This window comes from Talpa europaea (genome assembly GCF_964194135.1).
Source record: "Talpa europaea genome assembly, chromosome: 11".
Taxonomy (NCBI): domain Eukaryota; kingdom Metazoa; phylum Chordata; class Mammalia; order Eulipotyphla; family Talpidae; genus Talpa; species Talpa europaea.
This window is the reverse complement of record NC_140078.1, coordinates 1,259,348-1,320,295: the sequence shown is the minus strand read 5'-3', so window position 1 is coordinate 1,320,295 and position 60,948 is coordinate 1,259,348. Positions and strand designations below refer to the sequence as shown.

Below are 60,948 nucleotides of genomic sequence, written 5' to 3'. Positions count from 1 at the left end.
TGGCGCGGGAGCCAGAAAAGCCGGAGCCCAGCGGCCGCGCAGGGATGGGCAGCGCGCTGCGAAGTGAGTGACTCTGCAGCAACTTCTGGCCGGACCGGGCCGGAGCCGGCGCGGCGACGCGGCAGCGGGAGGCGCGGCCAGTGCCCGGCCCGGCGCTCTTCGCGGCCACAGGCTTCCCTCCTCCGGGCCCGGCCCCCGCGCCTGACGGGGTTCATGGAGCTGGGGCTGTGGCTCCTGCTGGGACTCGCAGTGGCCTCCGCCGCAGGTAGGCAGGCGGGGCGCGCGGGCTGCACAAAGGGCGGCGGGACGGGGCGTGAGGAAGGTGCGCTGAGGGGAGCGGCCTGGGCCCCCAGCCCTGCGGGCGAGGGGCGCGCAGAGCCGGCCGGGGAGGGCTGCGCGGTGGGCTCGGTAGGCTGCAGCCCGGGAGCAACTTGGCTCATTTTTCCTGAAGTTGTGAACTTTTCAAAAAGTTTGCAAATCATTTTCAGAAACGGTAAACTGCTTGCACGGTTTGCAGGGTGTCCAGAGTGCGTGCAAGTTTTCAGCGCCATGCAAAGAGCTTGCAGACTTTGCAGAAAGTGAAAACAATTTGCATGCTTTTCAGCAAGAATGCACTCCCTGCACACTCTTCAGAGCCTGTGCTCAGAGCCTTGCACGCTTTTCAGCAGACTTTACGGAGAGCGCAGCTAGCTCGCAAACTTGGCAGAGCATTCGGGGCCCCTCCCCCAGGGGCTTGGGCTCCGTGAGTGTCCTGGCCCTCAGGAGCCCCTCAATCTGCCCCCTCCAGGACTGGAGCCTCGTCCCCAACCTGGGGACGCGGGCAGAAGCGGCGCAGCCGGCGTCCCCCATGCGGCCGCATCCAAGGGGGACGCCAAGGACACCGTGACTGCGAGTCCCAGGAGCTCTGGCCGGGAGCAGGGACCCGGCCAGTCTGGGGAGCAGGCGGCCGGGGGGGACCCTGGGCACCGCCGGGCCAGGCGCTGCACGTGTTTCACCTACAAGGACAAGGAGTGCGTCTACTACTGCCACCTGGACATCATCTGGATCAACACGCCTGAGTGAGTCGTGGGGCCGGGCGCGGTCCTGAGAGCAGGGCGGGCACCGGGCTCCCGGCGGGCCCACATGCTCGCATTCTGGGAGGTCCTGGTCCCGCCAGCCTGGAGCCTGCCCTGGCACAGCCTGCTCTCTCGCTGGGGTCTCCTGCCCACCCAGGTCTGGTCTGCAAGACCGGGGGTGTGGCCCCCACGCCTTGGAGGGCCTGGCCCAGGAGAAACCCAACCCCAGAGCCCTGATCCGTGGGAGAGGGAGCCCCCCTCCAAGTGAACTGAGCTGCCAGAGGGATTAGTTACCCGAGACTCCCTCTGAGCGGGTGGGAGCCCCGAAAGTCATCTCTTGCCCCCGCCTGACCCGCCAGACTCCGAGGAGTTTCAAATTCCTTGAAAGCAGGCTGTTCCCCAAGGAGCGCAGGGTGGGCTGGGCAGGCCTGGGGGCGTCTGCCCGGTCAGGGGAAATGCCACAGGCCCCAGGTTCCCTTCCTCTTGGGGCAGAGCACCCCTGGGTGCCACCCACTGCCACGTCCTGTTCAGCCCTCGGGGCACCCGACTACAGGTGGACACTGCCCGTAGGGGCCCTGGGGTCTGCCTTGCCCGAGGTCAGCCCTTGCCTGAGGCCAGGGCTGTGGCGCTCTGGGGGGGGCATACAGCACCCCCTGCCTTGCTCAGCGTCGGAGCCCCCTGGCAGAGAAGTCACCGCACCAGATGCCTGGCCCAGGCTGCTGCCCTCGGGCTCCCTTTCCTGACCTGCTGGTGGGGGCGGGGCCCGAGGTCTGCTGTCCTTAGGTTCTAGGGTTCCCTGGGGCTCCTGCCTGCGTCCCCCAGAGTGGGAACGGGTCTGGAAGGCCGGTCAGGGCCGTGTTGGAGCCCCTCGGCCATCCCCAGGTCTGTCCCTCACGGCGTCCTTTAGCCCTGAGGCCTCTGGTTGAGCACTCTGGGTGCAGCGGTGATGGGGTCGCCCACACCCCGGTTCACGGCCACCTTGAGGACGATGTGTGGTGGGGGTCAGCCTCCGGGTCCGGTGTCTTTCAAGCCTGGTGAGGAGACGGTGCTGGGCTGGAGAGCCGCCGGGCCCTTTAAAGGGAGGGTAGCGGGGACATGGGGGGCAGCTCTGTCCGGCTGCCCGATGCCACCTGCTCCTGCGTGGCGAGGGGTCACCTGACGGGTCCTTTCTGGTGCCCACCCTGTGGCGCCGGGGTCAGGGGACAGTGCCCCAGAGCCCAGCCAGGCAGGGGCAGCGAGACAGAGGTCCCCTTGGCTAGAACCCCGCTGTGGCTCCAGAAGAGGAGGAAGGAAGCCCGGCTGGGGGGCCGGGGAGCACGGGGTGGGGGTGTCTCTACCTCTGCTCTTGCCTGTTGCCGAGCCCGAGCTCTGGCTGTTGTTCAAACTTCATCTAGGGGCTAAACAGACGCCTGGGGTGAGCCCCGTCCTGCCCCGCAATCTCGAGGGGCCCTGCGCGGCGGGAGAGCCCCGTCTCTGGCTCTCTCCAGCACAGTGGGCCCGGCGGCTGCGCCTCGGAGTTTGATTTACCGCTTCCCTGGTCTCCGACCCAGAGTCCCGGGAACAGCAGGGGGAGGGTCCATGCAGGGTTTGGGCGTCCCCAGAGCTCCTGGGGAGCGGTGTGACCATGGCCCGACTTGGGAGTTCTGAAGTGAGTCAAGAGCAGCGGTTTTTGCAAGAAGACTTTCCCGACGGTCTGTCTCGCCCCCTGCTCCTCCCTCCCCTGCCCCCTCCTCCCGGACCGTGCCCGCCGCCACGCAGACAGGCCTCTTGCCGTCTTCAGAATGTCTTGGACAGGATGCAGTCCAGCCCGGCAAGGTGGGCTCTGGGAACAGGGACACAGGCCTTGGGGAAGCGGCGGAATCGGAAGGTGACAGAATTGACCAACGGGAGGATAATAGAGCGGAAGGGGGGCTCTTCAGGGCCCCCTGCCTCCCGGCACACCCCCACCTTAGTGTCACCTCTCCAGCGGGGAGGCCGGCCTCTCCCTGAGTGACGTCCCGGTCTCTCCACACCTCTCTGGGCCCCTGTGGAGGATTCCAGAACCTCATGCCTAGATCAGGTCTTGAGCTTGGGGTGATCTTCAGCTCTGGTGGCCTCTCTGCCCCTGTAGTCGCAGGCTATGCCCCCAGTGTCCCCCCGAGGATGGCGTTTATGGCGCGGGTGTTCCAGGACCTGCAGGAGGGACGGGGCACCAGCTCCTCTGCATTGCCGTGGGGTCAGCTAACGTCTAGTGGAAGCTCCAGAAACCGGTGACCCCCGAAGTCTCCTCTGAGTCTGAGACCTGAGGCTCTGGTTCTCCCGCCCTCCCCTGCGCCCTGGGTCTCCCAGACCTGTGCTGTGGGCCTCTCACAGCCCGCAAAGCGCAAGGAGATGCCCCATCCCGCGGGCTGACCCGTGGCTGCTCCTGTCCCCGTAGCCTGCCCCGTCTCGCCCTGGGATCCGGCCTGCCGGGCTGTCCCACAAGCAGGGCTGCCTGCCCCAGGCTTCCCAACTCTCCTGGAGGGACACGGTCCCACAGGCCTCGGGGGTGGGGGCTTGTCCAGGGACAGGCCCCAGCACTTCCATCATGTCCCCCAGGAAGCTCGTGGCCCAAAGAGTAGCTGGTGCTCCCGGGACCGTGCTCCTGGGTCTGTGCTCCGGCCTCTGGCTGGCTCCCTCGTGGCGTGGACGTCACAGAGGGATCACACCCGGCTATGGGGTGTCGGAGCTGTGCCCCCAGCCCCACGGGTCTGTCATTGACCGAAACATCCAGAATATACTGAAAACACAGCAGTGTCTGGGCATGGCTGGGCCGTGTCAGAGAGAGGACAGGTGGGCCATGTGCGTGCGCATGTGCATGTGTGTGTAACAAGTGTCTGTGGAAACGCACACACACAGCGGCCCTGACTCCGAAGGCTCTGGAGACAGAATTCCTTCCTCTCCAGGGCCCCGGTCTCCTGTCAGGGCCGTCCCGGGCGTAGACGCGGCCCACCTCCTTGACGCTCCTCTTGCGCCGCTAGCTGTGCCCCTTCCCGCCCCGCCTGCGCTGCTTCTCTGCCCTCGCGCCTGGGCTCCTGCTGGCAGGTGCTCCATGGAATTCACGGCGCTGTCGTCGCTCTAACTGTGTCCCGGGGGGGCGTGCACCGGGTGGACAGGGGTGCAGGGGACACCAGCGAGGCAGCCACTGAGGGGACAAAGCGGGGTGTAGGCAGTGGGTGCCGTGGGTCTGCCGCCTGCTGGCCTCCCAGGACAGGCGAGGGGCGCTGGGCGTGTTTTCCAAATCTGAGCCTCGGGCCTGGGATGTATTCACAGGCAGGGCGAGGCAGGAGGCGGCGGTCACACCTGCTGGGCATCTGAAGCGCCGTCCCGCCTCGTGGGGCAGCCTCGGGCCCGCGTGTCCAGTCTGACTCGCCGTGTGGTTGGGGCTGCTGGGCCGGCCCTCCTGCGCCCCCTCGGGAGGGTGACTTCAGGGCACCAAGGGGTGCCCCAGGCAGCACCAAAGGGGCCACGGCCACCCAGCCCGGCAGGAACAACCGTTCGTTCGAGGGTCTCTTCCTCCCCGGAGAAATAAAGAGTGAAAGTAACAACCAGCAGTGTTCGGGGTGTCTGCGAGCGTGTCCCGGCAGCTCCCTCTCGGCCCCTCCGTGCTGCTCAAGACCGCATGTTCCAAGAGGAGACGCCTCGGGCTGTAGCGCGTGGAGGGGACGGACCCGCAGCGCCGGGGTACGGGTGGGACAGCTCCACTGGTTGTCGCAGAGACCCCGACGTGCCAGCCCACCTGGCCCGGCCAGCCGCAGGGGAGACCGGGCGTCGTGACGGCCACGGCAGTGCTGGCCCTGACTCCAGAAGTCGAGCTGTGCGAGGGCCACGTGAGCTGTGCGAGGGCCACACTCACATCCTGCCGTGGCCATGTGGATGGCTGCGAGGGTGGCGCCCCCACCCTGGGCCTGAGGGCGCTCCCGGGGCCGGCCGTGCCTGCTGCGCCCGCACTGTGGCTAGAGGACCCAGCCAGGAGAAAGTCCTTCCCAAGCGCTGCCGAGCTCCCGGGACAACCCCCACAGGCCTGCCCAGGCTCCCCTAGCCAGCCCGCACCTCGCTGGGGACCCCAGTCCTTCCGCAGCCGTGGAGCTTGGTCTGTTAGCGTTGGCGCCAGAAGGTGTACATACCTGGGCAAGGTGTGCCCGCTGCCCCTGCTGCTGATAAGGATGCCATGGCCAAAGGTCGTTGTGGGCTGCGGGAGCCTCACCCGCCTTGGCCTCTCCTCGCTGGTTCCCAGCTGCTTGTGGCTGGGCCTGGGAATGGTTCCAGAGTTTGTGGGGGCCACGGTGTTCTCCGAGGCGCCAGCCCATGTGCCCTGTGTGACAGGGAGAGGGGAGCCGCCACCGGGCCGGCGTTTCCTGACCATCAGGACCTCGTTGGTGCTGGAATCTTGGCCGGGTCTGGTGGGTTGTTGTGTCCTCTCGGGCGGGTCCAGCAGAGAACATCTAAAAGGCCTTGTGAGTTGTGGACTGAGGGCCCGGGGGGCCGCGAGACCCAGGGGCGAGTGCCCGGGGTGTGGCTCCCTGGGTGTCAGCTCAGGAAAATGGTGTGAGAGTAACGGCGCTGGCCAGACAGACATGCCCTTGAGCTCAGGGCTCCTGGTCATGGTGTGAGCTACTTGAGACTTTTTCCTCCCAGGTCACCATTTCTCTCTCCTCCTCCGACACCTAATACATGTTTCCATCCCAGTTTTGAGTTCGAGTAGCACAGCCCTTAGAAACACTCCCCTGTGGTGTCTCAGCCAGAGCCTCCGGCGGAGGTCCAGCTTGATGGGAAGATCTGCCCACACAAGGCGGCCTTGCTAGGAGTGCCTCCCTCCCCGGGCCCCAGAATTCAGGGGTGGGGGCAGATGCCCAGGAGCCGGCTTCCGACTGGATGAGAGAGAGACTGTGCCGGGCCGGGAGGCCGCTGGGTGTGCAGCAAGAAAACTTGGTACAAAGAGGTCAGGACCCTGCATGACCCCAGAGGGAGAATTTGGACTCTGCTAGATGAAAGGGACATGGCAGCTAGAAACTTGGCCTTAAATCTGAAGGCAGATGAAAGGCTCTGACATCTGTGCTGTGGTTTATTCCTACAAGAATTTAAAACAAAGGAAGCTGGGTAGCAAACAGAGCTTCCCCGAGGAGGCCCCACGGCCCAGTTCTCTGGCTCCAGCTGGCCAGGTCCTCCGGTCTCAGGGTCCAGGGCCCCTCCCACCTCTCGGAGCCCCCTGGGTCCCCGCCGGGTGCCTGGGCGCAGAGGGAGCACATGGGCTGTGAGCTTGAGGGAGCGCCCAGCTCGCCTTTGCTCATGCTTCGGGGAAACAGAGCACACCTGAAAATTGGCCTCCACACGTTTCCCCATCGGGGACAGAATCGATTTTACTTAGAAATTTCGGCGCCGGCTGTGCTCAGTGCGAGCCTCCTGTCCAGGCTGAGTTTGGGATGCTTCTCCTCACGATGTCCCGGGACAGGCGACAGGAGGGGGCAGCCCTGGCCCAGACCGAGTCTCAGGAGAGCCAAGAGCTTTCGGGGGATTTGGCCACGGACACAGGCCAGAGCCATAGGCTCCTCTTTCCTGGCCTTCCCAGGGCGACCCAGCAGAGGCCTTCAGCAGCAGCGGCTCGGCCGGCAGCCGGCCAGCCCCGCGCCCAGTCAGCGGTAGGCAAAACAGAAACAGATTCAGTTTACGGGACAGGGAGGCATGAGGTCGCCATGACCTTGCCATGGGGGTGCTTCCTGCCCCTGCGTGGATGGTGTTGCCACTGCCCGGGGAGCTCGGCGCCCCTTTGCCAGTGAGAAGGCAGAGGGGCTGGTGACTTTCTGGATCTTCGTGAAGCTGTTCTCCGTGCAGGGCCGAGACGAGGAGAAGGCACAGCGCCTTGAAGGGGGGTGCTGAAAAGCGAGCCGTAAAGGGGCATTCAAGGGAGTGCAATTTTTTAAATCAAAATTGGTGCCAAAAGTCATGACCGACAAGGTCAACGTTCTAAGAAGGGCAGGCTCCGCTCGGTGCTGGCGGGGCCCCTGGCCTCAGCCTGATGCCAGCACCAGGAGCACACCCAGGGTGCAGACAGCCGGCGGGCAGGACGGCCAGGACAGCTTTCTTGCAGCGTGACGGCGAGTTCTTTACACCTGGGTTTCCCCGTCTGGACGTGCAATCTGAAAGCCAGCCAGCCCGTCGTCTCTGGCTTTTGGCAGATGATTTAAAGGGCTGGGTGGTGGGGTCTGTGTTTTCCCCCTTTTAAATCCCTCTACGAAAACCCCCAGCCTTAAGAAAGAACACCTGCCCCTTCCGTGGCCCTTCCGTCTCCCCGCGGGAGCTGTTTCAGACACATCTGTCTGCAGCTTTGCATAAAGCTATAATGAGGCCTTGCCAGCCGGACGTGGACTTCTCGTGCCTGCATTCGACCTGGAATTACCGGGGTCGTGGGGGACTCTAGCCTGCGCCTGTGGGGCAGGGCCCGGATGGAGGGGCCGCCAGCTGCAGGGTCCTGCGGGGGCTTCACTCCCTGCATGGGGGTACTTGTTTCTCTAACTTTTTTTTTTGAGTCATGCCTCTTGAAAATCCCACCCCACACAACAGAAGCAGAAGCATCCTCCAGTGTCCTCGTCGCCCTTGACCCTGGGCTTCCTACAAGCAGCCTCAGCCTGCGTGCGGGGCTGGGGGGGGGTGGCCTGTCCTGGCCAGGGCTGGTGGGAAGAGCCAGTCTGTGCCCTCGGGTGGATGGATGTAAGTGGTTTAGGCCAAAGCTTTGTAAAAACAGTTGGTGCGATCCTGGGGCACCCTGGGCTTGGCTGGGATGGGGCCCCTCATGTAACTGGGGTGTTGCTGCTGGGAAGAAGATCTGGGGACTTCTCCAGTCAGTGCTGTCTGGAGGCCGTGGGGGTGGCCAGGTGTAGGAGTCTGGCGTTGGATGGCTCTTTCCAGAGCGCCAGGCAGCCCTTCCTCTCCGGGGCCCAAGAGGATGTCGACGGGCGCGAGCTGGCTTCTGTTTGGGCCGGGACCCAGGGGCCTGCAGGAGCAGGGGGCCTCTGGTCCACCTCCGCGGGGTCCTCCCTGAGCCGCCCGATTTGACCTCAGGGCAACCCTGGTCTTCCATTCAGGAAATCGAGGGACGGTCTCTCTCTAGCCACAGGGTGACAACAGCAGAAATCCATTAAAAGAGGCAGGAATTCTGTCCCTTTGGGAGACGGGGGTGGCCTGCAGGCGGTGGCTGACCCAACCCTGCCCCCACCGCCAGGAGGAACGCCGTGTCCGTGTCCCTGGCGTCCGCTCTGCGCCACACACTGCGTCGGCCGCCCAGGACCAGAGGTGAGCGAGGTGGAGGTGACCGGCGACCCCACTGGACAAAGTCCAGCCGTCAGCGGACCCCCAGGACAAGGGGGACGCCACACCCAGGCTCCTCGGGCCTGATGGGGAGGGTCGTGCTCACCAGTCTCTTCAGAAATGTCTGATTCTGGCCAAATTCCCAAATGCACAGGGTGGTGCGTGTGTTTCCCCTATGGTCTCCCACCAGGCCTCCGCACGCGCCCGCTCTTCGTGGTTCCGAATACTCTGGCATCACTGGGTGTTTTCAGGGTGTTGGGAGGAGAACTTTCCATCCTGGAGGGCGGGTGAGCCTCCTGGGGCCCTGCCTCGGGACAGCGGGGTTTCCGCGGTGGACACCGGTCGCCCCCACGGCGCTGCTGGCGGGCGCGAGGCCGGCGTGTCTTCCCCAGCCAGAGAGTGTGTTTTGTGCACCGTGGGCGCCGGGGCGCCCACATCCTGGCCTGTTGTCTTTCCTGAAGGCGCAGGGCCCCTCTGCTGTCTGGCGCGGCTGGGCCCGTAGCAGAAGCTCAGGGCCAAGGAGGGAGTTCCGGGGGGGCAGGGTTCCGAGTGTCCCTCCGCCCCTGGGGCTGGGCTCTGCGCCCCGAGGGGAGGGGGCGTGTGTGAGGTCCCACCTGCCCGAGGCGCCATCCAAGCCAAACACGGCAGCGGGCACCCTGGGAAGAGCAGACTTCAGGGGCTTCCTTTGTGGGTCTGTCCTGATGCTGAGCGCACTTTGTGTTCTGTTGCAATGAAGAAAGTTTCCAGGGTCGCCGCAGCTGGAGAGACGCGAGTCTTCCTGCCACTAAGAGCGCTTGCTGCTCCAGGCCCCAGGAAGCGGCTCGGGAGCCAGCTAGCGGTCCCAGGCCAGGCAACTCGACACGAGGGGTGTGTGGAGGGACACCGGTGGGAGGGGGAAGGCCCGGGAGGGCGGGCGCCGGGCAGGAGGGGCTCCGGGGCCGCCGCAGAGTGGACGGAACAGGGTGCGGTCGCCGGGAAAACGCCCGCCCGGGTCTCCTCTAGCCTTGCTTGCTGTGCTCGTCCTGGAGAGAGATGGCCGGTGGCCTGGCGGGAGTCGCCGGTGTGCAGTGGATAAGGGGAGACCGTCTCCCCCGGACTTCACACAGGAGGGAGCGCGAGGCTGGAGACGGGGCTCTTGGCGGGCCCAGCCACACGGCCGGCGTGGGCTCGGGCGCGGGAGGATCCTGCCTCTGGTCCCGGAGGGGCCTGTCTCCTCGCCGCGCCTGTCGTGCTCCCCCCTGCGCGGGCTCCGTGGCCCGGAGGCGGTGGAGCTTCCGTGGCTTGGGCTCCTCAGCCGCTTCCTACGGCTCCGTGGTGCCATCTGACCCTGCGCGGGTCCAGGCAGCGCTTCTCCGGGCGGGGGGCGAGGGCGCCAGGGGAGGGGCTGTGTTGCCCCGTCACCCGCCCTGGACGCTCGGAGGACTTTCTCCGGCGTTGCGGGGCTCGCGGGAGCAAACGCAGAACCAGCTGAAGGCGATTTCAAAGCTACAGGCCTTGCCAGTGACGGGAACATGGGCGTGTCGTCATTCCCCGTGTGTGACTTCCCTGAGAAACGGGCGGGTTTAATGTCAACACTTAGGGATTTAATGTGGGCCTGTGACGGGGAGAATATCCCTGTAGCCAAACCCCGCGTCCTCACAAGGGACATATTGTTTCGCTGCCCCCACCTCCACCCTATTCCTTATTCCTGGGGAAAAGATGGGGTTTCAGCAAAGTTCAGCTCCAAACAGGACGCGGCCTGACTGATTTCTCCATTTGGAGAGCACAGGCTGCTCCCGGCCGCCTGGGTCTGGGGGCACCTGCCTGGACCCCGTGGGGGAGGGAGGGCAGGAGGAGGGCTGACATTCCTTGGCTGTATCCAACCAGCAGGGCCAGCGTTTGTTCCAAGCATCAGGTCACACCAGGGCACCCCCCGCTTGGTCCTCACCACCCCCGAAAAGGCTCCGTGGCGTGTGTTTCAAATTAAAGTAAATTCAATTTGATTTTATTTTGAAATCGCAGCGAGGCTGTCAGAGCCCCTCCGAGGCCGTGGCTGGTGGTGCTCCTCGGGGCTGGCGGGAACCAGGTGATTAATCTTGGGCACTGGCAGGAAAACCAAAACTCATTGGAAAAGTAACTTTCCGCCACATCAGTCTCCTCTAGTTATTAGTAATTTGTCTCCAAATCTTGTTCAGCGGCTAAGGAATCGGCACAGGCTTTCTGCCTTTCCCCGTGGCGCTTCCTGGCAGCCCCTCCCTCCCCGGGGAGCCTGGTGGGCGCCCACGAGCGCAAGAAGCAGATTTAGACGTTTATTGCCCGGACGACACCATCGCGCCTCTCGGCTCCGACCCAAACGAGAGGGTGGACAGCTGCAGACTTTTCCCTCAGAATAAGACGTAAGGAGGCCGGCTGGCCCCGGGCACAGCGCGTTCTCCGCGTTCTGGGATCTTCGAGGAAACGGCTCCAGGCGCCCTCAGGCCCAGGCGCGGCCCATGGGCACACACTGGGACCAGCCTGCAGGCCTGCCGGGGCGCGGGCGCCAGGGGCCTGAGTTCGAGAAAGGGACACTCCTGGCGGCGGGCCCGGGGTGGTGGCAGCCGCAGATGGGGGTGCGCCTGCCTGGGTGGGGGTGGGGACCTCCTGCTGGGGCCCTTGGGCGAGGAAGGGGCAATCGCTGCGAGGCTGGCTGCTGGGAGAATGCAGAGCTTTGTCGCTGGCCCCCGAGGGACCGCCCTTGCGTACTTTCTTGGGGTGGGGGATACTCAGGGTGAAGGAGCCACTGTGAAAGTTTGCTGGGACCGGAGCCCCCAGGGAGCGAGTGGATCCCAGCTCCCCACGTTCCTGCACCCACATCACCCATGTCCACAGGGGCGGGCCTGGCGCCCAGCTGGGAGTGACCGTGGCCTCTGTGTCCTCTGCAGACGGACCGTGCCGTATGGACTGTCGAACTACAGGGGAAGCTTCCGGGGCCGGAGGTCTGTGGGGCGGCCTCCCCAGAGCTCTCAGCCCTCCAAGTGGGCCCGGCGCTGCACCTGTGTGGACGGCGGGGACAGGGCCTGTGGTCACTTCTGCGCCCGAGCCCTGGCCATCGGCAGGTACGACTCCTTGCTGTGCTCCTTCTAGATGCTGCCTGCCCCGGAGAGGCTGGACCCCAGAGGGTGAATGCAGGGGTGTCCTGCCTGCTGTGGCCGTGCAGGCCCAGAAAGGGGGTTGCATGCAGGAGAGAGGTGGCCCCGGCCCGGAGGGCAGGCGGGCGGGTCCTGGAACAGCCACAGCGGAGCCACGGCTAGGCCTGCTCTCCAGACAGATCTCATCTGGACTGCACAGCACTTGCCAGAATCTGAATAGGCTGCCAACATGTGAAAATTGAAGACTTCCCCCGCCCCTTCCCCACCCGCCAGATGCATATTTTTAGCTTCATCAAAAACAGCAAATGGGACCTTCTGGTCACCACAGCGTCACCTTCCCTTCTGGCCCCTGGAGGCTGCAGCCACACACCTGTGGGCCCCGCAGGAGCCCCTCACCTGCCTTCCTCGCTGTCTCAGCATGTGGCCCGGATACCCCAAGGAAGTGGCCCAAGCATCAGAGGAGCTGGGGCTCTGTGGACGGGAGCTGTGAGGACCGGGCAGTGTGTCAAGCAGCCTCCCTGCGACAGGGCCCTGCAATCACCACCCCCCCTCCCACGGGCCGTGGCCCCTAACCCCACCAGGCAGCCCGCCACGCAGACATCCAGCCGGTGGCCGGGCTGGCAACGGCCCTGCCCCAGAAACCACACTCCAGGGCCGCCCTCACACGTGTGCCTGGAGCCAGGGCCCGGGGATGGGCTGCGAGCTGAGGCTGCTGTAGTCTGAACCCACCCCCTCGCAGCCAGGCCTGGGGTGCACCGCTGCGCCCCTGTGGGGAAGAGCAGGCCAGCCAGCCCCACGGAAATGCAGGTTGATTCTTCAAAGCCATCTCTCTTGCCACAGGAACGCAGAGATGGCAGAACAGCCCCACGAGGAAGAGGCGGAGCCGGCTGCCCGCGTCTGCGGAGACCTGTGTCCAAGGGGTGAGGCTGGTCTGCTGAGGCATCGCCCCTGCAGGGGCAGGGTGTACGGGTGGGGGGTGGGGGAAGGCCACTGCACAGCGGGCCCTGGAAACAGAGCCCACAGAGGTCAGGCAGTTCCCGCGGCTGGGGGTAGACCCCCAGTGTCCCCTGTGCTCCGGGGCAGCAGCAGGCAGCCCTGATTTCACTGGGCCCAGGGGCTAGCCCCCGCGGCCGCCCCACCACTGCAGGCCTACGTCCCCCACCCCGGGCTCCTCTGCTCCTCGGCCTTCCCCCAAAGTCCTTGCTGCTTTTTGGCAGTTGTCTCCGGACAGGGGTGAGTTCCGCTGCATGGCAGCAGGCCCCCAAGTACCCAGACGGCTTTATTCCTTCTTAACACCCGCTTGTCATTTTCCATGAGAGACCCTGGGCTTCCTGCAGCCGGGCCAGGCTTCCTCGCCCCGCTGATTGGGGGAGGACTCGGGCGGGCTTGTCCACACCCCTGCAGCGCGGCGGCGACTTACCTCCAGCCCGGAGGAGGCTGGATCCCTGGGCGGGAAGGGGAGACGGTGCTCGGCATGCAGGGCCTTTCCGAACTGGGCCAGATGGCGTGTCGCCGTCAGAGAGGGCCGTGCCAGCATCCACGATAAAAACAGCGGCAGGAGAGACGCCCCAAGAGCATGAATCAAGCCCAGCTGGTCCCTGCTTTGCCTCTTCCTTTCTTTTTCTCTTTCTTCCCTACCCCAAACCCAAACTCTCATCGAGGATGGGATGTGATTAAAACCATCCATCCGCTACATCATTTATTCATTCGTTCACTCTGCAAAGATTCTCTGGGTGCCTGTGCTGAACCACACTGTTCTAGAAGTTGGGGACCCAGCAGGGAACAGGCAAAGGGCCTGCCTCCATGGGGCGTGGAGTGGGGGAGCAGACTGCAGACATCCCTGAGATACGGGGTGACGGTGGTGGGGGTGGCTGAGCAGCCCCCAGTGATGGGACGTGCTGGAGGGACGGGATGGTCTCACTGGCCAGATGACGTTGCATGAAGTCCTGAAGGAAATGAGGGGGTGAGTCAGAGGATGAGGGAGGGAAGGGGATTTCAGGCAGGGGAACGGCAGGTGCAAAGGTCCTGAGGCAGGGACGTGCTGGGCGTGTTCAGGAAGGCAGGGAGACCCTCACAGAAGAGGCAGGCCATCGCCTCCGCCTGTCACTGCAGCTCTGCAACCAGCAGACAGGCCGCCCGGGCGCCCCGCAGGCCCTGGAAAGGCTGTTCTTCCAGGTCTTGCCATTCAGACAAAACTCCTGGAAGAAACTTTACTTGCAGAGAAAGTTTTGTTACAAGCCACTTCCTGCTCACTTGCAAGACTCGAGTTAGTGATTCCGGATTCACAGGCTCGGGACGGAGCTGCCATCCCCTGCGCTTGTGATAATCAGACATGGGGGTGGTGCGAGCACTCCCAGCGGCCCGGTGTCTGCTGGCGAGATTGCATTCGCACCTTCCTAGCCCGCGGCAGGTTCAGAAATTGTTGAAGAAGCACCTGCGAGGAGGTTTAATTCAAAGTGGGGAAGAGGCTGGAGCTGGGGGTGGGTGGTCATCTTGTCCAGCTGGTAAAGCGTGACTCGTTCATAACATTCTTGGTTTTTCCTTTGCCTATTTCCCCCGAAACAGGTTGAAGTCAAAGACAGACACAGCAAGTAGGCGTCAGCCCTCCACCATCACACGCTTGCCGGCCACGACCCCTCCCCCCGCCTCTCTGATCCCTCCTTCTGGACCACCCCCCCCCCCCCCCGAGAACAGCCTGCAGTGTCCTGCTAGGGAGGTCTCAGCTCCATGTACAGTCACCTCCTTGAGGACAAGAAATGAGTTTTGCCTGGGGGAGAAAACCCGCCCAAAGGGTCTTCACTGAACAAGACACCTCTCCCCTGAAAATGCCCCAATCCCAATGCCCCCAGTGTCCCTACTGGTCAAGAACCTCCCAGGGCTGCCCTGGGGCTGTCACCCTCAGAAACGCCAGCAGGTAGGCGGGTGGGGAAGTCCTGGCCAGCTGCAGCTCGCCTCCTCCTGCCCCCTCTTTGCAGAGGTGAGCTCCGTGCACTGGCAGCAGGTGCGGCATGCGCACAGTGTGCCCACACGCAGGCCCTAGCAGAGTAGGCCGCAGTGAGCCGGCAGGCCCGTAGCTGGACGGGAGTTGAGTTTGAAGCCTCTAGGGTCTCGAATGTTCAGCTGGGCTCGGTCCCCACCAAAAGAATGTATGTCAAAAAGAGAAGCAAGAAAACAGACCCCGTGCTGCCCGCGGCCGGGAGAGGAGCGCATGCGCTGGCGCCTGGCCCTCCGGGGCCGCCTCCCGAGTCCTGTGGGCAGGCAGGCCCGAGTGGCCCCGTTCCCAGGAAGCTCAAGGCCGTTAGGGCGGATATTTGCTTTCATAAATAAATGCGGATCTTTGGGGAGCGGCTTCAACACAAGCCACAAACACAAACGCTTTGTAAATTATGTAAATTCCTATTTATCTATATAATTGACAACAACTGGGAATCGTAATGCCCAACAGTTCTCAGCGTCCCAGCTGCGCCCTCGCGCCCTGCTGAGATGACGGTGAGTGTCAGGAAAGGGGGTGCAGCATGCAAGGGTGGGGGACACAGCCGCCTCTTCTTACTGCAGAACCGAGAGGTGGCCCCGGCGGGTGCCGGGCCGCAGTGAGGAGACATGTGAGGCGCTGCGGCAAGAGGCGGTGGCGGCGCCGGGCAGGTGCCACCTTCTTGGCGGGCCCTTCGGCGTCCGGATGGGTCACCGCGCGGTGATGGCGGGAGCGCCAGGGCTGGCCGGCGGCGGCTGCGCGCAGTCTGAAGAAGCAATTATTTATTGTGAGACTCTCTCGTGCCCCCGTGGCTCTGTGGAAGGGAAGCACTGCACAGATGGCGCTATGTCCACTCTCCCTCGTGTTCCGAACCCAAATGGCCTTCCGTGGAGCTCGGTCGCCGGGCCTGGCGCAGCCTCTTGCGGAGACGCCGGCGGGAACGCGGAATAAACACATGCGGAGCCTGCTCGGATCTGTGGGTCTCTCGTGGCGTCCTGCTCGCGCGTCCCCTTCATGGGCCCCTGGAGGGGACGGGGTTATCGTCCGGGAAGTGGAACCATCTAAAGTTAATCACAGAGCACGCGAGCGAGGGGCTGCTTCAATATTAAGGAAGGAGCGGGGTTTGGGGACCATCTGAGGAAAGTAAAACATTCGAGGCAGTGGGGAAGAGATAAATTTGGGGAGAGAGTTGGTGGCGCCCCCGCGGCTCCCCATTCACCATCACCAAGCGGCTCCAGGAGCGGAGGGCAAGCCGGTGCCAGGGAGCAGCAGGCCGGGCTCCCCACGCCCGCCGCCCCCTGCAGTTGGCTTGGCCTTTGGGGTGGGTGTTTATTTCTCTCTGCTGCTCTCCCTTGCTGAGAGGAGCTGCCAGAAGCGACCCCTGTCTGACCTTCCCTGTCGATTGCAATGTCCCCAAGTCCTGAAGATTGAAGAGACACCTGCGGGGTGCTGTGCCCAGCGGGGTTCAGTCTCTTCCATTTCCTCCCTTGCCTCTCACTTTCCCTCCTGTCTTCCGCGCCCCCTCCTTTTTTGCAATCAAGAACTGGAGACCCGCAGAGGCCGGGCGCTGGACAGAGAGACCCAGCCCAAGAGCGGAGAAAACCACTCTCCCGAGCGGGCTCGAGCCCACCCAGGGGAGGGAAAGCCAAGAGCCTCTTGTTTAGTTGAGGTCGTTCTAGGGCCTGTTGACGCTGATGAGCTGGTCCAGCCGGTGCCGATTCATTCTGAGGCCACGAGTCCCGGGCGGGGTGGGGGGTCACGTCCGTTCTGCCAGGACTGGTCTCCACAGTCCTATGAGATGCTGCAGCCCCACAGAGGGTCCCGGGCGTGGCGGGCATTTCTGGGGCTTGGGTGAGGGGTGGCGGGGAGTCCCGGGAGCTGTGAGCAGGACTGGCTACAGGATTTGCCAGTGCAAAAGGCAAGCACGGGGCTCCTGGCTCCAGAATGTTAAAAATTTCAAGATGGCGACGGTAGATCTCGAAACGCAGCCTGGCCGGTCGCCTGCCCTGCAGCCCAGCAGGAGGGGCTGCTGAGTCTGTGCCGTGCCAGCGGCCCGAGGGGAACCTGGCTAGATTTTCAGCCTGTGTCCTCATTTACCTAAAGGGTGTGGTCATGCTGGCGCCTGTCTCCCTCACGGCTTCCCCGAGAGGCCGAAATGGGGTCCGTAGGAAAGTCTTCCATCCCAGGCTGACACAAAGCACGAGGCGCAGCCCCCCAAGTCTTCCCAGTTTGCCCCAAACTGGTCACCAGCTTCTGTTTTCACTAAAGTTTCTCGTGGAAGCACATCTTTGCATTCAGAATGTTCTTCGAAGTAATAGAATTTGATTTATAGAAATTGTCAGGATAGTCAGATGTTCCCCCGGAAGACATGTATTCTCTAACCCCCCAAATTCTTTTATATGAATTCTTAAGTATCTCACAGCTTAAGCAAATCAAGTTACCTGTTACTCAGGCCATTATCAACCCACCTGGGTCCCATCCTCTCACATACGTGATTTCTTCTTTCGCTGCTGTCAGGAGTGCTCAGTCGTCGAGCTCCGGGTGGGGGTTCGTGCAGGGAAGTTATCAGAGTCAGTAACTGTCGGGCCAGAATGAATGGACGCCCCCCTTCTGCAGCCATGACTGGGGACGGGTTGTGCTGAGTGGGGGATGGAGGCACCAGGAATTCCCGTGGGGGTGGGCGCCTGGGGGCAGGGGAGGGTGTCCAGCGAGCCCGCACTCCTGCCCCTCCCTCTCTCCAGCTCTGTCACCACCAGGGCCCAGTCTGGCTGGCCTGGCACCCCCGTGCGGGCTGGCATCATCTGTGGGAATGTCCTCCAGTCATCTCAGAGGGGCCTCCAGGTGCCAGCATCTCTGGCTTGTCCCCCACTGTGGGTCCTGAGGCAAGTGCCCCTTGGGCCCCCCTGGGTTGGGTGGATGCCAGTCCCAGAAAGGGGGCAGGGCTGGAGAAAATACCCATCTGGATGTGGCGAAGACCCAGCGGGTCTGGCAAGCAGACCCTGGCCCGGCCTGGGTCTGGGGTGGGCGGGTGGCTCCTCAAAAGAGATGAGTCGGAGTGAGCCAGGCCAGATGCCCGGGACAGGGCCCCGGAGGAGGCCATGCGCTGGGCAGAAGCCTATCGAGGACTTGGAGGGCACAGCGCTTGGGAACCCGTGCTGGGGCAAACACGTGGGTCCCGCACTTTTCGGTGAAGGGCCTGACAGTAAATATTTCTGAGCCTGTGGCTCACACCGCGGTGGCTGTGGATCCTCTGAGCAGGCAGCGTGGCCATGTTCCCAGAGAGCTTCGCTTGCTGAGAGCCGGTGGGCAAGATCGGCCCAGCTGCAGATATCGCCCTGGGTGGTGAATTTCCTGTGTCCTTCCTTGTCCATCTGAAAGTGTCTTTTTTTTTAATGTGTACGTGACAGCGTGGCTGGTGGGCAGTCTCGGCTGCCGATGCTGGGGATGTCGCTCTGGTCTCTCCCGGCACCGCTGCTGGCCGACCAGAAATCCCCTCGAGCCCAGCCGTCCGGTTGTGGGGTGGCGTGTCTGTCTCCGGTGGACTGAGGATCTTCTTCACCCTAAATGTTCTTCGGGTCCAGTGGTGATTGCAGGGGGTTGCTTTCCCTCCAGTTACTAGCGCTGGGTGAGAGTTTTCAATCCCCCCTTATTTTTCCTCGCGTTCCTTTTACCCCAATGCCGTTCTCTGGTCTCTCTGGAAATTTGCCTAAAGTGCGTATTTTCCGCACTTCTCCCCCACCTGCATGTTTATGTCCCTGTCCTAAATTGAGTCCGAAGTTAGCACTGAAAGTCCAGATCTGTCATCTAGAGAATGTCCGGGGTTGTCCAGGGAGTGGTTTTCCCAGGAAGCTCAGACCCGACCTCCAGTCCAGCCCCACAGGTGCCCGCGGAGGCTCTTCCTGTGCAAGGTTCCACGTGCAGAGTCCGGAAGCTGACCCGTGTGCAGAGGGCGGCCCGTGTGCAGAGCGGCCCGTGTGCAGAGGGCGGCCCGTGTGCAGAGGGCAGCCTGTGTGCAGCGTGCACCCGCCTTTCTGGCCTTTGGTAGAATTCACCGAGGAGCCAGCTGTCCTCACCTCGCTGATGACCAGGGACTAGCAGCTCTCGTCCCATAGCCGGACGCAGCCTGGCCTGTGTGCAGGGTCCCCACTAGCCTGGGGGCAGTTCAAAGTGGGGTTCACCGGTCAAAATGATCTTAGGAAGAAGTTAATTAAAGCCTTTAACAAGTGATACTCTTGCACAATCCAAATAAAAGGCCAAAAATTATACCTAGGGGGCCTTGCCTCGCGCCTGTGCCTGGCCGAGGGGCCGTTTTTATCACCCTGGCCAGTCCCGGGTACGTGGTGCATATGGGCAAGTGCAAGCATGGCCTCGCCTCCCTCCTTTCTCTGGCAGAAGTTAGCACTCAACACCACACGGCTTTTTTCTGTCACCACTTTTGACCCCACACGAGTAGTTTTTTCTGACACCAAACATGCGTCATTTTCCCACACCAATTCTCCAACTCTGTGGCGCCCGCGAGCGTCCAGAAATCCAATTCAATTGTGACACAGCTGCCTGGAGGGGGCCTCGTCCCACGGCGAAGGGCTAAGACACCCCCACTTCGAGTGGCGGAACAAGCAGGGTGCTGTGCCAACTGCAGATCTGGGGGTTCTGACAATTTCTGCCCCCCACCGGGCTTGATAATTCTTTAGAATGACTCAGAGAACTCAGGAAAATGATCGACTTACAATTACAGTTTTTGAAAGCAAAGGCTACCACTCAGGACAGTCAGGCGGGAGAGGCACTGGCTGGCCGTTGGGGAGGCTAGTGGGGCGCACGGGGCTCCCTCCTCTCCAGGCTACTTTCCTCGGGCACATCCATGAGGCTCCTAAGCTCCATTACTTAGGGTCCCCCAAATCCCATCACGTCGGCACGGTAGGTCACACCCCTGGTCGCTGGGCAGGGGACTCTGTCCTCTTCCCCCAAGGTCACAGCACGGGCTGGAACCCTGGACCCTGACTTGGCCTTCCGGAGGCGCACCCCGCGCTGACACCCTCCAGCCGCCCACAGCCTCCTCATCAGCCCGCAAAGACAATAACGTCTCAGCGGTCTAGGAGCTCAGGGCCGGGGCTGGGGACGCAAAGGCCAAATAGGTACGTTTTTGTACTCCCACAAACACGACCTTTCCTGTGCCTGTTTGTATTTTATGTTTTTGCTGCACATACTTGGCTCGGTGCGCCGTCGTCGGCCCCTGGCGCTGGGGGCTCGCCCGTGGTGCTTCGCCGGGAAGGGCCGTCACAACGAGCGGCCCGCGCCCCGCGTGTGCAGGCTGGACGCTGCGGTGTTACAGGAGAGGTGCTTGGTGTTTTGGGGAGATACTGTCAGGTTGGAGAACTCTGTTGCTGTTTTCCCGTCTCCAGAAAAGTGACCCGCTCGGGACTCAGGAAGGCAACGTGCCCACAGCGGGCCAGGCTGCAGGAGGCGCGTGGGCTGGGTGTGACTTGCGTTTGGGCGAGGTGAGACGAAGGCATTTCCGAGGTGACGTGAACCACGGCCACGGAGGCGGCTGCAGAGGGCCCGGGTCCCAGAGGCGCGTCGGGGGCTCTCCCTCGTCTCCTGGAGGGCTGGTTCCTTTCGGAGCTTCAGTGACACCGAGAAGAGCTTGTCGAGAGTCTCCCCGTCCCGCCGAGCTCCCTGGCAGCTCCGCGAGGGCAACGGAAGTCATGGCAAGCCGACCCCGCGTCCTCCCCGGCGGGCCTGGCACCGCTCCCGGAGCGCACAGAAGCGCGGGCCCCACCCTGCGGCTCACCCTGAGAATGCGAGGACAAGACGCCTACCCACACGGTACACATCTTGGGTGTCTGTGAAGCCTGTTCTCTAAAAACATCACCCCAGGCCAGTCCCCGCTTTGCCCGTGTCTGGTCGCCCCAGGGCAGGATACAGAAGCCGGCCGCGGCAGGAGCCTGAGTGAGGGCCGGGCAGACATCGGGGCGACGTGGGGGCTCAGGCAGGACATGCTGCTCTCCACGGAGCGCTGAAGAGGGTGCTCTTGGGGTGCAGGGGGAGCCCGGCAGCCGCGCTCTGACAGCACTCGCACAGCCGAGGACAGAGGGGAGCTGGTTTCCCGAGCCGGGCGCCAGGCCTGCTGAGGGAGGTCGGCGGGATGAGTGAGTGAGTGGAGGAGACCAGCGTTGCCAAGAGCAGAGAAACAGCCTCTGAGGCAGAGAAGGCCCGGCCATCCGGCCAGGCTCCCGGGGTCCCTCCAGGAGCACAGAGCCACCCTCTGGAGGGCCAAACGCCCCGTGTTGTGCACTAACAGGACAACCCCCGGGGCTGCTGCAGGGTGGGAACGGGGCTTCTCTCCAAACTTTGCACTGCTTCTTCCTCTCTTAGGAGACAGCCAGGGCTGACCGGCTGTGACAGGAAAGGGTCCAAGCTCCTCCCGACGCAGGCAGGGCGAGGGCTGGGCAGCGGGCCTGATGGCCAGCCATGGCCGCCGGGGGGATGCGTTGCTGTGGGGCATCGTTGGGGGTAACAGCGTCTGGGGGCCGTGACCGGCGCTTCTGCTGGCGCTGGTTACACTTGAAATGGGACACTCTGGCTCCTGAGGAAGTTCTGGGCGTGGGAATTCCGGAGCCCAGATGGTGGGAAAATCCTCAGAAAACGTTGGGCTTTGGGCCGCGGCAGCTGTGGGGCTGGGATGGCAGCGGCCACAGGTGGTGCCACCTGCTTCGGTCCATTTCCAGCTCGTCAGGGAGGCCCGGCCGCTGCTCCCTCAGGAGCCCCGGGCTGGGCGGGGACGGAAAAGCCCATCTGAGAGGATTAGGGAGCCGGGCACGCAGCCGCCAAGAGGTCAAGGCTAATCACCAGCGAGGCCCAGAACCCAGCGTTTGGGCTGTTTCACTGATGCCTCAATTAACTCATCCTCTGACGTCACGCGGCCCGCACCTGCCGTGCCGTGCGGCCAACACTGGGTGACGTGGGCCCATAAATTTAGGGTCGATAATTGTGCTGTCGGGCATGGATTGGGTCTTCTTTTCAAATTATCTATGGGAAAGCAAATGAAGAGCGTGACGGGATCCGCGGGACCCGCCTGACCCACTTACACAAGCGGCTCCGAGCCATCTGGGATGTCTGCTGCGACTTCACAAATTGGGGATGACGACAACGGCCTTGGGCGGGACCTGCTCCTGGCTCTGCTGTGCTGGCAGCCCCCTGGGAGGCCGCACATGGCACCTATAGGTGCTGGTGCCACCGCTCTTCTGTGACCCATGGCATATTCATTTGCATGCAGTAAAGCTGAGGAGGGATCGGGGGTGCCGGGATTCTGGAATTCTCTTCAGGGAGGCCCCTGAGGATAAGCCCCATCACCTCCCAGGGGAGCCCCGAAGCAGTGGTGTAACTGGACCCCCAGCCTTGCAAGAAGGTGCCCGAGCAGCTCATGGGACATGGCACGATGGGCTCTGGAAAGGCTTCCGTCCTTCCTCCAGCGGAAGGCCCTCCCGCTCTGCTCACACAACTCCCAGCAGGGAGACCTGGAGGGCTGGGGCCTCACGCCGCCCTCTCGCCCACCACTGCCCTGCTCCGCCCCCTAACCTCCCTGCACCCCATTCTCCCGCCTGTTAACGGGACGAGCATGGCCCCGCATCTCCCCCAGCATCCTTGCCAGCCTTCGGAGTGCACTCGGGGCGGACCCTCCACCCTGCTCTGACCTTCAGATGTGGCTGCACCTCACTGCAGGCTGGTGAGAGGCCCCAGGCAGGACCCTGAGCGCTCCTGGCTCCCCGACTCGCAGGCGTGGAAGACCACGGCTCCTGCTGTGGCAAGTGATGCCACTGATAGCCCTACTCGAGGTTGTTGGAAGGATGAGACGCACCCAAGTGGGAGGGAAAGGCCTTGAACGACCCGAGGGAGGGCGGTGGGGGCCACGGGGCGAGATCCGAGTTAACGGGGTCGGGACTGAGGGGGTGAGGAGGCCTGGCCAGAGGCAGCAGCTAAGAATACAGCAACCAGTTCAATGCGATTTCAGATAAACCGCAAATAAAACTTTAGTGTAAGAGTGTCCTGCGCAGCAGCTGAGACGCGCCCTGCTCGAAGTTACTGTTGCTCTGAAACTGAACCCACTGTGTGCCCGTGTTACGTGGCACCCCAGAGGGTGGGGACGGACGTCTGCCTCTCTAACTAAAGGGAACGGCAGACCCTGAGCCCCGAGCCTCCTTCCGGCGCCCGCCAAGCCTGCAGCCGTGCAGACGCCGCTCCCGCCAGCCGCTGGGAGCCTCCGCCGCGGCGCCCGTGTGTGCACACTCTGTCAAAATGATTGAAGAACTTGAAAGTGTTCGTGCCCCCGAACTGATGACAAAGGTATTCATCACGGTGTTACTTAAAATAGCAAAATATCTGGGGAACACCGCATGGCTAAATAGTACTAATGATCTGAAATCCCCCCCCAAGTTTTCCAGCAAGACTCGGGAGGCTGTCGGAGGCTGTCAGCGCGCCGGGAGGTGGAAGGGAATGGTGGCTGCCAGGGAGCAAGGCCAAACCCCCCACGGCCCCACCTCCCGCAGCGTGAGAGGCCGGTCGCTCTGAGCTCATGAGCGCCTGCTGGACTGGCCTGGGGGGGTGGGCAGGTTCTGGGCCATGTGCAGAGATGCAGGGTTGGGTGTTCACCCGCAGGGCGAGTGGGTGCCCTGTGGGGTGCCTGTGGGGTGTGTCAGTTCCTGTCAAACTGAGCACCCAGCATGGTGAGCCGCGGGCATGTGCCAGGAGCAGCTGGGAGACAGAGCTGACGAGAGACAGTCCTCCAGCCAGGCCTCGAGCAGCTTGGAAGACACACAGGCCCATGGGGCCTGGTGGAAACAATTACTCAGGACCTGCCGGGCCAGGCTCCGAGGCTCGGGGCGGCTCCTTGTCTTCTGGAGTCTGGTGCTGGTGGTGGAGGTGTCCGGGGAGCCGTCTGCGGGGCTCTCCTGCTCTGAGAAGCAGGATAGGCGACGTCCCGGGTGCTCAGCCGCTTGTCTGGAGGCCTCTGTGAGGGGGATGTCGAGTCCTCAGGCCCAGAGCCAACGGCCGGGCACCCACCGGCCCCCGCGCCAGCTGTGGACCCCGGGCCAGTTGCTCAGGGTCTCTGGGCCCCATCTCGGCTTCTGCGGCCTTGGAGGGGGAGAAATGTGATGGCCGTGCGAGCGTCCCAAGCTGGCAGCAGCCCTGGGGGCGGCTCCTCCCGCCTGGGCCCTGGCAGGGGAGGCCGCCTGCGGAGCGTAGACCCTGTGCGGGGCTGAGAAGGATGGAGGGCGTGCCTGGCCTGGGGGGCGCTTCAGACCAGGGAAGGCCGGGCAGAGAGAGCCGGGTGCTGGGGGTGGCTCAGGCCCCGCGGGATGGACTCAGGTGCCTGTCGGGTGCGTGTGGGTGAACGCGGGTGCACGTGTGTGTGCTGAGTGGGTGCACGCTGAGCCCTAGAGAACACCGGCAAGTAAGAGGGGAGCGGGGCCATGTCACACAGAGCCACGGTCCGGCTTGGGGTTTTCTCTGCAGGCCTCGGGGAACCCTGCTGGTTTGGAAGCCCTGGAACAGACAATTCAATTCACATCGACAAGGGCACTTGGTCTGCCCACCGGGGGTGCAGGTGGGGGTCAGACAGCACCCTGGAGCCCTGGAGCCCTGGAATCACAGCCCAGCCTGGCGGGAAGTGGTAACGCCTGGAGCTGCCAGCCCCCTCGGGCCTCCAGGCGCCGCCAGCAAGCCCCAAGGAAAATCTTCTGCAGAGAGATTTATGGTCGGCATCATCTCCCCCACCGGCCCGCCCGCCCTTTGCCGGGGAGCCTGGCTGCTGCTGAGCGTGGGAGCACGTGGAGGGCAGACTCCCCCCGGGAGAGCTCCGGGCCTCTGCAAGCTGAGATCCGGGCCAGCCCCGCTGTCCCAGACAGGGCCACCGGCATTGGCCGTAGCGACAGAGCCGAAGTCTGAGGGCCGCTGTGGTTTAGGGAGGAGCTGGTGTCTCTGCAGAGTGGAAGCCCGTGGTGGGACGCCCTGTCTGGGGCTGGTCACACGCGGCAAATGGAGGCCACACGCGGGGCCAGGGCGGGGCTCCACTGGGTGCTGCCGGGAGCTGCGGGTCTCGTGGGACAGACCCTGGGCGTCCTGGAGCCTCGGACCTGGAGCCAGCCCCGCCCTTGCGGTGCTGTGGGTGGCCCACATCCTTGTCCCTGCCCTGACAGAGGAGGAAACTGGACAGAGAGCTCAGGAGGAAGGGGCAGGGCTGACTGGCCGCCTTCCCCTCACCCTCTTTCTCCGGACAGGGCTTCCCAGCCGTGGCCCTACTGTGCTCTGCGCTGATCCTCCACTGTGGGGCTGACTCTGTGCTTGTGGGTACCCACAGCTTCTGCCGCCCAGGGGCATCTCCCTGTCCAGGGGTGACACCCAGATGTGTCCAGACAGTTCCAGATGTGCCTGCCCAGGGGCACAGCTGGCCCAGGTTGACAGGAGGACCAAAGGCCTCCGCCCACCCGCTGGCTACCCGGCACCCTTCGCTTCTGGAACGGGGTCAGACCTTGTCGGCAGAGTCAGGCCGCAGGCAGGTGAGGGAACGTGGCTCCCGTCCTGGGAGCCCAGAGGCTGCCCGGCCTGCTGGTGGGTTTGCTTCTTGGCCAGGGGTCAGGGGACTCTTCATTAGCATCTCGCCTGATGATAGCCACATGGGGACATAAGACGTTTCCCCAAGAGGACGCTGTGAAAATGAGGAAAGGGATGGGAACCACAGAAAGGGAGACGCGGTGACGGCCAGCCTAGGCAAGGGGCGCAGGGTGGCAGGAGGGCTGCTGCTTCTGGTGCCCCCGCGGCCGCCGAGGCCAGGTGGTTTGTGGCTTCTCCCACAAGACTGGTCCCACATCCTCTGGTGCGGGTGGCCCTGGGCTGGCAGGTCATCTGAAGAGGGGTTCCCTGTCCCTCCCTGAGCCCAGCAGGCCTGTACCCGTGACCCCAGCACCCTGGGAATGTGTCTGGACCAGCTGTGGGGAGAGAACCCCAGCTGGGGAGCCAAGGCCTTCCCGGAGCAGCCGACAGTCCATCACCCCAAGCATAGGGAGAACCCCAGCAGTCTGTGTGAACGGCCCTGACCATTCAGCAGGATGGGGTCCTGCTGAGCCCAGCACCCCGCCCCCTGCCGTGGCTGACTCTGGAACGCTGATCCCCAGCTTTGAGTGTGGGTATGTTTGCTACGCGACAAAAGCTGCCTGAGGCACAGGGTCCAGGCCGAGGCTGAGCGGGGACTCCACTGGCCCCGTGGCACTGCCATGGGAGGCTCGGGGTGTGGACCTGGCCCCAGGAATGCTCCCTCCTGCTGGCTGGAGCCAGGCCCCGAGGCTGGCAGCTCAGGCCCGCCTGCCCCGCTCCTGCAGGGCTCCCCCGGGCGACAGCCTTCCCCAGAGGGGCAGAGGCAGCACCAGGGGTGCTAGGGAGAGGTGCCCTGGACGCAGGTCAGGTTCATCCTGCCTCTGGACAGCTGTCACCTGGCTTTCCGCAGCCTAATTTCCTCCTTGTAGAGGGGTGTGGTGGCACTTGGGCCAGAGAACAGACTGGACAGGCCATGTCGAGTCATTTAAACCCACCCCATCCCTCCCCCCACCCAACCCGGACTGTTATGTGAGGGACTCTTGAAACTAGGGGTCTAAGTTAGTGGGAGGGTAGAGGATCCTGTCACGGGACCCCTGCGGTGTGCCACGCAGGCCCGCACGAGCCCCGAAAGCGCCGGCCGTGCCCAAGGACTCTCGCCCAGGAAGAGTGAACTCGGAGGGGTCACCCCCCTCTCCCACTCCTGCGGGACTGATGGGCTCAGATGGGGGCAGGGGGACTGTAGGGCGACAGATTCTAATTCGGTTTGAGCTCAATGGCAAAGCCACAGCTGGCAGTGAATGGCCCCTAGATGCCCCTCCCAGCTGAGCAAAGGCCGAAGTGGTGGGCCCAGGGGGCGGCCCTGTCCTGCTGCTCAGGGGGCTTCTGGGAAGCCTGCTGGTCACCTGGGGTGAAGACAGGCCAGCATCCCGCACCATGAGGCCCAGGGTGGCAGGGAGGCCTACGCCCCCCTCAACTCACCCCCAGCCCCAGGCCTGCCCCATCGCTGCCAGCACTGGGCTGGCCCCAGGGAGCACCGAGATGGGGCCCTCTCGGGGCGCCCAGCCTGACCATCTCCACAGTGACAACTGGGTCGGCAAATTGCCACCCCGGGGCCAAATCAGGCCAGCCCCAGTTTGTGGAAGCCCTCCCCCACCGACCCCCACGGAGTTTTTGTTTTACACTTTCAACTGGTTGAGCAAAAAGAAAAATCAAAAGAAGAAGAATATTTTGTGGCGTGAAAAATTACATGAAACTCACATTTCAGCATCCACAAATGAAGTTTTCCCGGAGCCGGTCACGCCCATCCCTCTTGGGCTGTCAGCGCCGCTGTCTCCGCGCCAGGGCGGGGCCCGGCCCGGCCCTGGTCACAAAGTCTAAAATATTTACAGTGTGGCCTGTTACAGAAATCATCTGCTGGCTTGGCTAGAGTCCGAAATCCTCCTGCTCTTGGCCCCGAGCACCGAGCACCGAGCACCGACCCCGGAGCTGAGCACCGAGCCCTGAGCCGCCAGCGCCCCTCGCGTTGGGTCTGCAGGGCCAGCCCCACCTGGACTGAGCAACGCGGCCCCTCCCGCCCTCTCCCGTCCTTCCTCTGGCCCATCCCCCAACAGTCACTGAGCCCCCCGTGACATGAGATGCTGCATGAGCCCCGGAATTCGACAGCGGTCCTTCCAGGAGGGCATCTTAGCTGATCACGGCGCAAACACCCTAATGAGCAGTGACTAGGCCGCGGGCCTGGGGCGTGGGGCAGAGGGCGGCCAGCTTAGCTTCGGGCCTAGCTGTGCGTGGCGCCCACTGGCAGCAGAGGCAGGTGCAACGGAGCCGTGGGAGCAGAAAGGAACGGCCGAAGGAAAACCGCACAGTCTCCCTCTGACTCGGGCGTTTCGCCGTGGGGGCCTGGAACAGGCTCGGCTTGCTGTGGCCCCTGGAGCGTGGCACCGGGAGGCAGGAGCCTCGCTGGCTCTGTCTTCACGCGGGGCTCGGGGGGCTCTTCCCCTCCTGAACCCTGACATCAGGGCCGAGTCCTTGCGGGAGTTCAGGGCTGCATCACTGGAGTAACCTGTGTGGGTCGCACCTCACGCCCAGGAGGTGGCAGGCTGTTATTACAGAACTTCGCAGAAGGGGTCCTCCTCGAGCTCTCGGGCACACCCCAGCTCTGCCCTGCTCCCAGCCAAGTCCCCAGAGAGCAGGTGGGGAGGCCACAGCCCTGGGAGAGGGTCGTCCCCTTTATCCACTCTCAAAAGCCCAACTTTTTAAACAGTGTTAAAGAGGGAGGAACCGTCTTGACTGGGCCGGCAGCGCCTCCCGTCACCACCAGCTGCGGCGGCCTTTGAACAACAGCAGCCATCAGCTAAGTGAGTGGGCATGTCGCGGAGGCTCAAGGGCCAGCGGGCTTAGGACGCCCTTGCTGCTCGGGGTGCCCGGTGGCTTCTGCACTGGGGCGTGCATGGAGTTCACCCAGAGCCCGGGAGTGAGGGCTGCCCCAGGGGCAAGAGGAATTCCACCTCACCCACCCACTTCAGAGCTGGTCCAGGCTTAGGCACAAAACTGTGTTTCTTCTTACATAAAAGGAAGACCCTTCTGATGGACGGCTACTGAGCCAGACAGCCTGGCTCTGAGTCCTCACCACCAGGTGGCCAGGCTCTGCCTGGGTGCGCCTGCAGGGTGCACAGGTGAGGGACTCACTCGAGGCCCTGCTCTTAGCGCAGAGCTGCCGGGGCTGGCTCCAGGCTGAGCCCCAGGCCCTGCCTCTGGATCCCAAACCAACCTGGCCCCAGGGAGCACGGAGCTGGCCCCAGGGAGCACCGAGATGGGGCCCCTGCTGCAGCAGAGGTCATCCGGCCCGGCGGGGCCAGTGCGCTCACCCCCAGGCCCCAGAGTCCAGCCGCGCGCGTCATCATCGTCTTGTAACTTAGCACACATCTGACCTTTGGAGTCACAGAATAATTCATGGGGCACTTTGGAGTGCAGGCTTTTAATTAATAGGCCGCACTGAATACATTTAGCTGGCCCGCTCTGCCTGGTCCATCCAATTACCCAGACTCGTTATGCAACTTGATTGCGTTTCCCATTACTCGGTGACTTTGCTAAATGGGTGGCCGTGCTGCGGACAGGCGGCCCAGCCCGGTATTGATTAGAGGACACCGTTTATTACTGGCGGCAGAGCTCGGCCGTAAATCTTGCGCCAGACGTGGCTTCTCTGCAGCCTCCAGGTGGGGGACGGAATTGTGTTTGGATGAAGCTTTTCAGCTGCTGTCCCTGTTCCAAACTTCCCGTGTCCTGCCTTTTGTTTAATTGAATTGCCTTTCTGGTGCCAACCTCCCTTGTAAACGCAATCAGGACTCCTGGGCTTAATAGCTTGAATGGACACACAGTGTTTTTACCTTCCCCTGCTCCAGATGACACACAGCCTTGAGCTTGCCAGGGGGCGCCTGGGGAGCAGCTCAGGAGGGGGCTGAACCGTCTTTCATTTTTGCTGGCTCGGGGAGGGTCCGTGCCAGCCCCGCCGTCTCCTGCTGGCCTGGGAAAGATGGCCTCTGTTCCTCCCGAGAGAGGGAGCAGAAGCCGGCTTGGCCAGTGGTCCCAGAAACTTCTTTTTCAGGGTGGTTATAATTTCCAAGGAGAGAAACTCTTCCCTTCTCTGTAGAATCAAGAGGATTTCACAGACACCCTCCCTCCACCTCCCTTACCCTGTCAGGGTCCGATGGACCCATTTTCCTGGCCTGAGGCCAGAGCACAGCAGGAGAAAGGGGAGCAAGAGGAAGGGGTCGGGCTGTGTCCTCTGCGACATGAAAGCTACTGACGCCAGGCCCAGGCCAGCGGCCACATTTCTCGTCTCCTGGCCTCAGACTGCCCAGGTAGGGGGTCTGGGCTACTTTCTTACTTTCACTCCATAGGTGAGCCGAGACTCGGCTGCAGACGTCCTCCGGCCTCCGTGCAGGTGCGCAGCCCGGCGCCGGGGTGGACGTGAAGTGAGGGTTTCACTGGTAGGGGAAGCTGAGGCCGCGAGGGCGGGCGCCTGGGGGGATCTGGACCTGGGCCTGTGTTCAGCATTCCCACACCCCGGTTTCCTGCAAGGCTGACCCTTGTCCTACAAAGGGGCTTCAGAGGAGGAGCAGGGGTTGGTCATGCCCGACTTCAGGGCGGAGCTTCGGCCTCTGCCACGGGAGCCTCCGATGCCCGGAGGCCCATGAACTGGAGCCTCACTCATGTCCAAGGTGGACTTTGCTTTGCAGAGGCTCACAGGAGGCCTGACTTCCGGGGCAGAGGGCAAAGCGGACCTCTCTGAGCCAGCGCCACCCACAGCCCTGCCCCTCCCCGTGGGCAGTGAGAGTGGGCGCCCTTCTCTCGGCCCCACACGGCCAAGGGGCACGTCCAGCCTGGGGAGCCTGTCAGCCACGGCCACCCAGCCTCGCCGGTGCTGCTGCAATTAGCGACAATTAACCTTGAGGATAAACTACCCATCACATGAGAAAGGTTTCGCTTTTGCCAAGCTCGACAGGCCCCCTTTCGGCAAACACCGCACCGCACGGCTCCTAATGAGCCGCTGGAGGGTTAATGACTAGACCGATGGGTCAGAAGTATCACCCATTTGTCAAGCGGGCACAGCCAGGCCTGCATGGTGCTCTCAACATCGACGGAGCTCTCTGAAGGCCTCCCGTGTCTGGGGGCAGGCGCTGTGGTTTCTTACAGAAAAAAACATTTTAAAATTTGAAATAACGATGGATCCATAGGAAATTAGAAAAGCAGCACAGAGAGGTCCAGCCTCCTCGGGAGACATTCCACGCGGCTGTGGTCGGGAGCAGGGGAGGGAAGGCACCCGACGCCAGCCCAGCCCCAGGCTCCTCCACTTCCGCTTGTGGTGTTTGTGCATGTGCGGTGTGCGGTGTGTGTGGTGTGTGCGGTGTATGCAGTGTGTGCAGTGTGCATGCACATGTGGAGCCTGTTTGTGTGCTTCCTGGTCTGTGTGTATTTGTGTGTGGTGTGTATACGTGGCATGTGTGGGGTGTGTGTGGCTGCACACACCTCTGTTGCCCCCACGCCCCACTGTGGATACGGAAGTCGAGCTGTGAGGTGAGGCCATGCGAGGAGATGTGGCCGAGTGGGTCAGGGTGGGCTCCGGGCTGCAGGCACTCAGCGCATGGATGAGTCAGCCCTGAGGACGGGCTCAGCGAGTGGCTGGCGGGGTGGCAACGTCCTCTGGCTAATTTATCCCTTCAAGCAACGTGCCCCAGGCCAGGCTGGAAAGTGGGGTGTGAGTCCTCCTGTCTGCTGGCCCTCGGCATGACGGCCAGGCCAGGGTCACCACCCTTCTGCATGTTTCTCACCGGTGGTGTGGACATGCGGCATGTGGCTGCCGAGTTTGGGACCAGCGGGGTCCAGGGAGGCCTGCTGGCAAACAGAAGCCCACAGCCCGCAGCGGGGCCAGGTGAGGGTCCCCACACCCAAAGGGGAGGGGCTGCTGACCCCCAACTCCCACAGCCTGCAGGGTGAGCTGCGAGCACCTGCCTTTGTTCTGTGCTGTGGGCATCGGAAAGGTCACCGGCTACAGCAAATCAAGGGGCCTAGGCCCTGCTTTGATCTTGGAGACAGGATCCTGGTGGGGCATGGGAGGGGTGTCGGACGGCTCTGGGGAAGGGGTTTGAAATCATCCCCCTTCCCTCGGGAGGCAGTGGGGGTGGAAACTTACTGCAAGTTAAATTAAAAAAAAATCAATAGCGTTTCAGGTGATGGTGAATTAGGGGCTATTTGCTGAGGCTTAAGGGGATTAAGGTTAAAGCCTGAAGATGATCGATGGCCAATTACCGCTGAGCGGCCGAGGGGAGAGGGAGGCTCTGCAGGGCAGGGGCGGGGGGGGGGCTGGGCCCCCACATCCGCGCCCGGGCTCTTTGGGCTCACGTGCGCAGTCACGTGCAAATGCGTGGGGGGGTGCCAGGCCGTCTGGACTCCAGGCCCCGTGGCGGCGACGCCGGGGGACCAGCGCCCTGGGTTCAGGTTTCCAGCAGACAGAGACGGTGCGGCCGCCGCCCCGCGCCACTCCATCCCGGCTGTAATAACTACAATTTTCTGATTTGAAGGCAAAACCAAATAACCCAGAAGAGTAATTCAGGCCACATGCGGCCTCTTCCTGAGGAGGCGCACAAATTGATTTTTCTTTTATAAGCCCGATTTTATGCTGCTCATCCACCCCCTCCGTCATTTCTGAGCTCTCCTTTCTTCTTCCTTTCTGCTTGGGGCACCATTAACAGGCTCCAAAAGTTTCTTGCCTTTGTTGGCACAGCTCTGCCTCTGTGCCGGGGGAGGATGGAGAAGTCGGGGTCGGACAGCCTCGCTGGACGCCGCCTCCAGCCCGGAGGGGAAGGGCCTGCAGGGGGCTCACCTTTGCAGAGCGTGAGCGCCGGAGAAGGGACAGCCTGGTCTGCCCCGGGCCCCTGTTCAGAGCCTCAGGGCCCAAGGCCCCCCTGGTCTGGCATCTGCCCTTTGCCAAAAGTGGACTCAAGGGCGCTGGGCTTTGTCGGGGGCTCCCCAGTCCCCGCCGTGCTCGGAGTGAGACCAGGCCTAGGACAGCGGTCACAGGGCCGCCCTCTCTGCTGCACCAGCGCCACGGGGCCGTCCTCACGCTCTGCACCCTTTTATCTCCTTTCAGTTGGTGGTCCTGTCCGCGCGGGTCCTACCCCAGGGCCTTGGCTCGCACTGTGTCCTCCGCCTGGGGTGCTCCTGTCTGTCCACACCCATCCCACCCTGTTTTTCAGTCCTCGGCCCTGCTCTCCCTGCCTGTTCCTGCCCGTTTTGTTTTTTTTGCTTGTTTACCTGCCTCACCCCTCACAACATGCTGCATCCTGGGTCGCCAGCCCCCCTCGAGGCACATAGTAGGTGTCCAGAAACACCAGCTGAGTGGACAACAGAGCACCTGCCATGAGAAGAGAGAGGGTGTGTGTGTCAGGGTGGGAGCAGGAGCAGAGCTGGCTCTCTGGAAGGCCCTTGTCCAGCTGTGAGCTCTGAGAGTCTGGGCTCACCTTTCTCAGGCTCCTATGTTGCACAGGAGGGAGCAGAGGTCCCAGTGGGAGGAGGGGTGATGCCAGGCTCCTCCCATAGTCATCAGTGGGCTCCTCCTGTCCCCCTGCACCTGGAGGTGGCTCTTGGTTTGAAAAGAAGATGGCTGGTGCCACCTGGCCTGAGTCCAGAGAAGGGCCTTTGGCAGGTAGGTCCCCCTGGCCTTGCCGGTGACCCAGCCCGGGAAGCAGGGGGTGAGGCGGGTGTCAGGAGTAGGGTTCCTGTGCTACAATCGCCTTCCCAAGGTCAACAGCAGTGCCCTTGAGGCTGTGAAGCAGGCCTGGCCCTCCTGCCGCTCAGCTGGGCTAAGAGGACTCTCTCTGCACATGGGCCACTGCAGAACTGCTCTTCCCACTGGTGGGAGTCCAGCTTTGGAGGTTCTGGGCTACACAGGGCCCCCACCTTTCCTCTCCCTTCTCCAGGCCCTGCAGGGTCCCCCGCAGCCCGACTGCTGGCTGCAAGCTGGGGCCCCTGCCAGGCCTCTGCCAGGCTCTCTCTAATCTCTCCCTCCCTCCTCATGCCCAGCCCCAGGAGCACTCATGCAGCCAGCGTCCCTTGGTCTGCTGTCGTCGGGGCTGCTACGGAGCCAGCTGCCCTCACTTGGGGTCCAGAAGTGCTTCTGCGAGCTTCCTGCCTGCTGCCCGAGTGGCAGAGGGTGGTGGGGGCGAAGACCTGGCCCCACCCGCCCGCCCGCCTGCAGGAGAGGGCAAACAGGAGCCAAGGGCCCGGAGGGACGCTCGCACCCATTAGTTGTTATGGAAACTCATTACCCCGAGAGGCCATTCAGCTGAAAATATAAACAATTTCCCAAGAGGTTTTAGCAAAATTCATGGGTGACCGCCATAATGGCCATGTTAAGGGCACGTAGGCGGCAGAACCGGCCCTCCTGAAGCGGGGCCCAGGCCAGCCTGCATCCGGTGGGGGCCGCTAGCCCGCACGCCCTGCAGCGGCCCCGCAGGGCCCCCACGAGCCTCAGCGCCCTCCTGATCGGGGCCCCTCCACTTCCCGGATACCCTGATCTGTAGGGACGGCGTGAGAGGCTGTGCCTGCGCCACCACCCCCAGCCTGTGCCCCCTGCGGAGCGGGGTGCAGAGAACCAGAATGTGGACTGATAATGTATCCCCTGTTGTTGTTACTGTTGTTTCATTAAATTATATCGTTAATGGTCAATTACCGCGTGGCGCAGAGGCCGCGCCTGCACCTGGGCTTAGAGCTGTCGTTCTGGCCGCAGCCCCAGGGCGGGCTCTGTGTCTGTCCCACCGCGTAGATGGGAACCGTCTCGCCCCTAACAACCTTCACCCCGTCCAGAGGTGGCTGGGACCCTGGCGGGCGGGTCTGCCGAATTCCCTGAGGGCACCATCGCCAGCTCACCTCCGCCCAGCAGTCATTCAACAAGCACTGACTCCCACCTTGTGCTTCTTACCGCTCCAGACACAGGGAAGGAGAGGGCCTGGGCTCACACCAGGTTTCTCCTTGGGTCCCTTTCACTCCCCCTTCGAAACCCACATAGCGTTTCTCCCGAGAGGCCTTTCTGGAGCTTTCCAGCTAGGGTCAGGGTCTCTCCGATGCTCTCAGCTTCTGTGTCCCTCCGCCGCAGTGCTGGGAAGCCCAGGGCTGCCGCTACTTTTATGTCTGCCTCTCCTTCTCCCCCGGGAGCCCTTGAGTAGATGGTTAGAAGGGCAGAGGATGGCTAGAAGGACAGACAGACAGATGGTTAAAGGGACGGAGGGATGAGTGTCTGGCTAGCTGAAGCCAGGCATGAAGAAAATGCTCGAGTTGCAGAGGGCTGGCTGGTCGGCGGTTAGGGAGACAACTGAGTGTCGGGGGGGCTGGTGGACGTGCCAGTGGGGGGTCAGCAGGGTGGGGGACCGGGCGTGTTGATGGCAGCCCACGCAGAAAGGGCCGGGAGGATGAACGCCGCTGCCTGGGCAGGTAATGGCCGACGGGCGGTGTCTTAGCTCAGGGTCCCTGGGCAGCAGATTCTGAGCCGGTGTTTCCGTGCTCGAGACGGCGGGCAGTGGCTGGCCGGGCTGTGGACGAGCCGTGGGCCAGGCTGCCCGGGCGCCCTCCTGCTCCTGCTTCTCTTCCCCTTGCTCCTACCTCCCCCCACCAGCCTTGGAGGCCCCCCACCCCCCAAGGCCAGACCCGTCTCGCTGGGGCTGGGCTGCTGTGCAGCTGGGCTTGGTCTCAGCAGCAGGGTCATTGCCCTTTTGAAGGGCAGTTCCACCCAGCTCTGCTGGATTTTTTTGAAGTGTTAGGAAAGAAAAACACCCCAAACATCTGCAGGGCTGAGAAGAGGGAAGAAGGTGTCGCGGTAGCAGCAAGCGTGCAGACATTTGCAGTTCCATCTGGGGCGTCTAGGAAAGGCTCCCTGGAGTCTGGGGGTGCACCCACTCGCAGGGGCTGCCCTCCCAGGACACACCTGCTGTCGCCATCAGCGTCAGACCACGTCCACCAGGGAGGTCCCTGGGGAGGTGTTGGCCCCAGACCCCACAACCCCGTGCACCTGCAGGAAACTTTCTTCTGAGGGATCAGGAGGAGCCAGGCAATTCCAGAACCATCTGCCTGCACCCTCCCCCGGCACTTTGCTGGTCGACAGCTGGGCAACCCGACTTGAATGATAAAGATGCTTTACCGCTGCATTTTTATTCAGGTAACACATTTTATTGTTTAATTCCAGGGTTGAAAACAGTCAATAGATTGATGAAGGCAAAATGACCTTGCCGTTGAGCTAAACCTGCTCATCTCATCACCCTCAGCGGTGCTGCGTCCACCGGATGCTAATGACCGTCCTGTTAATTGATTTCCACCCGCCCTCCCGGTGTGTTTGCCTTGTCCGGGGGTTGACATTTCCCAGCCTCGCGCTCTCGCCTGCGAGCACGCTTCCGAAGCAGACACTAAACATTATTTAGAGTTTGATCTTTAGCTGACACAGCGGGCTCACACGCAGCATCCTTAATTGATGGAGCAAAAATCTAATCAGGAGGAGTGTATGCCCCGGGAGACTCATAAAGCAGATTGCCAATGGGGTGCGAGCCAATCAATCCATCAATCCATATTATTGAGCCTCCACTCTCCCCAGCTCCCTCCCCTAAATCAGCTCAGCACTAAACAGCCCCAGTGGGGACTCATACCCGGTTGCCGAGGCGCCCGGGTATGAGGGGATACAGCTGGGGGGCTGGCAGATGAGGGAGCCTGGAGCTCTGGGGGCGGTGGATGGAGACTGGCGTGGCACGGGGGTGCTGGGGCTCTGCCCCCCTCTCCTCTCCAACTTGGCAGGTTCTTGCAGGAGCTGCGGCCCCCCTCCATGTTCCCAGCCCCATCAGTGTAAGGGCGCTCACGACCCCGTCTCCCTGGGCCATTGTGAGGCTCTGCTGAGGCAAGAGGGGTGAGACTTTTGGGGATCACTGGGAAGGAGGAGCTATCGGCAAGGGCTGGGTAAAAGTGAGGGCGCGGCCTTAACAAACATTCAAAAATGGAGGAGCCGTGGCCAGGGCCAGAGGAGCCACAGCGGCCGCAGGGCCGCCCCGCGGGGCTCAGCCAGGCACCCGCGTCTTGAGCAGTTAAACCCTCTCATCCATCACCTGAGAGTTTCCCTGACCCCGGCCCCGCAGCCCGCCAGGGCACCGCTCTCCCCGTAAACAGAATTCCACCCCTGATAACACAGACCTCCCTCAGCCTCCACGGAGGGCCCCAGCAGGAACGCGGCGCCGAGAAGCGGCGCACACAGCCTCCCGCTCGTGAGGCGGCCGCACCCGGAGCCCGACACGCGCAACCAGCCACGCGGGGCCGCCGCGGCCGAGAGCGCGGAGTGAAAGGCGCCTTTCTTGGTGCTGCAAACTGGCCCGGGAGGACGGGCGACCCCGCCGAGGGCCTGCGGGCAGGATGGCAGGTCCGGAGACGCCAGGAGGAGCTGGCTGAGGAACGGACCTCGGGAACCAGCCCCGCTGCCTCTGTCTGCGTGAGCCACGGTCTCAGTCGGTGAAACGCTCAGATCTCAAGCCTCCAGCTCTGTCCCCCAGCTGCACACCAGGGGCCCCATCCCCACAGACGCAGGGGGTCGTCCTGTCCTCCCCGTCACCGGCCGCCCCAGCCCCGGCTGCCCAGGTGCTCCATTCTGGCAGCAGAGGCTCGTTGCCCACCTGCGCCTCGGGTCAGTGGGGCTCGGCATCGTGCACCCCCCTGCGGCCTCTCACTCAACGTCAAATTCTGAAGGTCGTTCAAGGTCGTCCATCCTTGTTGTGCGTCACGGCTATTGTTCTTTCCCTCTGGATCTATTTTGTTGTGTGGACACACATACCCCCGGTCCCTTTACCACTCTAATGTCAATAGCGAGTTGCATCTTTTCCAGCTCAGGGTTAGGGGAATAAAGGAGCCAAGGACCTCGTGTTCTTGTCTCTGAGCGTGTTCATGTCTCTGGGCTCAGCTCCCAAGGGTGGGATTGCTGCGTCGTGTGTCCTGGTGGGGAACAAGCGTGTGACGCTCTGCCAGAACATCCCCAAGTGCCCCAGCAGCTGCGCCGTGTCCAGCACCCTCGGTGACTGCTGGGGAGCCCCGGCCTCCGCCCCAGGGTGCAGAGCCTGGTCCCCACGCCAGCTCCTGTGTGTCTGAAGGCTGGACCACCTCTCGGGACTCAGAGGATGGACATGCTAGCGTCCAGGGGGTCGAGGGCTTGCCAGCATCTGAGGGAGGAGGCTGGGGGGATGGAGAAATGTCAGGAGATGGATGCCTCCCCCAACTCCCGGGACGCAGCCCCCCACACCCCGGCTCCGTGGCACGATCTCAAGCTTTAAAAACCCCACCACCTGGGGGAAGGTCAGCGCAGCCCCTGGTGGCGCGGTGCCCCCACACTCAAGCGCCTCCCTGCCTCTCGCTCTCTGCGGCGCCCACGGAGGGCAAATCCAGTCAGGTCAGGGAGGGGCCGGAGATGGTGACTCACTGCAGGGTGGAGGGGGCCTGGACCTGCTCTATCCTCTGCTCGTCACACCCGCAGGGGAAGGGTCCCGGCCGGGGAGGACAGCTGGCAGCCCCGTCCGCTGGCCCTCCTGCTCCGTGGGGTGCAGAGGCGCCCCCAGACCCACGTGCTAGGAGGTGGCAGAAAGACCCAGCGTCGTGAGGCTCGGGGAATGGGGCAGTGGCCTGGCTAGGCCAGGAGCCCCGGAGAGCGGTGGCAGCCCTGGGTGGCTGGAGGGGCTCGGGGAGCAGAGTCATGTCTGGGGACAGCACTCGTGAGTGTGCGTGCATACACGTGAGTGTGCAAGCATCGTGGGTGGAGTGTGTGTGTGGCCACAGGACGCGGGGGTGTGGCCAGCACATGTGCTGGCTCCATCAGACAGAGAAGGACAGATACACACCCCCTTACACAGGGGGCGCGAGGGGAAGGAAGCGGGGGTGGGGGAGCAAGCAGGGAAGGAGGGGTGTGGAGACGAGGCCGTGAAGACAGTCAGTGAGGGCTCGGGGCGTCTGTGGAGGATGCGATACTGGAGGGGGCACGGGAATGTGAGGGGTCTCGGCTCAAGGAGAGCCGAGAGGTGGTGTGTGGTGGCCCAGGCAAAGCCTCTATGGAGGGAGGGACTCTGAGCTGGGCCCCTCCCTCAGGAGCCGCAAAGTCCCCAAATCCTGCGTGCCTGTGTCTTGGGGGCTGATTCTGGAACATTTAGTGGATTTGAGGGCAGCCGTGATCCCTGAGAGTGAGGCCCAGGTCCTGTCTGAGCCGGTGAGGGGCCAGGAGGACGTGGCCTGGCACGCCAGTGTGGACGGCCTGGAGACGGCAGGGAGAAGGCTGCGCAGGGCAGCGCGGGGCCTGCTGGGAGTCACCGGAAGAGCCGTGAGGCTGCCTGCGGAGAGGAGGGGGCTCCCGAGAGCAGCTGGGTCCCTACCTGCACCCCTCAGCCAGCTGGCATCTCTCCTGCAGGCCAGCCCAGTCTGCCCTGGGGGCAGCTGCCAAGGCAGCCTTGGCCTCCCCGAGGGCTTTCTGAGGGCCTGCCCCTTCCCCACAGTCCCGGGAGCCCCGCTCTCCCCATTTTACAGACCAGAAAAGCAAGTCTTGGACGCCAGCCAGGGAGACGCGGCGGGCTGGTCCTCGCGCCTGGCCGTCTGACCTGAAAGCGGTGATCACCTTCCCGATGCCGCGTGGGCCAGCGGAACCTGGCGAGGCGCGGGCGCGGGACGGGCCAGAACACAGGGAGGAAACGGGCTCTGCTCTGCCGTGCTGCAGCCACGCGGCCGGGCTGGCCCTCGCAGGGACCTCGGTGTCCTGCAGGCACAGGCCCAAGGGCCCTCGGGCGGCTCTTTATGCAAATAGCCGCCTCCCCCGGGTGCCCTTGGAGCCTCGCCTTCCGCCATTAGCAGGCTGTCTGGGAGCCAGGCCCACAGCCGCGCAGATGGACGGGCCTCGTTCTCGGGGAGGTGCTGGGCTCTGTTGGGGGGGCCCTGGCTTCCAGGGCCATCACCCTCTGCTGCACAGCTGGTGGGTCCACGCTTGGCACTGCGGGCAGCTGCGAGAATGTCCACAGGACGCTCCCTGCGGGGTCGCTGCGTCCCAGTGCGCCCCCTTCACCTGGCTGGCGTTGCCAATGGTGCTAAAGAAGCTGTGAGGTTCAGGGGGGTCAGGTGCCTGCTGAGAGTGAACGCAGGGCGTCACCAGGTGCTGGAAGCCTCATTTGCATCCTTCTGATTCTGAGTGAGGGACAGTGACTTCCCTCCCGGCCACGGAGTGTTGGGGCCTTGCAAAGACACAACTTGGGGTACGCACGCCCTTCCAGGCCTTCTCCTCGTGGGAGTGGCGGGAAGTGGATCTTGGGGAGACTCCCGGGGGGTCTCCTGCAGGACACCTGCCCCCACGGCTAGGGCTTCCTTCAGAGGAGGGCTTTGCATCAGATAACCCGAAAACGCGCTGCGTCTTTGGCTGTCACGCAGGCAGCTGCGGCCGGTGGTTTGCTATCTGCTCAGGAGGAAATGGATGTGCGCTTTGGAAGAAAGAATTTAATTTAGATACATGGCAAACTTCCTGGCGTCGCAGGATATTAAACTCCGCGTGAGTGATGGCGGCCGGGGCGGGGTGTCGGTCTAACACGAAGTGCTTCCAAACAGGATGACTCACTTGTGCCGACGGGGAGTTTCATTCTGGCCGAGACGGGGCAGCTGGGGGTGAGCTTCATGTCCCGGGCGCCGAGGACCTGCGCCCCCGGAGCCTCCGCGGTACCCAACTTCATGATTTGGCTCATTGCACAGCTCGGAAGCAGACGGGCTGTCGGGTGGAGCCGAGCGGATGGCTGAAAGCAGCATTACTGAGAGAAGACCCGGGAGGGAGGCTGCTGATTTCATCGATAGTTCCAGAAGCAGGTGAAAGGCCGGCCACAGCAGCCGGCTCTGCCGCGGGGCCCGCAGCTGGCCCTCGGGGCCAAGGTGCTCAGGCATGAGCGTCCCAGAGGGAGGCGGAGCCCTGCTGAGCCCCCAGCTTCCTCCCTGACGGCCACTCTTGGACGCTGTGCACGGGGGTCCTGCCTCAGTGCGTGCCCTGCTGGCACCATCTTACTTCTCAGTGGCGGGAGGGCCCAGTGCCCGGTGACAGCGTCTGGGACGCACGCTGACCGCTGCTGCGTGCTCTGCAGGGCTCTAGAAGAGGACTCTCACTCCGAGGCGGGACTTGGCCGTCTAGTCTGACTTGTTTCTCAATGCGGGGACCCCTTTCAGCACCCCTCACTGTTGGGTGTCCAGAGGGCTCCCTCCCCCCTCCCTTCCTGACCTCCAGCCCGATGCCCAGGCATGGCTCCTCAGGCTTGGGGAGGGCTGCTGGGGAGCCTCTTAGGGTCCCCGCTCTTAGGGAGTCTCTCAGCAGCTGTCACAGGACGGGCTGTCACGTGTGCCACCGGGAAATGCCCAGGTCTCAGGAAAGGGCCACAGGGGCTGGCCCCACGGACGTCTCCCAGGTGTGAGTTTCCCTGGCAGTTAGGCCCGGAGTCCAGGCCTCTGCTCTTCACCTTCTGGGGTAACGGACCTCATCTCCGCTGGCTGGAAGGGGCAGCACAGGGGGGTCTCTCTGCCCTGGCCTGGTTCCTGGGCGCCAGAGCAACCTGGGCCGTGGGGTGGGAGGGAGACCGGAAGCTGGTCTCCAAGAACCCAGAGTCCCCAACGCCCCCCACCCTCCCGACACTCAGGTGCAGAGGGAGGCAGGCAGCCAGCTGCGACGCGGGGAAGGACCCCCACACCAGGAGGGGGAGGGGTGCCGCTGGGGGCATTGGAGAAAGTTCCAGAGGAGACGCTGCCCAGGCGAGACTGGCGCCCAAGGCCTTCTCGGCGTGTATGTTCTGACCTCTGACCTCAGGCAGAAGCCCCGCCCGTGAGCGCCTACTGCGCGCTGCGCCCGGCGGCTGCCTGGCCGGCCGGGTTAGGTCACCGCCCGGTGGAGATGTAGAATGGAACAGGGGCTGTTTTCCTGGCGGTGAGTTATTGATCTTAGCAAATATTAGAGAATGTTTATGGCTCATCTAACCTGGGATTTATTTCACGGCTGGCATTGCTTAGGAGAAAGTTAATGTTTAAAAGTCAGTTTATCCAGAGTTGATTTACAGGAGAAGGGCTGGAGCGGCAGTGTGGGTGGGCTGGCGCGGCCGTGGGCACGAGGCGGTGGCGGGGGCTGGCGCCCGCAGGGCATCACATGGGGGCCAGAGGCCCAGCTCTTCGGCTGAGCCCATGGAGAGCCTGGGTCCCAACTTCCTTTCTCCTCAGGCGTTGCACCAGCGCTCTGCTGAGGTGACCTGGCCAGCCCTTCCCTCTGCCTCGCCTGTCTCTGCTCTCGGGCTGCCCAGCCAGGGCTCCCGTGGGACCTGCCATCACCACTGCACAAACGGAGGGACCTGGGGGCAGCAGGGTGCCTGAGGTTGGACACAGCGCCGGGGTCAGGCCCGGGGTTAAATTCCAGGCTTGCTTAGCCCTGACCAGAAGGTCCTGGCCAGTCCTGCCACATTCCTGAGCCCTCTGTCACCTCCTGTCACGGGGGCAGCTGCCCGCTTCCTGGACAGCCTGGGGTCCAGCAGAGTGGAGTGGGTGTGCCTGCGTCCTGCGCCTGGGGCAGCGTCCACCTGAGTTGGGGAGACACCTGCCTCCTCAGAGGGCGGGGGTCACTGTCCGGGGCTCCTGGCCCCTGGCACAGGACCCTCTGCCTCTTGGCTGGGGACCTGGAAAGAGGACATGGCCAGAGTTTAGGCGGTCCACTGGGTTTGGCCACTGGGCGCTTGGAAGACGTTCCTGGGCTGTAGGTGAGGAGGGGCTCTGAGGAGGGCCTGCGACTGGGCGAGAGCTGGGGCACAGTCACCAAGGACCAGGCCGGGGGCAGAACAGACCCCAGAACGAGGGCCCTGGCGGCAGACACCCCTCCGCCCAAGCTCGCTGCTCCAGCGTGGGCCCCACGCCACCGGCCTCCCCGGGAAGGCAGACCGGACTGGGTCAGAGGGTTGGGCCAGGTCGTCGCCATCTCGTCCAGGCCCCCTGCTCCGCCGACAGCCCAGGCGCACCGCCCCGGGAGGCAGCCCACTTTCAGCTGGTTCAGTGGAAGAGTCGGTTCTGGAGTTGGGTGGCGATGGGGCACGCGCCGGCCTCTCCTGCCGGGGCCCCGGGGCCAGGCGCGGCCTGTAATTAGAGCATCGGGCCAGCGGCCTTGTCTGCGGCAAGTCATTTGTCCTTGGCAAGGTGCATGCATGTGTGTGTGGGGGTGCTGCCGCAGGGCTGGGGGCCCGGAGCAGCGCTGCTGCTTCTTATGGGCAAGAAACAGGCTGTTCTGGGAAACATCGCTCCGTGATTTATTGACCAGCGTGTGGGACCCAAATTAATTGCTAAATGTTCTGTCGAGTAACGGGCCGCCGGGCCTGCAGGCTGGCGCAGGCGGCCAGGGGCTTGGTGACGTGGCCCTTCCCAGGGCAGAGCGCCCAGTGCGACGCTGGGGTGAGTCAGAAACGCGGGCTGCGGACATTTTTAGAAGGAGCTCTAGGACCCGACTGGCCTGGCGGCTCTGCGGGTGTCTCTGTCCTGGGCTCTCCGCGGAGCTGTGCAGCCCCGGGCCTGGGGTCTGCGTGTGGCTGTCCTCCATCTGCACAGCCCGCTTCCCGTCCACCCTCCAGCGTGAGCCGCCGGCCACCCAGGGGCTGAGGAAGCAGACCCAGCCCAGCGGGGCTCTTGAGCTGGACGCCTGGTGGATCAGAAGGGTCCAGTGGGTTCTGGGAGGCGGGAAGCCGGGCTCCAACCCAAAGGGCCCCCCCAGCTGAGCCCATCCCACCTCAGACATGTAGCGTCTGCTTTTAAAGTCTCTCGCTCTTCAACTCCCTCCCTCACGGGCTGGTCCAAACTGTGACCATCTCCCGGAGGCTCCCAGGCCAGGCCCAGCGCCCGGCCAGGTGTGCCATGTCGGCCTCGCCAGCCTAGCGCTGCCCAAGACCGGTGCTCCTGAGACCTGCTGGTGCCCTGAAGCCCGGGTGCCTGCTGGTGCCATGCTCAATATTTGTTTCTAAATCAATTCACCTTTTCATAAAATTCAATAGCTTTCTTTACAAAGGTTCAGAAGTGGAAAATCACGATTCCTCGCCATACTAAATAGACGGTAACCAGGAAAAGAAATGCAATGAAACAAACGGTTATTAAATTCGGCTGGAGACCCTGTGCCCGAGCCGCTGGGCTCACGTGGGGCTGTGCGTGTTTGGGGTCACAGATACACTGGACAGAGATTTTTCTTGACAGCATCAGAAAATGACCAAATATTGGCCAGGAAATTAAACATTTTCCTGATGTGATTTATCATCCCAACAGCGTACTTTTGCCAACTCACAGCGCAGCCCTTCAAGTCCTGGACGGGGAAACTGAGGCCACAAGCGGGAAGGGAAAGTCACGTCTCTGCTTCCTTCACCCCCCCCTTTGTGCCTCAGTTTCTACACTCCCTCTCTCGCCTTGGTGGGGTCAGGTATCAGAGAAGAGCCTGCCGGCTCCCCATGACCGCTCTGGCCTCGGCCTCAGCCGCAGCAGCCCCTCCGGCCCTCGGTGATGCCGGAACGAACGCGCAGATTCCACCGCTGCCCTGAAGGCCACAGGGAAGGTTGAAGCTGGAGCCGCCGCGCAGAGGGCGTGGTCGCCGCCAGGAATGTAAATCACATGGGCCTGAGAGATGACCCTGCCTGCTCTGTCCGACAGCTTGGGTTTCCCTCGCGGTGGTGAGCGCCCGCCAAAGGGACGCCTGGCTGTCCATCTCGTGGGGGCGCTGACCCGACAGAGCCGGGGGCCGGGGCTCTGGGTCCGTGGGGGGACACGCTGGAGGAACACCCCTTGCCCTGCGGTGGATCCCCCTGGCCTCCCACTCAGCCTCCGGGGCCACTGTGGGTTTCTCTACCTTGGGGGCGGGGGGGCCTCCGGGGAGCGTGGGCTCAGGCCAGACCCCCAGTGTCAGCAGAGACCTGCCCCCAGCCCGTGCCTGCGCGGGGACCTCAGCCCCGGGAAGAGCCGCCCGCCTGTCCTGCCCTGAGGTCTCCTGAGAGACGCGTCTCGGTTCCTCCGGCTCCCGGCCTGCCTTGATGGTCCCTGGCAGCGGGCAGGGGCGGGCGAAGGGAAGGTCAGGGAGGGAAGGTGAATGACCCTGAAGTTATTAACGCCCTCGGAGGCCCCTCTCTCGCCAGAGGCCGGAGCTGGGGCGTGGCAGCACAGCTAAGCCTCGGAGCTGCGCCGGGGCCCAGGGACACGGAGGAGCCGCCCCTTGGCTGACATGTGAAAAGGGGAATAAATTCAGGTCGGGCGGACCACCTTGGTGGCCAAGGGAAGGCCGTCCATCACGCGCGGGGACGTCCGCCAGCGTCGAAAAGGATGAGCTGTCTCTCCCCGGGGGAGAGCCGCGAGCCACCAGAGGACATCCATCACCGGGTTTGGCAAGTCGGTCAAGAGTGGGGGACGGGGGGTGTGGGGGAGCCTCACTTCTGAAATGAGATTGGCAGGAGGCAAGTGACCTTTCCGGGAGGGAAGGAAATTACGCGTTGGCTCCAGGTTGCCTGGAAGACGCAGGCCCTTCGGACCAAGTGGGCGTGGGAGGCCGCCGCCACGTTGGGAGCTGGGGTCAGGCCCTGCTCGGCACCGGGGCGCCCAGCTCCCCACCCCAACCCTCCAGGGGGCCAGCAGAGCCGCTTCCAGGGTCCCTGGAGCAACTTGGGTGTCCTCTGTTTTTCAGGGTCATGGGTGAGAGGCCAGCCCTGCCTTTGCCGACCCAGTGGCCAGGACCTTGATGGGCACAGACTGGCCCTGTGGCCCCTTTTCCTTGGCATGAAGCCCGGTCTCCTGGTGAGCTGCAACCCGCCGTGCCCTGTCCACAGCGGCAGAGGCTTCGGGTCCCAGTGGCGCATTCCCTCAAGGCTGCAGGGGCCTGGCCTTCCTGCGTCCAGAGCCCCAGGCCCCTGGGCTTCCCTTGCTCCCACCCCTGCCTCCGTCCTCATGTTGCCATCCCCGCCAGAGTGTCCAGTCCTCTTGGCTCCCCGAGAAGAGGACACGGGCTCTGGGTTCACTCGGGTAACCCAGGACTCTCTCAGCTCAAGGGCCTTCGCCGAATCACGTCGCAGAGGTGGTTTTCCTACCTGACGTCCTGTCACAGATTCTGGGGACTAGAATGTAGACACACCTTTTGGGGGGCCGCCATTCACAGGGTGTAACTACAGCGGGTTTAAGAATGGGACCCCCCGCAGCAGACCCCGAGACAAGGCTCTGGATCCAGTGGTTGGTGAGGGCTGGTCCCGGAGGGCCCTGAGGACAGCGAAGTAGCCGGACATGCTGTGGTGGGAGCAGCAGACAGGCCTGAGCTCTGAGCCCTTCCCACCCGGCCGCAGGAGCCGGTGCAGAGCGGCTCAGAGCTGCCGGGCGTCCATCCACCGCCTCCCGCCGTCCTCGGCCGAGGCCTGCTTCCAGCTTGAGAGCTCCCAGCCCTTCCGGCAGGACGGAGCCCCGCTGGGTGGTCACAGAAGGCCACTGTTGGAATGTTCTGGAATGAGAGCTGAGGGGAGGTGGGCAAGCATAGCGGCTTCCCCCTCACTGGGCGCCTGGATCCATGGCTGAGGCCAGGCCACCGAGGGCCCCGCCGGACTCTGAAGGGCCAGTTAGCAGAGCCGCTCTGTCCTCCGCCAGTGGGGCCCGCAGCTCTGGTGGCTCCAAGGCCTTCTGAGAAGAGCCGGCCTGAGGATGAGGCCTCAGAGGAGACAGTGTGGCTGAGTGGTGGAGAGACGCGCCCTGCAGCCTCGGGGGCGGGGGCCTCTCCTCTGGGCTTCCCAGTCACTCAGGTCAGCAGGCTGCTCCCCTCAGCTGACCGACGCTGCAGGTTCTGACTAAGTCGGCCCCCCTCTCAGTTTCTGAATCTAGGGACAGGCATGAGAGCGGCCATTTTATGAGCTTGCCCTGCACACAGCGTTGACGTGAGGACGTGCTGGTCGGCCAAGATGATCCAGTGGTTCCTGACTGAGGGAGAGAGACCTCGTCTCCCCTCCGGGTTCTTCCCTCACCACAGCCAGTTCTAACCTCTCCTGTGCTGGGTCAGATTTTCAGTATGAATTATCGCCTCTGGGGAGACAGCTTCTCGCTTCCTCAACCTCAAGGGCTTTATTAGGCTCCATATCTGAGCTCCTGGGCCTTGGGCTGCCATCTGTTGCGCCCATCTCTGGAGGTAGGCTCACCCCACTCCCGCCACCTTTGTATGGTTGGCTGGCGATTACAAAATTCCACACGAGTCTGGCATCTTGCTATGTGTTTTTATGATTGGACAATCCAGGTCACAGGCCCAGCCCTCGGTCACTGTGTGGAGATTCTGCTGACCGAGTCAGGCCTAAGTGGTGGAACCCTGTCCCGAGATCTGCTGACTCAAGCCCGTGGTCAGAGAAGGGGGATCAGTTCCTCTGGGACATGGGGAGTCCCCAAAAGGCTCACGTGTCCTCTGTGGTCCTTGCCATGCAAACCCTAACAGCGTCGGGAGGCAGACTGTATCAGGACGTGTTTTGCAGATAACAGAGTGAAGCACAGAGACACGCGCCAAAGGCAGAAAGTGGAGACGTCACAAGAAACTCCGTCTCAACTAAACGGATCTTTGTAACGACTCAAAAAAGAGAGGGACTGTTGTAGGTTCTTTCTCCCCTGGTTGTGACTCCCCAACACCAGCGCAGTTCCAGACACACAGCAGACCCACAAAAACCGCCCTGCCGTGTCTGAGGATGTTTCCTTCTGGTGTTTGTGCGGCAGTTTATTTGTCTGAGCTTCCAAAGACTACCTCGTGTGCCCAATGGCAAAACACATCAATTTTTACTGCAAATTATTTTTGTTAATAAATGATATATAAGTTTATGCATCCTAATTAACCAAAAATTATTTATTGCAGCAATTAAAATGAAGTCGTGTAAATGACTGCAATTTTAAGTTCTTGACAAAGCGATAAAGCCCATTAATGCTTCTCTGTTTTGCTGAGGCTCCTTGAAACCCTGCCAGCCGCCAGCTGTCCTGCACCCCACAGAGTCTGCAAAGGGCCACTCAGAGTCAGGGTTCTGGAGAGCTGGCTGAGGCTGGAGGTCGCCCCAAACCCTCAGCGAGGCAGCAACCAGAGTCCTCTGACTTGGTTATGCCGGGGAGAAGATTATAACCACGGCTGCCCCCGCTCCCCGGCCCGGACCCAGACATGGGAAGGAGCACCTTGGCCTTGCTTTGGACAGCCTGGAAGAGGCAGCTTCTGTTTGTTGCCAACTCTTCCAGCCTTGACTTGCTGGGACCAACGTGTTATGTCCCCTCTCGCTCCCCAGTCACCATCCATCCACCCATCCATCCATCCATCACCCCACAGCTATTTATTGACAGTAGAACAGCAACAACTACTTTAGGGCACAGGCCCACACCGGCTTCTGGAGTAAACCAATCATATTAGTCGAGCACCTCCTGTGCCAAGCAGGCCCTGCTCCCCTCCCTGGCAAGCCTGCTCACAACTGTGGGTCTCTGATCTCTCCGTGAGGCTCTCTGCAGCATGGACCCATGTCTCGGTGCTTCCAACACCAACCCCACCCTGCAGCTTGTCCTCGTCTTTATGTCTCTGAGGAAAGAGGAGTTGGAACAAGGTGACTGCTCACTCCCACAGAAAGGAAGACATTTCACCAGGATGGGTTCTCCCCTGGCAGCTGGTTTGTATCAAAACACTTACAGGATGGTGACTTAATCCACTCTAAAAGTGCTGGTCAAAATCCTTACATTTGCAGGTAACGGAGTCGTTACTCAGACATCGGGAGGTGACTAATCATGTGTCATTAGCTGCCTGGAGGAGCAGGGAAACTCGGCAGTATAACACAAAACCTCCCGGCTTTCTGCTCTGCCGTCCTCATGGTCACAGGAAGGCTGCCAGAGCCCCAAGCGTCAGGCCCTGGCTCAGTGACATCCCGAATGGGAAAGAAGAGGATTCCAACCATGGAAAGGGCTGCGTGGGGACATGACGCGCTCCCCTTTATGAGCACCTCTGGGCTCCGGGAGATCGTGTCTCCAGGAAGCTCCCACCTGCACTCCCGTTCACATCTTGCTGTCCAAGGGCAGGCTCCCTGCCCCTCCCACATCCACCAAGACTGAGGAGTAAGAGTGACATGGTTTGGGGGAGCCGGCACTCCTTCTGTGGGGGGCAAAAGAAGGGCTGGCTGGACGGCGGCGGGTCAGCGTTTCTGCAGCTTAGCCAGGAAGGCAGAGGAAAGCAGCTTTACCTCCAGCCAGGCACCGAGGGCGTTTCCCGTGGCCGCGTTGGCAACGGCACGTGGAGGCCCTGCTGGGTCCCCCTGGGTCACGGACTTCACCCCACGAAGCCCCTGGGGGCCCTACTCCACCGCCCACCCCGTGCCTGTGCCCGGCTCCCAGCTCCGGGGGTGGGGCCTGAAGAGGGTCTGCCTCTGCCCATTAGGCACACTCAGGCCGCGGCGAGGCCACAGCCACCAGCCCCCGCGACTGGCCTCAGGAGGTCGGGACCTTTGGCGGCGTGGGAACGACCCCCCAAGGCCGGGGACACCTGGGAGGCAGGGCCCATCGGGTCTGAGGGAGAGACAGCGGGGTGGGGCGGCAGCTCTTGCTGGTACCTGGCGCTCTCCACAATGAGGGGCTCCCCTAAGTCCTGGGGGATGCACCCCAGGCGCTGCTGGGGAGGGGCTGTCTCGGGGAGGCTGGAGCCCTCTGCTGCCCTCCCTGTCTCTCTGCCTCTCTCGTCTCTGTCCCTCTGCCTCTCCCTGTCGTTCTGTGTCTGTCTCTCATCACCTCTGTCTCTGTCTCTTCATCTCTGCCGCTGTGCACACCTCGTGCCTTTATTTCCCCGTCTCTGTCTCTGTCTCCCTCTGACTTTGTCTCTGTCTGTCGCTCCCTCTGCCTGTCTCCCCGGGTGCCTCTGTCTCCCCGTCTCCCACGACACGCTTTCCATTTCCCAGCTTATGCAGCTGGTGAGCGCACGTGCGTGTAAGTGTGTGCACCCGTGCGTGCCTGTGCATGTGCGCGCGTGTATCTCCCTGGACGGACGAGCTTGTCCTGCCCCGCCTTGGCGGTGCCCCCCATGCAGCCCCAGACACCCTCAGAGAACGCCCCTGCCCCGGGCTTCCCTCAGCCAAAAAATATGCACGTGACTTTTTCCAGAAGAAACAACCATCTCTGTCTCCCGTGTCTCTGGCTTGTCTCTCGCACGCTGCCGAGAGCACCCGGCAATGTCAGGAGAGATCACAGGCTCCATTTAGGGCAGAACGTGAGGAGAAACGTTCCATGTCTCCACACGCGGCCGATGTGCGGCTGCAAGAAGGATTCTGCCCCGGGCGTCTCCCCCAGCCCCGAGCACCGCAGAGAAGCGCCCCCGGGAAGCGCATGCACGTCTGTTCTGACCCAGAGGAAGTGTGCGCGCGTGTGCATGTGTGTGTGGTGTGTGAGCGTGCACATGTGTGTGTGCGCGTGTGGGGTGTGTGTGTGTGTGTGTGTGTGTGTGTGGTGTGTGAGGCAAAACTTATTCTCTCAGTGTCTCATTCTAAAGCCCTTCGTCACCAGGCAGAAGTGCTGGCTCCCCTGAGAGAACACGAACCGGGGAGAAACACACACATCAATTCTGTCTCGGCAAGAAGAGAATTGTGTGCGCGCAGACAAATGTCTTTCCCTGTTGATTTGTCTCTCTGCAAAGACAAAAAATAGATGAGCTCCAGCCACACATGGAGAATGTCACACACACACACACACACACACACACTCTCTCTCTTCCCCTTTCTTTCTCTCGGTCAGCGTGTACCCCGGGAAAGCAAATCCTTAATACCCTTATTACCAAATGTGGGACCAGGCTGAGTGAGACAGAGCGGTCTCTCTAGAGGTTTCCATCACTAAACAGACATGCAGCCCCCCCCGGAACACATCCCCCCATGCTGCGCCCCGCACTGCCCGACTGCTACGGGGTGTGGCCCCACCCCAGAGCGCACCCGGCAGCAGGGAGGACGTGGCGTTTCCCCCCAGCAGGAAAATCCATCCTGTTTGTCTTTTCTCCAGGCAGAAAAGCAATCTGGCCAGAAACACACACTCACACGCTCACACTCAACCCCCCCTCCCCGGGCAGGCTGTGCGGGGAGGTCTGGCCTCTCCTGGAACCACACTCTGCTCACTCTCCCTCGAGAAGTCTCTCTGCACGGCTCTCTGGGAGAGCAAAATGCATGAAGAGAAGCACAGAAAGCTCACACTTTCCACACTCGGAAAGGTGTGTGTGCAGAGCGTGCACAGGAAAAAGCAAACCACACGAGCCCCGTGTAAATGCCTGTGAGCTGGGGCCTCCTGCAGTCAGGGACAGAGGGAGCCGTCTTCCAGGCAGGAAAAATCTCGACACACACTCATGCACACACTCACACAGGCGCAGAAAGCCCTCACTTTGCACCCCCAGAAAAGCCTGTGCTTTCCCTTGCTTCCTGGACCCCAGAACAGGGTGCATGTCTCCAGGGAGAAATCTCCCCTGAATGCAGCAGAAAGCTGCCCTCAATAAGACACACGGGGGAGACACACCCACCCTTTCTCCACACCAACAACAGTGCATGCGTCAACATGCTTCGTGTGTAAATAAAAAACAAGTGTCTGGTTTGGGTCCGGCTCAAAGAGTTTTTTTTTTTTTGCAGACAGAGGAAAAAAACAATCTTTCCAACACACACATGCACATGCACACAAACACGTGTGTGCACGGACAGGCCCCGCGCCCGGCGCCCATCCGGGAGGGGCCTCTGCTCTGGCCTGTGTCCCGCTCTCGGGAAATTGCCGGTGTCTTGACCGCTGGGGGACTCGTTCTCACACAGCTGTGGAGGGCGCACAGGGCGCCCCCTTGGGGCCTGCATGTCTGGGCAGGGGCCGCTGTTTCCCTGCAGGCCCTTGGGCCCCGCCCCTCAGCCCAAGGGGGTTCTGCCCCTCAGCCAGGACCACGGTGCGGCTGGACCTGCAAAGATTCCATGCGCTGAGAGTCTGAAATGGCCTCTCGCTCCGGATGACTGACCCGCTGCCCTCTGCTCTCTGCCACACCAGAGAAAGCCTGCTCATTCGTGTGTGCCACGCGCATGTGTACAGAAGACACGCGTGCCCTCCCGGCCCTCTCTCCTGCAAACAGAAAATGCATGTGCCTTTGCCCAGGCAAAAAATCAATCTCTCTCTCTCACACACAGGCTCGTGGAACAGCCTCCCTTTCTCCCCATGCGTTGGCACCACCAAAAAAATCACCATCTTCATCTCCGTGGGGGCGTGACCCCTTCAGGGCGCTGGAGAAGACTCGCTCCCCTGCCCGCACCTCGCTCCTATCCACAGCCGAAAACTGTGTGTGTGTGTGCGCGTGCCTGCACGTGTGCAAAACCACTGGTTCTGCTCTGTCTTCTTGAAGCAAAAAAAAATTGCATCTTCGATGTTTCCGGGTGGAGGAGGCCTGGCTCTGGCCCGGCCTGGCCGTGCCCCCTGCCTCTCGCACCCCGGCTCCGCGGGACCCCGGCCCCTCGCCCTGGCGCGCGCACCCGCCGTGCTGCTGCACAGGACACATTCTCGTCGTCCCTCAGAAACGCCTCCCGGACGTCCTGCCACGCGGGGGGACCCGCAGGGCTGAGGCTGTGGTTTGCTTCCAAGCAGGAGACTGTGTTTTCCCAGGGAGAAAAAGCCCCCCCACCCCCACCCCCAGCACACACACGCAGAGGAACGTGCCCGCCTGGCGCCCGCAGCCCCTGGGGGATGGACGCACTGCCCGGCCGGCCCCGCGGACCCCCCAGCCCTCCAGAGAGGCCCCCTGAAGCCCCGGCCCTGCATCGAGGCGCGGCAGATGGAAACAGACACCCTCCCCCGTCGTTCTCGGGAAGACTGTGTGTGTGTGTGTGTGGGGGGGGTCAATTGATTAAACTGTCTCTTCCTGCAGGAAAAAATCACCCTTGCTCCAAGCAGCCCAGGTGCTGCCAGCTGCACCCCCACTCGCAGCCGGACCCCCCTGAGCTCGGCCCCCAGAAGCGCTGGCTGGCGGCGAACACGTTCTCTTCCCTCTCAGGAAAGTCTCCCTGGAGCGTCTCAGCGCTGGACAAAAGAAGTCCCCGTTTCCAGGAAAGCACACGGCGCTGTAAACGCCGGGGAGCCGTGTCTGTGCCTGTGTGTGCCTGTGTGTGCGTGTGTGTGCACACGTGGGGTCACGGGCAGAGCACGTCTGTGCGGCGGCCTCCCCGAGGGCCGGATATGCAAGCGCTGTTTTTCCAAATGGAAGAAAATCCCAACCGCTCCCTCCCCGGAGGCCCAGGTGCCCAGCCCCGCGCTGGGGCGACCCCCAGGAGGCCTCCCCGGCTCCCCAAGCGGGACCCTGAGGAACCTCACAGGGTCTGTTTGCAGGGAGTCGGGTGTGTTGGGGGGTGGGAGGGCAGGAAACGTCCTCCCTCTGGCTTCGCCCCTCCGGCTTGCAGGGCTCCCCGCTGAGACACCCGCTAGTGCCCGCACCGGCCACCGGTCACCGCAGGGGAGCCCGGGGGTCCCCAGGTGTGAGCCGAGACCCCTGCACCCCCGGGAGGACGCGTGTGCGGCGCCATGTCTCCCGGAGGAAGAGGATCAACCTCCCTCCTCCCAGGGGTGGAAAAGTCTCGGTTTGCTGCTCCGGCCTCCACCGCCCAGGCCGCCTTAACCCCTTCCAGGCCGTCCCCAGAGTCCCGGGCCCAGGGCCTCGCCAGCCGCCCGGCCTGGCAGTCTCCTGCCTGTCTGTCTGTCTGTCTGTCACACACACGTTTGTGCGCTGTCACATCCAGCCGGCCTGCGGGCGCCCCGGCCAGCCCGAGGGGGACCTTGGCCCAGGGGAGGCCGCGGTAGCCGGCGGGGCCTGCACGAGGGGGCGCCCTCTGGCCCGTCCTCCTAAGCACCCCCGCTCTGTGCCCGGGACACCCTCCCGGCCCCCCGCCCGCCCGCCCCGTCAATGCAACGCGGGGGGGGGGGGACCCGCGCCCCCGTCGACCTCGCCGAGCTGCCCCGCCGGTGCCCGCGGCCACCGGGCACATCAGGGCGCCGGGGGTCCCTCTGCAGCCCCCCGGGCTCCCCCCCCGCGGCGCCCTCGGCGCCCGGGACCGGCTCGGCGCGGGGCGACCCCACCGCCCGCGCCTGCGGGGACCTGAGCGGGGCGCGGACCCAGGCGGGCGACGCCGGCGACCCCCCACCCGCGCCGGGTCTGCGGGCGGCGGGCGGGCCCCGAGCCGCCTCACTCGCTGCGCAACAGCGCGGCCACGCGGCCGCGGGCGGGACTGCAGGCCGGCGCCTCCCTGCTGGGGCCAGCGCCCGCCCGCGCCTCCCGCCCCGCGCCCGCCCGCGCCTCCCGCCCCGCGCCCGCCCGCGCCTCCCGGCCCGCGCCCGCCCGCGCCTCCCGCCCCGCGCCCGCCCCCGCCTCCCGCCCCGCGCCCGCCCCCGCCTCCCGCCCCGCGCCCGCCCCCGCCTCCCGCCCCGCGCCCGCCCGCGCCTCCCGCCCCGCGCCCGCCCGCGCCTCCCGCCCCGCGCCCGCCCCCGCCTCCCGCCCCGCGCCCGCCCCCGCCTCCCGCCCCGCGCCCGCCCCCGCCTCCCGCCCCGCGCCCGCCCCCGCCTCCCGCCCCGCGCCCGCCCCCGCCTCCCGCCCCGCGCCCGCCCGCCTCCCGCCCCGCGCCCGCCCGCGCCTCCCGCCCCGCGCCCGCCCGCCTCCTGCCCCGCGCCCGCCCCCGCCTCCTGCCCCGCGCCCGCCCGCGCCTCCTGCCCCGCGCCCGCCCGCGCCTCCTGCCCCGCGCCCGCCCGCGCCTCCTGCCCCGCGCCCGCCCGCGCCTCCTGCCCCGCGCCCGGCCTCGCCTCCTGCCCGGCGCGCCCCGCGCTTGGGAGTCACAGCCCCGACCTGGGGCCCAGGGAGGGCCTTTCTCTGGTCACCCGCTGTCCAGTGTGTGGACTCGGGGGCTGCTCTCCTGCATTTAACCCGTGTCCCCTCCAGCGCCCCTTCCCCTCGCGCACGGAGCCCTCTGTGGCCGGCCGCCTGCGCCATTCACTACAGGCGGGACAGAAGAAGATTCTAGATGGAGCTTCAGACCTTGCTGTTTCCCCTGCCGCCTGGGCAGCGGGCGGGTCGCGCTGCCTGCCCGAGCCTCGGCCTCCCGGGGTGTAATGGCGCAGGAAGGTCGGCCTGGCCGGCCCTCGGCGGCGCCCCGGGCGGTATCCCTGTGGTCACTGAGCCAGTGCACTTCTCAGCCTCAGGTCAAGGGAAGCGGGTCCCAAGGGCATCGGCCTCCCAGGGCTGGTTGTGGGGTGTCGGCACCATCCAAGTGGACAAACTGCCCAGGCCTGGGGGGGTCTCATCACCACACGTGGTCATGCAGACAGATGGGCAGATGCCCATGGGGTCACTGGGCTTCTTGGCCACGCTGGGGACACGAGGAGCCACACCCTCCACCCCACCATCCCTCAGGAGCTTACATTCTGGGGGGAGAAGACAGAGTAATTAATAAACAAGATAATTGCAGCTGATGAAACCTGTGAGTGGAGCAAAATAGGACCGAGTGATGAGGAGGTGCTCCTTCCAGCGACAGGGCTCTGAGTGAGAAGGGGCCGGGCCGTGTGCTGGGCAGCGGCCAAAACGCATCCAGGTGGCGACAAGGCACGTGCAAAGGCCCTGGGGCAGCACTGCCTGGGGAGGGCATGCAGCACCACGGGAGGGGGAGGAGGAGAAGCAGGGGCTGGGATTTGGGGATTTAGGAGAAGCCAGTGGACTATGAGTGCGGGTGGCAGAGTGGGTCAGGGGCGAGAGCCGCAGGGCGGCGTGCAGAGCTGAGGGCCAGGCGTGAAGGTGGACACCGCGGGGGCATCTGGACACATTTGCTGAATTCCCCGAGTCCAGGTGGGAAATAAGAGCTGGGGGTGTTGGGGGTGGGAGGCAGAGGCCGGCGCTCTCATCTGCCTGCCTCCTAGCTCAGCGTCTCCAAGAACGCGTGGCCTGGCCTGTGTCGTGCTCTCCCCCGGGGACGAGGCAGGCCCTTCCTCTCCCGCGCTCACGTCCCCGGTGGCTCCCGAGGCTGCTCTGTGCACGGCTGGCTCATGGCGCTGAGAGCGCGCAGACCGTGAAGCCGGCACTTACCACGCGTTTGTTGAATGAATGCACGCTTAGTTAGGCCCGTCCGTGGACAGCTCACCAGCTGGCCCCTCCCACCAGCTCCCACCCAGGGGCGTTCTCTTCAAGGCCTCCTCGTGCTTTGGGGCTCCCTCCTGGATCCCTCCCGCTGCTTCTCCGAGGGCTGGGTTCACCCCGAGACAGCATTTCCCTGTGGGTGTTCCTGCTGTTTCCACACATTCTTCCACGCTGACATAGAGGCCTTGGGCTCCTTTATGAAGTGTCTGAGGGAGGGGGGCTGGGCCCACGGTGTGGCTCCCGGAGCCAACTGTGAAATGAAATATTTAAACAGCCTGTCTCATGGTACTTAACACAACCGTCTAAAGCGTGTCCTGTGCGGGGCGTCGAGACGAGGCCTCCTGCCCAGACGACCGCTCTCGAGAGTCCACCAGGAGGGACAGGGTGGAGGAGCCGCTGCCAGCCCCACATTTCCTGGATGGCCCCGAACACTTGTTCTCACTTGGTTTCACTTGAGAATCACTTTCAAGGAGGAGACTTTTTCCATTTGCCATAAATCCTACAGTGTTTATTTTTAGAAGTTCCAGTTCCATAATAATTTGCAAATGAGAAGTGCTTTGAACCCAAGTCACACTTTGCTGGAACTCTCCGGAGGAGACCTGATTGCACTTGGTGAGAGAGAAACAGTGTAGAATTTGGGGGAGCACCAGCCTCCTATTCATAAAGCCCCCCACAGTATGTGCCCTGGTCGTGGGCCCTCGTGGGCAAAGTCCCCTTGGTGGCCATGGAATTCTATTAGCCCTTCGCACTTCAGTTCGAACATGAGGCCCACGTCCCAGCGCTGCACTGTGAACCCCTGTGGACCCCAAGAATGGCGATCTCCTTTTTCACCCCGATTTCACTAGTGCAGAGGAGGCCACTCCTGGCTGCTTAAGACCAAAGGTGGCCTCTGAGGCAGCACCTGATCCGGACTCTGAGGGGAGGCTAAGGTCTTCGCGAGACCTGGCTGGAGGCCTGGAAGGGCCACGGTGTGGCGCAGGGGGCTCCCCACGTGTGAGACGGCCCTCGTGGAGAGGGGTCGCTGCTGGACAGCAGGTTCCTCAACGCAGTCTTGCTGCCCTCTCGCTGCCGGTGTGACCCAGACACCTTCCGGGCCCAAGACGCACGTTGTGAGTCTCCGGCTTCCCGGGGAGGAAGCTGGGCTGGTCCCAGGGCCGGCTCTCCATCGCGCGCCTCCCTGCAGCCCGAGGCCCCCGCCCCGGCCCAAGTCACCCGTCACCCGAGAGAGGGGGCCCCGGGCGGCGGGACTGGCCTGGCAGCGCAGGGAGGAGGACATGGCCGAGGCAGGGCTGCGGCAGGACGAGGCCTGGCGAGGCTTTCCCTGGAGCATGGCGCCCCCTGGCGGCTGCGGCCCAGGCCCGGGGAACACAGTTTTCTTGGGGATGAGCAGGAGGAGGGAGGCGGAAAGGGGAGAACTGGGGGGCCCAGCTGAGCTAAGTCAAGGCGAGTTCCTTTAAATAAAGGAGGATTTTCCTTGCCCAGCGGCTCGAGCTCCGAGCGTCGCCCCACGGCCGCAGGAGCAGCCTTGGCGTGTCCTGGGGACACCAGGCTCCCCACAGCCAGGCGGCCCCCTGGCTCCCTTCTTCCTGGCTTTCGCCCCCTCTCCACGGTAGCCCTCGGCCCCCAGCCCCTCGACTGGGCACCCCGCTTTCTCTCCCCCTCGCCCTGTCTGTCCGGCCGGGATGCCGGGTGTGCTTTCAGGGGCTGCGCAGCGCAGTTTCCCTCATGCCGCCGTGAGCACAGATGCGCCTGCCGGGGTGTGGTGAACGTCTGTGCACACGTGGCACCCCCTGTCTGGGCATGTGGGGGTCCTGATGGAGCTCTCAGCTGCAGGTGCGGGGCGGGCCTGTTTGCCCCCCAGAATGAGCCTGAACGTTCCATCGGCTACCATTTTGGAGGAACAATTTTCATCTTAAACATGGAACCCCCAAGGCCCCCGAGAAAAGCAGAACCTTTTTCAGGGGTCTGGGGTACAGCTCAGGTGAGTGAGCAGGAGAACGAGGGGGTGCGGGAGCAGGTGGGGTGCGTGGATGGGGACGGCCTCCTCCCTCAGAGGGCGCGGGGATGGCCTGAAGCTTTTTGGCCTTCCCAGCCTGGAAAGGTTGCGGGCAGCGAGCAGGAACTTTGCGGCCCAGACACCGGTGCGGCCCGGACACCGCAGGCCTGGCCGGGCGGCGGCGGCTCCGTGTCCCCGTGACTGGCGAGAGACCGGCCGCGTGACGAGTCAGGGAAGGACGTTTCCGGCTGAGGACGGGACCCCGCGTGAGCAAGGAAGGAAGGACTTGGGGGCTGTAAGCCCCAGGCGTCTCCCTGACGTGTGACTAAGGGTCTCCTCTTTTTTCATAAAGTTGCCTCTTGCCATGGAGACAGAGCCCCTGTGTAAAAGCCAACAACTCGGGGTCTACTGCCAAAGCCTTCCAGTGACGCTGTTGCAGAAAAATCGAGGCAGATAGAGATGCTCCTGAAAGCAAGTTCAACGGGCCTCTGTTTAAGAGGCCCTGAGCCTCCCAGTCCAGAGGGATCTAGAGAAACAGAGCCTGGAGATTTGGGGTTGCCTCGCAAAGAAAGCGCCCCTCAGAAGCCGATTCATGTTTATCTACACCCGCCCCCGCAGGCTCGGGGCGCAGACCGCTGAGATAAGCAGGCGGGGGGACCCGCTGAAGACCCACCACTGGCCCGGCCACACCTCGCAGCCCCCGGTTCACTGTCCACTTGGGCATTACAGCGGGTGCTGATGCCCGGGGGTGCCCCGTCACGACGGACTTCTTCTGTTTGTGGGTGTCCTCTTCTCCCCATGGGGCCCCAGGAGGGCCCAGCCCGGCCAGAGCCGCAGCTGCGTCTCACCTCACCTCACCTCCCAGCACCTGGGCCGTGGCCAGGGTTGCCAGGTTTCTCGACTTTGGATCACGGACTGCGGCTCTGGGGCTTCCGCGTTGCTTTACCAAGGGAAGCGGAGGCCGTTCCCGCCCCGGGGCTGGCCCGCCGAAGCCTTCGCCAGGACCAGACGCTGGTGGAGCCTCCCGTATGGCCGTGAGGACCCCGGGGCCCAGCCCAGAGGCTTTCGCCCCTTTGTCCTGGGCTGTCCTGTCCCCTCTGCTGCCCCGATGCCAGGCGCTGTCTCCAGCCGCCATTTTGGGCCCTTCTGATTGAGATGGTTTCTGGGTCTGTTGCCGCCAGCTTTGTCCCTTTGGAGGACCTGGAAGAGGTGACGTGAGGCTCCCAACTGGGGGAGCTGGCTTCCTGAGTAACTCACTGCGCGGAAGGGCCTGCTATCTTTACGATGGCGCCCTGCAGGGGCCCCTTGGGGGTGGGAGCCACCCTGCGCCCCCCCGGAGACCGGAGTTGCTGTGGTTCTGCCCCCCTGTGGGGGGGGCTCCCTCTGTTCCCCAGAGGAGCCCAGGACTGCCCCGGGAAGGGCCTTGCCCCCTGCGGAAATAGAGGAGCAAAAGGAGAGAAGGTGACCCAAGGGAAGCCCGCGTCAGTCGCCCTGGGAAGCTGAGTGTGCGGGGAGGGGGCAGGGGAAAGGAGCAGGGACCTGCGTGGGGACCACCTTGCCCCCAAGGAGCTTGGCACAAAACACGCCCAAAGGGTGGTGGGGGCAAGGTGGCTCCCCCACCCCTGGGAAAGTGGGGTGCTGGCCCACAGAGCCAGGAGAGCTCCGGGCTGGGCCCTGCCAGGCCCCTATTTCTTGTAGCATCCCCAGGGCTTTCTGTGTCTGAGCCGTGGATCCTCCCCTGGCCTTAGGGGGGACAGGCCTGAGAAGGTCAGGAGACGTGGGGGCGTCCCCACCGGGGTCGTGGCCTCTAGGGGGCAGAGGCCAGGAGTCCGCCTCACACGCTCCAGTGCCCAGATGCCCGCCGTGAAGACTAAGCCTGCCCTGGAGGCTGCTGGGCCAAAGCTGGGGACCCCCGAGGTGGGCGCCCACCTACAGCCGTGCAGAGCGGCGAGGGGCTGGTCCCAGGACATGCAGCCCCCCCGCCCAAGGCGTGTGCAGCTTGGCCAGCAGGGACCCCCCGCTTTGCCCCCGGCCAAGACCCCCCGGGCGCGCGACGTGGGAGCGCAGAGCCTGGAGTTATGACCTCCCGTTCCCCGAATCCAGTGATTTGGGGAAATGATCAAAAGCCGCGGTCAGAGCACCCCGCCCTCCTGCACGGGCGCCAGCCAAGCTCCGGGGAGGCTTTTTGCCCAAACCTCACAGACTTGGATGCTGAAAAGGCCCACATCTGCATTTTCATATATCCTCGCGTTTCATAATCCAAGAATCTGAACAATAAACATCGCAGGGCGCGCTCTCTCCTCCCGCCAGCCCCGGCCGGGGCGGAGGGGCCGGGTGCGGGGGCCGGCGCGGCGCTGGAGCCGGCGGGTTCCCAGGGGCGCTGCCAGCTGTCCAGGCTCAAGGGTCCATTCTCCCCCCACCCTGCTAAGCTGGCGGGCCGCGCCGGTCAGTGCCCGGCTAACAGCCTCCCCAGCAGCTGGGCCCTCCGCGTGCTTCATCTCCGTCCGGAAGGGGAGAGATGGGCTCTCGGGCAAACGCCCAGCCGCCGCCAGCTGCCCGCCCGCCCCTGCCCGCTGCCCCGCGCCCGCCCCCCGCCGCCCACTCCCCGCGCCCGTGGGAGGAGGGGCCTGGGAACAAAGATGGGGCGCCGCTCCATCCTGCCGACGGGGCGTGTGAGGACAGTCCCCTCCAGGAGAGTGGCCCGCGTGGGGGCCCCTCACTCAGCAAAGGCCGGAGCCCTCTTTGGGTGCTTTGCTCACGCCCTGAACCCTGAAAACCTGTTGTCTGGCCCTGAGAACCCAAGGCTGGTGCCCCTGCAGCCGGCACCACCCCGGAGTCTTCAGAAAGCGTGCTGGTGCCCCCTTGAGCCGCTTTCCGGAAGGCCACCCCCTGGCGTCCAGAGCCACCCTGTTTACAGAGCCGCCCCCCAAGCTCCAGCTGCCCTGCGTCCTGGCTTCCGGCCCCTGGCAGCTGCGGGCGACCCCCTGGCCCCGGACTCCCAGGGCTGCGGGGGTGGCATCTGCTCCAAGTCGGCATGTCCAAGCCCCCGCCACTCCCCCCAGGCCCCAGGGCTAAGCCTCCAGGAGAGGGGGTCCCGGCGGCCGGCCCGCGCCCCAGCTCTGGGAGCTGTTCAGTGTCAGGGGGCAGCAATTAGGTAATTTCCTGAGAATGAGTCCAGGGTTGGGGGTGGACGGGAAACCTCCGGGCAGAAACCTCTTGTTTGGGAAGCTGTCGCTTCTCACCTCTGCTTTCCTTCCAGCTCATCAGCCACCCAGCACTCACCCCCCTAAAGTGCCAACCGGGGGGTTCCAAAGCCCTGCACGCTCTCCTCACATTGCACAGACCTCCTCGGCGCCCCTGGGGCTTGGGTTCAGCCTCCCCGTGCAGTCCTGTGCAACCCCCGGGCCCCGTCCTACAGGAGGGCGGGGAGGAGGCACCCAGGACGGAGGGGGCTCTGCTGCTTGCCCCCCTCCTGCTCCCGGCCCTGCGGGGCCTCCGCAGCCACCGAGTCCTGCATAGAGACCAGGGTGGCCGCAGGAGGTGCCTGTGAGTGACCCTCTCCAAGCTGCTTTGGGAAGGAAGAGCTCCTGAGCCGGGACGAGCCGTGGCCCTCCCTGCTCTGGTTGACTTGAGGAAGGGCCCTTCGAATTGCCACGCGGTGTGGATGTCTTCATTTCTCGAGCACTGAGGCGCGGCGTCCACGTGGC

At 63.5% G+C, this 60,948-nt stretch overlaps 1 protein-coding gene across 1 annotated transcript; it reads left to right on the top strand.

Annotated features, from left to right (window-relative positions):
• Positions 1–213: 213 nt before the first annotated feature.
• EDN3 (endothelin 3) lies at positions 214–36,582 on the top strand (the record flags this gene model as incomplete). The annotated part of the gene is made up of 6 exons (XM_084246600.1): positions 214–265; positions 788–1,058; positions 11,279–11,452; positions 12,326–12,405; positions 14,335–14,399; positions 36,265–36,582. The coding sequence occupies 6 exons, from the start codon at positions 214–216 to the stop codon at positions 36,580–36,582; spliced, it is 960 nt and encodes a 319-aa protein (XP_084102726.1).
• Positions 36,583–60,948: the final 24,366 nt, after the last annotated feature.